At 39.5% G+C, this 53407-nt stretch overlaps 4 protein-coding genes across 6 annotated transcripts in view; 2 read left to right on the top strand and 2 right to left on the bottom strand.

The window, feature by feature from the left end:
- The window catches only part of dnm1a (dynamin 1a), a gene marked incomplete at both ends in the record, with an annotated part of 49381 nt that extends 42759 nt beyond the window's left edge, over positions 1-6622 (top strand). Inside the window, 7 exons of the mRNA XM_083902350.1 lie at positions 4-98; positions 1066-1177; positions 1336-1350; positions 2105-2275; positions 2387-2628; positions 2941-3144; positions 6568-6622. Of these exons, the coding sequence (XP_083758476.1) occupies positions 4-98; positions 1066-1177; positions 1336-1350; positions 2105-2275; positions 2387-2628; positions 2941-3144; positions 6568-6622 (894 nt within the window). The remainder of the gene's footprint in view (positions 1-3; positions 99-1065; positions 1178-1335; positions 1351-2104; positions 2276-2386; positions 2629-2940; positions 3145-6567) is intronic.
- Positions 6623-8891: 2269 nt separating this feature from the next.
- On the bottom strand, positions 8892-28635 carry golga2 (golgin A2; the record flags this gene model as incomplete). Of its 3 annotated transcripts, XM_083902487.1 has the most annotated exons (28): positions 8892-12195; positions 12961-13147; positions 13277-13383; positions 14369-14530; positions 14631-15042; positions 15170-15261; positions 16202-16304; positions 16766-16900; positions 16961-16990; positions 17104-17217; positions 17707-17925; positions 18011-18153; positions 18761-18848; positions 19322-19429; positions 19968-20057; positions 20162-20303; positions 20639-20697; positions 20885-20991; positions 21143-21236; positions 21355-21417; positions 21547-21585; positions 22450-22530; positions 23252-23311; positions 23717-23780; positions 23939-23985; positions 25257-25325; positions 27013-27162; positions 28588-28635. In XM_083902487.1, 28 exons carry the CDS (start codon positions 28633-28635, stop codon positions 11927-11929), a joined length of 3282 nt encoding a protein of 1093 aa, XP_083758613.1. In that variant the 3' UTR covers positions 8892-11926. The 3 variants fall into 3 exon arrangements, with proteins under 3 accessions (XP_083758613.1, XP_083758612.1, XP_083758611.1); XM_083902486.1 differs by having other exon boundaries at positions 14369-14527; positions 16766-16990; XM_083902485.1 differs by having other exon boundaries at positions 16766-16990.
- Positions 28636-30372: 1737 nt separating this feature from the next.
- hspa5 (heat shock protein 5) lies at positions 30373-34320 on the top strand. The gene is made up of 9 exons (XM_083902505.1): positions 30373-30488; positions 31313-31468; positions 31589-31820; positions 31938-32075; positions 32168-32280; positions 32390-32780; positions 32895-33132; positions 33224-33391; positions 33500-34320. Exons 2-9 carry the CDS (start codon positions 31350-31352, stop codon positions 34066-34068), a joined length of 1968 nt encoding a protein of 655 aa, XP_083758631.1. The 5' UTR covers positions 30373-30488; positions 31313-31349; the 3' UTR covers positions 34069-34320.
- Positions 34321-34681: 361 nt separating this feature from the next.
- On the bottom strand, positions 34682-36994 carry rabepk (Rab9 effector protein with kelch motifs). Its single transcript, XM_083902692.1, has 8 exons — positions 36835-36994; positions 36384-36438; positions 36149-36303; positions 35818-35973; positions 35543-35710; positions 35273-35422; positions 35012-35161; positions 34682-34918 (listed from the first exon to the last, which is right to left on the bottom strand). The coding sequence occupies exons 2-8, from the start codon at positions 36434-36436 to the stop codon at positions 34716-34718; spliced, it is 1035 nt and encodes a 344-aa protein (XP_083758818.1). The 5' UTR covers positions 36437-36438; positions 36835-36994; the 3' UTR covers positions 34682-34715.
- Positions 36995-53407: the final 16413 nt, after the last annotated feature.

Genomic DNA, 53407 nt, shown 5'->3' on the forward strand with positions numbered 1-53407 from the left:
AAGTACATGCTGCAGGTGGACAACCTGAAGCTGCGTGACGTGGAGAAAGGCTTCATGTCCAGCAAGCAGATCTTTGCCCTCTTCAACACTGAACAGAGGTGTCATTATACACACACATTAACTAAAACATAATAAAATCACTTATGTCAATGATTTGTTGCTCAATTAAGAAAATATTTGTCTACATCTGTTGCGAGTAGGAAAAATATGATGTTAATTTCACAACAGAACTCTACAGTTGGGCCCAGGGAAAAACAATTTACCCTAACCATAACCCATTAATCGTTAACTATTTTGTCAATCGATTAACCGGTTTGAGGTTTTGAATATTGAGTATTTTCAGATTTTTCAGCTTCTTGAATGTGACTATTTTCCGGTTTCTTTGCTCCAAATAACAAAACAATAAATATAATTTCATAATTCATAATAAAGGTTTGAGAAACAATGAGCAACATCTTCCAACGTTTTCTGACATTTCATGGACCAAAGGATTCCAGATTAAAAGAGAAAATAACCGACGGATTAATCGATTGTGAAAATACACCCTAAAGTTTATATTAATCAGTTATCGGCTCAATCCCTCCCGATGTAGGTTTGAGCATTCATCAAACAGGGTGTTTTGTTATTATTTTGATTGAGAGAAACTTCATCATGATGATAATAACGTTACGGTAACACTTTACGTCACATATTCACCATTAACTAGGTGCTTACTAACATTATAAGTAGCATACTAGCCCTTTATTAGTAATCATTAACCTCATTCTACATAACCTTATTTTACCTCTATTATGACATGAAGTAAGGTGTTTTATATATCTATATATGTGTATGTTTTTCCTACATAAGGTGTTAATACGTGCTTAATATTTACTAATAAAGGGCCAGTATGCTACTGATATGCATAAGCACCTAGTTAATGGTGAATTTGTGTTCCCTTATCTAAAGTGTTACCAACTTTACAGCTGTTAAATATTCTCAATCATAGCTGAGGTGTAAAAAAGTTGTTTGGAAAGTTGGAAATGTTTTCTATCAAATATTAAATCTGTTTTTCTTCATCCACAGGAATGTTTATAAGGATTACCGTCAGCTGGAATTGGCCTGTGAGAGTCAGGAAGATGTTGACGCGTGGAAGGCCTCCTTCCTCCGAGCTGGAGTTTATCCTGAACGCGTCACGGTAGGATTTCATTTAGCAGTAGAGTACAGTAGAGTACAGTAGAGTAGATGCAGCATTGTAGTCGACAAGAAATCAAATCTGTATCAGTGTTGTATCATGTCTCTCATTGATCATGATTCTGTATCTGTCCTTTACATCATCACTGTTTGACCTTGTAGGAGAAGGAAGGAAAGGTATGTTTGTCTCTTCATTGTCATTCATCTCATTAAAAAAAGACATTTGAAAGACTTTGGTGAACAACTTGTTGTTTACACCTGTCACACTTGCCATAGATTGAGACATTAACTCTTCAAAAAAATGTTTACTAATGTTTTAACTTGTGTGCGAAGTAGCCACATTTTCCACAAGGACCTCCATTCAAACTGTAACCAGTGGCGTCGCCCCCTGGTGGCTAATAAGTACATTCTACAAGACTATGTACATTGTTTACTATGTGGCCTGTGATCGAGGCTGCTCTGCATATTTATTCACTAACATACACTACTGTTGGGGTCACCTATATAATTTTGTTGTGTTTTCCATTAAAAGTCACACTTTTATTCATCAAAAGAGTTGCAAAACGAATAGAAAATATAGTCAAGACATTAACAAGATTAGAAATAATGATTTTTATTCAAATTAATCATTTTGCCCTTTTGTCAAAGAACCAGCAAAACTGTTTTCAGCTGTGCTAACATAATTGCACAAGGGTTTTCAAAGGTTTTCTAATCATCCAATAGCCTTCTAATGTGATTAGCAAATTTCTGATTCATGTAATGTTATATTCATTGAAAAAAGGTGATTTTCCTTCAAAAAATTAGGGGGCATTTCTAAGTGACCCCACACTTTTGAACGGTAGTGTAGATGTAACAGGTATGTCCCTCCTTTCCCTTGTTCCTACAACTCTTCTCATCACAATTCAAATGCTGGGATTTTTTGTCCCCACAGAGTGAAGGTGGTGACGACAGCAGCTCGGAGAACTTCATGCACAGCATGGACCCTCAGCTGGAGCGGCAGGTGGAGACCATCCGTAACCTGGTCGACTCCTACATGGCCATCGTCAACAAGACCGTCCGTGACCTGATCCCCAAGACCATCATGCACCTCATGATCAACAATGTCAGTCACTAAGTGTTTTCATGCAGAGCCAAATGTGAGAGCCAATGTGAGACGTCCGGTGTTTCAAACATTTCTCTTCTTCTTCTTCTTTTTTTGTTTTTGTTTTCCCAGACAAAGGAGTTCATCAACGCCGAGATGCTGGCAAATCTGTACTCGTGCGGCGACCAGAGCACGCTGATGGAGGAGTCTCAGGAGCAGGCCCAGCACCGTGACGAGATGCTGCGGATGTACCACGCCCTGCGGGAGGCCCTCGGCATCATCGGTGACATCAGCACAACCACGATAAGCACCAGCATGCCGCCGCCTGTCGACGACTCCTGGCTGCAGGTGCAACGGAGCGGCTCAGGGGGAAGGTGAGAGAAGATAGAGGCTGATATTTACCACCACTAAACCAGCAGCTACACCTTTATATGTATATATATATATAGGTAGAATTTATGTAGAATTAGGTTATGTAGAATAAGATTAACGATTACTAATAAAGGGCTAGTATGCTACTTATATATGTTAGTAAGCACCTAGTTAATGGTGAATATGTTCCCTAATCTAAAGTGTAACCGATTCTTTTATTGGGTAAAGCAAATACAACCCTCAATCTTATTGAACTAATTCTACTATTCTATGTTTCTGATTCGGATAAATTATTGATTTCCTTCCTGCGCCAGGTCTCCGGCCACCAGTCCAACTCCAAACCGCAGAGCTCCACCAGGACCTCCTGTGCGCCCAGTCTCTCGTGGGCCTCCACCCGGGCCTCCACCTGCGGGAGGGCCCCCTGTACCGTCTCGCCCCGGGGCCTCTCCTGACCCCTACAGTGGGCCACCACCCACTGTCCCCTCTCGGCCTAACCGTGCACCCCCAAGTGTGCCGAGGTGAGTGAAAACATTTTTTTTTTTTTTTAAACCCTCTTAAGACCAACATAGAGAATATTCCAGTAGATTTTAATCAGATAATCACTTAAATTATGGTGTGGATACTGTGTGTTACTAAGGGGGATGTGACGACATCTGGATGAGGGGAGGATGGAGGTAAATTAAAATGGAGAGCCGTAGTCGTGATATAGAAGCTAGATGAATAGACTAAGATGGATGTATAGACACACACACAAAATGCCTCGTTTACATCCATTATTCCCAGGGTTAGTCTTTAGTTTTTAGCTTAAGTTGTGATTCATAAAGGAGACTCTTGGAAGTTATTCAAAGTAGTCAGATACAGGATATATTATGCACAATTTATGGTGTGAATTGAGTCGCGATAGTTTGGGCTCTTTCATATAAAAAACTTTAGGACACATTCGTGTAAATAAGTCAGCGATTGACATGAGGGGGAACAAATAACTCTGGTGTTTTCTGTATCTGTTGTCGTTGCTCTTGTAAACTGTTCCGTGTGTGCGTGCCTCGTGTTTGTTGAGCCTGCTAATTTAGTTGTTTTTGTCAGATTAGAGTTGTGCGACAAAGTCGTCTTTTCCTGCGGGGGACACCGGTGTCACCGGGGCGAAGCTCTCACACATCAACTCAGCTTTAATTCAAATGATCTTTTTTACTGTGTGTCTGTGATTCTTGTCCCGTGTGAGAACTGAGCCCACGTGACGCTGGTCTTTTCCCCCGCACTGTAACCCGTTTGGACTCCTTGTCTCTTTTCTTCATCCCTCTCTCCTTCACCACACCTCTGTCCCACACATCAATCTACAGAATCACTGTCACTGACCAGTGAGGGGATAAAAAAAGTGTCTGGTACGTTGGTGGGTACTTTCTGCCATCGTCATCATCGTCATTATCATCTTTCTCCTTCCACTGCATGCCATCTTTATATATTCTTATGATTAATTTTATCTTTTCAGAGCGCTGCTTGGCAAACACACACACACAGCCACACGTGTGTGTGTGTGCGTGTTTGTGTGTTTGCATCAGTGTGTGAACTGATTTTGGTATATCAGAGTGGGAGTTTCCTGAGTTTACAGCAGCGATGGGCTGAACAGTTTTCAACCCAAATATCCTCAAAAACTGCTGTTTCAAAGGCGCCATGTGTAAGAATGTGGCCAAAAACGGTTGCGACATTCAGACGTAACTGGCAACCTGTGGTTGCTCGGCAGCTGAGACTCTACTGACTGCAATGATTGGTAGACGGCAGTAGGTGGCGCCACATGCCAAAACATGATTTCAAAACATAAACATGATTTGCAGTCTGCAAAATATTTTTTTTAATGCAAATATTTTGTATGTACTGTTGTTGTTGGTGAGTTCAGTTTGTTATATGAACATTATTCCTGAGTCTCTGTAACATATTAGGAGGATTTTATGGCCAGTTGCTTTAGATTTATTACATAATTCACCTTTAAGGCTAACTGGTGTTAGCTTTATGTTATTGATTGGGATGGGAATCAGTATTGTCAGCATCAATAGCAGTCTGGCCAAAATCACTGGATTGGATATTGGACGGATAAAAAATAACAAGTGTAAAAATGTAAATAAAAATCAGAAGAGTCATGTTTGGGCCGTTTATTTCTTCTTTTTGGGAGAACAGTATTTGTGACACAGTTAGAGAATAATGTCTTTAAAATTACTCTGTATTAACAGCCTCATAGTTCAGAAATGGTTTAAAATGACTGAAATCAGTTGATTGGACATCACTCGTTCAAAGGTCTAGTGTGTGACATTTCGGAGGGTTTATTGGCAGAAATTGAATATATCAGATGCTTCCGATGCAAACAAAGACGAATGACACTCTTCGTGGTATGCAGAGGCCACCGTACTTTTCACACAAGACTTTTAAGGATATTTTGAAACTCTGGTAGTTGTCATGGTGAGCCTGGTACCACAGTGATGGTGTGTCGTCCCCTTGATATACTGTAGATGTGTCTGTGTTATTGAAGGTGCAGCATTTTATATATATACAATATATATGCATGATTTTTTACACATTTGGGTCCAGAACAAATACCTTGAAAACAATAATCCAACCATCCCTCCCCTCTCCTCTCTTTCTCTTCTGTGTGTGTTTGTGTGTCCACGACAGTCGGAGACCCCCGCCTTCTCCAACCCACTAGCCCCTCCGAGCTCCTTACTTCCCCCCTGCTCTGTCCATCCCTGCCTCCCCTGGAATGACACCACGGACAACAGCGCCACCTTCCTGTCTCACCTGGCCTCCTCTCCTGAATCCATTTCTCCCCGACAACAAGCCATGTCTCTCGTTCTCTCTTTTCACCACAGAGATGAAAGAATACTTGAAACTCGCCTGCATGACCGACACAAGAACACGCCGCACCCTGAGTTTAAAAAAACAACAAAAAAAACTTAGTAGAGATAATGAAATATTAATAATTAAGGAACACCTTGATGAGTGTATGCGCCCATATGCATGCACACTGCTTACATGATAGCACACATACTATACATCTCTCTCTCTCTATATATATATACAGTATAATACAAGCAAACAACATACATCGCCCCTCTTTTTAAACCTAAGAGAGAAAAACTTTACAAAATCAGCATGAAGCTTTGCCTGAGTGTTGTGCTTTTTGGGTGGTTTTCTGGCTGCTGACTGACTTCTTCTTCTCTTTTTATACATTCGTTTACTCGACGAGGAAATGTTGCCTGGTTAAGCTGCAAGAAAAAAACATTTCATTGATATAAACTTATTATGTTATTTTGGTGACGGTACATACATGCTCTACCGTTCAAAAGTTTGGGGTCACCTATCCATTTTTTGTTGTGTTTTCCATTAAAAGTCACGCTTTTAGTCATCAAAAGAGTTGCAAAATGAATAGAAAATATAGTCAAGACATTGACAAGATTACAAATAAGGATTTTTATTCTGAATAATAATTTTGCCCTTTAAACTTTGCTTTCTCTATACACCTATGTACATATTCCATTAAAAACCAGACGTTTGCAGCTAGAATAGTCGTTTACCACATTAATAATGATTCATTTAATGTTATATTCATTGAAAAAAAAAGTGTTTTTCCTTCAAAAATAAGGATTTCTAAGTGAGCCCAAACTTTTGAACGGTAGTGTACATATGCACGCTTTCCTTTTTCTTGCAGCATTTCCGTCTGCGAGAGACACAACCTATTTTTTTCCCCTCTCTTTTAATTTCTAAGTCGACGTATTCAGGTTCTCAAGTTCAAAAATCCCAGGTGTAGAATCACATGAACTCAAGTCCTCAGAGGAAGATGTCACATTTTCAGTATTTAACAGTTACAGATTTACAGGATGTTTTCTTCGTCAGCATTATTCTGCACTTATATTTTAACAATTTCTCTGATTTCTCTTGCGATTTCTGATTTTAAGATTGTCCATCCTGCCGTTCCTCCGTCCCATAGAACCCCCACCTGCTGCTATTTGACCTTTAGAATAAGCCCCGCCCTCTTTCTTCCTCCACTCATCACACAAAATGTTCCTCTGTTCCCTCATAGAGGCAGGATCTAAACAGAAAGTGCAATATATACAGTTAAGAAGGGGAATCTAAGGCCTGGGCTTTGATGTTACACCCTTATCTGCTTCTTGATCTTTATGGAAATAATCTAATCTAAGGTGGATAATCTCTTGTTTCTTTTTTTTTTCTTCTTTTTTTTCTCTCAGTGGTCACGGGGGTGAGTGAGAGCATGAAAACACAGCCACAGTCTATGCATAGAACTATCCAGCGCTCCTTACTTTCTTTTTGCCGTGTGGTCATCCTGTGACTGAACCCTCCTAACACACCTGTGTTTTGTTTTTTGTTTTTCTACCACTGAACTCATGTGTGTGATGCGTGTCCCCACCCCCCTCTGTACCTCGACTGATGTCATTACCAAACCTGAGATACTTCAGTGATGCCCTTGTTCTCCTTATAATTTACCAGTTTACCATTTATTTAGTCATGGACCTATCTTAATTGCAATGATTCTGTATATGTGTAGTGTATCTAATGAGACTCGTCTTGAGAATGTAGTCTGCAAAGTATGGGATTGCTGAATATTTAAGTGATTATGAATACAGTGAGTATCTGTATAAGGAAATAATATTTAAAAGAAAAAGAAATATATGATACAGTGATGTGTACAGGTGCCTGCAGGTTGTTTGATACTTGTGGCCGAGAGGTTTTTTTCTTTCTTTGTTTTTCTTTGTCTCTCCCCTTCTTTCTTTCTATGTGTGTGTGTGTGTGTGTAGAGGAGCAGGTGTGTGTGTGTGTGTGTGTGTCCAGCTCCTGCGTTCTGTTCAAATTGACCTGATATAAAGGAAAAACAAAAAAGGACGACTGTACTCGGCAAGACTGCTGTGCTTAAGTGTCAACACATTAAAACCTCAGTTTACTGAAAAGAGCTTCATCTGTCGTTTGTCCCACAACTGGAAAAAGGTGACATCAGGAATTTTGCATCAAACATATGATGGATAACGTGCGCAAAGTTAAGACAAATTATGACAAAATTAGCAGGGATACTGGATTAAAAGTACAAGTATTTTACCAGAAAATGACTTTGGTAGAAGTTGATGTCATTTTTTAATCATAGTACTTCAGTAAAAGTCTTTTACAGTATTTTACAGTTTCAAAAGTGAGGAGGAGATTGAGCCATGTTCCTTGAGCAAGTCGAAAAGCTCTATAAAAATACAGACCATTACCAACTCTTCTTCTGCTGAATTTATTTGGTAGTAACGGGTAACAAAGATTGTCGGAGGAAATGTAGTGGAGTAAAAGTTGCTAGAAATACAAATACACTGAAAATTACATGTACAATAATATAAAACAAAGCCAATTCTGGTCTCTGGGTTAAAGCTGGTAACCCCTGACATGTGACATAATAAATAAATTATTAATAATCTTGGCTATTAATGCAAGAAATAAACATACATTTATTATTATTTAAAACTAAGTTTTGACTCATCAATGAAATAGTCCTTAATTCATTGGCTACCAATGACATATATAGACGTCAATTCAAATACAACAGTTCACTGCCAGTGACGTCTGATAAAAGAAGAGTCTCTACTCTTTCCTTTGGTAGTTTTGGTGTTTACATCGTCATAGAACACACCGTTTTGTGGGTCTTGGAAAATCAGTCAAAAACGTGAACGTGTGAAACGGTTGGCAGCCAATGAGTTAATCATGAAATTACTACTTGGATGTAGTTCAAGATGAATGGAAATTAAGAATAAAAACAGGTATTTATTCACAATGTTCGAATCGATTATTCGGTTGGTCCATAAAATGTCAGAAAATGTTAAAAAACGTTGATCAGTGTTGGTCAAACCTGGAAATGACAATGTTCTTGAATGTCTTCAAATGATGATTCAGTTTTAATGATTTCTTTGTTCTGTGGAGCAAAAAAAACAAAGAAACTATTCACATTTAAGAGGAATCCGTAATCTTGTTTTAATCATGAAAAAAGCTTCAAACCGATGAATCGATTATCAAAATAGTTGACGATTAATTTAGTTATCGATTAATAATTGATGAATTGTTTCAGCTCTGGTTGGATCATAACTGACAAAAGTGATTCACCTTTCTTATTAGACAATTTAGATGTTGTACAAGTTTCTGTTATTGCTACAAACACATATCTGCCGTTTACGTGAAGAGTTTTCAGTATTTATAAAAATAACAAAGAAATTCAGGAGGTTGTGTTTGAGTTGCTCAATCAGTTTTATTCTGGAGAAAGGGAGAAATAATTACTCAAGGAAAGAAAACAATCAGAAAGCTTCCATGTGAAGCAGCCCTCAGTCAAATCAGTCCTCTGAACAATCCTTCATTTCCACCCGACAGTCGATGTTTTTTCTTATCTTTTTTACATTAAAAGCGATTAGTTCAGACACTATCTTACTTCAAATAAATATATTTGCTTTTCTATTTCCATCTTTGTATTAAATCAATCACAGCCAGTCAGGAACCACCTCCACCCCCCCGTCTGTCAACACACACGCACACACACTCAGCAACCACCCCCCTCCAAACACACTGACGCACACATCAGGCATAATGAATATACAATATGTTACACAGTTACAGTATGTACACTGCCTCTTTAACAGTAAAGACAAATAAATGCTTCTATTTTCTTTCAATCACGGAAGTCGTTTGATTCAAAGCCTTTTCATCTCTTATTTTACAAGCCCCGAAAACACCACTAAAAGGATTTTATAGTATAGTATATATATTTATATGTACCTCATGGTCTTACCACTCCCAAAGCAAACACAAGAGTATTTGTGGCACGTTTCAATGGAAACCAAAAAAAAAAAAGTGACTGAATGCTAATAAGCAATATTTAAAACATACAATTAGTGGAAGCAAATGTATTCAGGAACCACACGTTCCTTACTGAAGTGCTGTGTGGTTCAAGTACAATTTTAATGGCCGAACGTAACACCACGGTCAGCACCGCCGCCGCTGCTGCTTTTCCATCCCGTCATAAATATCAAGTGTGCAAACAGACGACTTCATAAAACATGGAATTCTCCTCAAAGTAAACCCGGGAAGTAAAGGGTGTGATTTCACTCCCCGTAAAAACAGACTTCATAGCCCACGTCATTTGACGTAAAAACGGAGGAAATGAGCAAAGACAAAGACCTTGGGTTATTTCAGTAGCTGTAAAAAAAAGGAGAGTTGACAATGCCTCTGATAAAGAGAAAGATTTCTCTTTTATTTAATGCTTGAAGGAGACTTTACTCAAGCATTGATAGAACGTGGGAATAACAATTTATGAACTTTAGTTCTCTGATTTTGGAAATACAGTTGTTCTGATTGGTCCCACAACTTATTTTTTGGGAATGACACCATGACCTCTTGAATTATCAGTGTCAATGATATCTCCTTCTCACGCACACATGCACGCAAATTAAATTAACTTGCTTCAAGTGGAACCCTCAGCAGGAGAGCGAGGCATCATAGGATTCCAGTTTCACTCGATGGGAGAAACGGAGATGACTGAGAAGCTCTGTACAGATTTAGTGCAATCATACTTAGTATTATAAACTGAAGGGAATCTACACGGAAGGTACAATAGATGCTGTAAAGCACACACACACACACAGTCCAGTTGTAAAGGATATGCACAAATTCATCTTCGATGTAACAGTAAAGAACAGCCTCAGACCACGGTATTAACGTTTATCCTCAGTGATCCGAACTCATGGATCTTGGATCTTAATACCAGGTCTCAACGGGGTCTTATGAGACCCCATGAGCCACAAAAGAAAATGGAGGGAGATTGAAAAAAAAAAAAAATGGAGGGGGAATGATGTATGTAATGTGTGACGGAAGTGAGACGCAAATTTGTAACAGCACAAAGTACTGAACGAACGAGCCGAACTGTGCCTATACAACTTTACCAGCATACACTACCGTTCAAAAGTTTGGGGTCACTTAGAAATGTCCTTATTTTTGAAGGAAAAGCACTTTTCTTTCAATGAATATAACATTAAATGAATCAGAAATACCCTCTATACATTGTTAATGTGGTAAATGACTATTCTAGCTGCAAACGTCTGGTTTTTAATGGAATATGTACATAGGTGTATGGAGGCTCATTTCCAGTGTTCTAATGGTACATTGTGTTTACTAATTGCGTTAGAAGGCTATTGGATGATTAGAAAACCCTTGTGCAATGATGTTAGCACAGCTGAGTAGTTTTGCTGGTTATTTAACACACATAAAAATCATTATTTCTTATCTTGTCAATGTCTTGACTTTATTTTCTATTCATTTTGCAACTCTTTTGATGAATAAGAGTGTGACTTTTAATGCAAAACACACACAAAAAAAATGTATAGGTGACCCCAAACATTTGAACGGTAGCATACTTCCTGTAACTTTTTCAAATACTGAACCTCATCACCTGGAAACACTGATGGAAACACTCAAGAAACAACTTGGTGAAACAGAAACTAACGTTTTCTTCATGGGGGTCTTTGAATTGCGTCACTGAATCAGGTTTCTCTTTTCCCCTACACACATGAACACATTGCCCTGTGTAAGCATGTTGCATTTTTCAGTGTCTGGAGAAATAAAAAAGACTGCATCAACCTGCAAAAACCTGCCTCTGTCTCCCTCAATCTGATCAATCTACACGTTGAAACAGTGACTACTACAGTTTAACATGTTTCTCTGTTCCTTTATTGACTCCACTTCTCCACATCTCACTATGTCACTATAACACCTTTGCTGCATCTTTTGTCCTCCTTTATCTGAACACTACACAATCTGACAGATAAATATTTGGGCGATTACATTCACAAGTGATGCACTGTGTTTTTTTTTTGGCGTGTGTACAGTGAATTGTGTAAAAACTGAGTACTTTGCAGTAAGAAACACAATTGCGCACACAAAACAGGACTGTGAGTTTTCTGACAGCTCTTTAAGTACTGTATCAGCAAGGGGAGAGAATACAGAGCCCCTTTATTGCACTTATGTGTAAGACGGGAGATTGAATGGGGAATAAAAGTGTGGTAAAGGGAGATGAGTAATCAGATTGTGTCTATGAATACTGATTATCACCTCTCTCTGGGTGTCATGGAGAAAATACTCTGTTTTTTCCACCCATGCACACGTTCATGATGACACAGAACAAAGGGAGGGGCATTTTAATGTAACTGGGTCAAAGACATTCTTCCATCTGTGTCCAACGCATGTCTCACACAAACACACACTTTGTCTCTCACACACCACCCCCCACACTCACACCACCAAGATCTTAACTTCATCCTGCTCATCGGGCCGGTAAAAGAAGGGGATGCAGGGGTTCTCTCCGAGGAACGGGGCCGATCTCAGCAACCCCTGTGGGTTCTGGATCTCCTGCAGCAGCTGCATGATCTGCTGGGCTGTGCCGTCCTCTTTGGGCACCAGGGGCTTGGAGTCGGTCTGGACTGATCCCATCAAATGGGTCTGGGATGATGAGGCCTCCAGGCCTGCGGAAGGCTCTGACAGAGGAATGACCTCCATGGCTTCTGCAAGCCGACAAACAGAAGAGGCGACAGTGGTGTTTTTATAGAAAGAAAAGGATCGTGACACTTTATTGCCGGCATAAGTACAACTCTGGAACAGTTTCCTGCTGCAAATCAGCTCCTGGGCACGACTCGACGACAAAGAAAAAAGATGGAACACTTTGAGTTGTGAATTGAGAATGCATTTAACCCCCGTTATCCCTCCTTCATAACTGATCAATGTGAAAATGTTCACAATCTTGATTGATTTAGAAACACTGATGAAAAAACTGCAAATGAAAAGTGCTGTTGTACAAGTTCATAACTAGAACTTCAACGAACGATTCTTTTCGTAATCGATTAATCTGTTGATTTTTTCTCGATTAATCTGTCGATTATTTTCTTGATTAATCGTTTGGTCCATAAAATGCCAGAAAATGTTAAAAAAAAGTCGATCAGTGTTTGTCAAACCTAGAAATGACGATGACAAATGCCTTGTTTTGTCCACAAACCAAAATGATTCAGTTTTAATGATTTCTTTGTTATGTGCAGCAAAGAGACGAAGAAAATATTCACATTTAAGAAGCTAAAACAATTAGAAATCTTGTTTTAATGATGAAAAAATTGATTACTAATTAATATTCAATGCATTGTTTCTGCTCTTTTTGTAACCTAGTTATGGTGAGCTAGGTCCCCTTTGAAAAAATACATTTTGATCTTGAGGGATTTCCAGAATAGAGGATAAGGATAAACAAAAGAAATAATAGGATGCATGACTGCTGTGCTTACCCTCTCCGCTGACAGCGTTCAGCTCCATGCCTGCATCAGCTTGGTGCTCGGGATGAGTGTGATCATCCATAAGAGGCACCAGGTCGGGGTTCGCGGTGCCGGCTACGGCTCCGGCGTAACGACTGTACCAACCGTTCCTCTCAGCCACCAGCCTCATCACCAAATCCTGCAGCTCTGCCAGCTTTGCCTGATGCACAGAAGAGACACGACAACACAGGACGATCAGTTTGTGGGAGAACATGAACATTTAATGATTTGTGGGGGTGGGGGGGGAGAGAATAAATGTGATGCTCCACAGAAAACAAGCAGAATCTACCTTCATCTCCTCCTTGTCCTGGGCCAGCATGCTGATGTACTGCTCCTTCTCCTGGTGTTTCTGCTTCATGATGGCTCGCTGATTCTGGTACAGTGCAATGTACTCTCCTGGAATGATGGAAAAAAACATTGTGGCATCACAAAGTTACACATTGATGAATTGAAGAATTTCTGTCACTTTGTTCGAGATAGAAAGTCAAAGCAACCAAAAAACATAACTTACACAAGGTATATGCAGGAATCAATTAATTTGTTCATTTCAATACCTTTTAAAGACTTTTTCAAGACCTTCTCAAAATATTTTAATACTTCAAGTGTCATCGGCAACAGTTAATAGCCAAAACGGTTTTAGTTTGCGATTCAATCTGTAGAGCACAACCATACACAGGAACTCATAAGCTGGAAAGGAACAAAGCTCGAAAGAATAAATTAAACCAAAGGCATGGTTTTTAAAATAAACAACAAGTAACACTTTGACTCAAGCATTCAGGATTTTGGAGTTTATTTCGTGCGATTTCGGATATTATTTCGCGCCAGGAGGAACGCTTTCACTGTCGCAATATTCTTAATATCACGTGTACGTGCGCTGCCCTGAGCGATCTTGCAGGGCGAGCATGCCAGTGCATCGTTGTTTTTAACAAACGCGGGGAGGAAAATAAATACATTCATGCATACTTTTTGCAGTCAAAATATGGATAAAAATTGAATACCTCATGAAATCGCGATTAAGACTTTTTAAGACCCCGGGGACACCCTGTAACCGTACAACACTAACAGTGTTTCGGGCTGTCACAGTAACACTATAATCCAGTTGATATTTACAGCACTCGGCCGAGGTTTGCGTTACTCTTATTAACTTGATGTGTGGCACATAAATTCACATACGAAGGAATGATTCACTTTCACTGAGCTTCAATGGAAAATTGCTTTTCCCCCTCAGTCTCATGTCCATAAAGTGAAACACAACTGTGAAAGTGCACAACATAAACACTTAACATCCACTGTTACACAATGTCACACTAAATGGGGAGATATCAGTAATACTAATAATTCCACATACACCACAACCCTACTGATTTCTCGTCGTTCTCACCTATTGTGTCGGTCTCTCCGGACAGCTGGATGCAGCGGTGTTCCAGCTCCTCCACCCTCTCCCTCAGATCAGCCTTCTCCTGCATGAGGGAGGTGAAACGGTGCTGAAGCTTCTCCATGGCAGCTTGTAGGGCCTGATGAACTTCCACAGGCACTCCTCCTTCTAGGCCAAAGAGTATGCATTACAAATCACATCCTGCGTACGACACATGAACTTGTTCTATACTTGTACTCATGTACCAAACAAGGTGATTGTTCTTCACCTGAATGCTCATGACCATGTTCACAGTGGCTGTGATGGTGACCCTGAGTGTGATCGTGATCATGTTGATGGTCGTGATCATGTTGATGGTCGTGATCATGTTGATGGTCGTGATCGTGACCATGTTGATGATCGTGATCGTGACCATGTTGATGGTCGTGATTGTGACCATGTTGATGATCGTGATCGTGACCATGTTGATGGTCGTGATCGTGATCATGTTGATGGTTGTGATCGTGATCATGTTGATGGTCGTGATCATGTTTGTGGCTGTGGTATTGGTGTTCGTGGCTGAGGGCCACGGTGGCCTGGTGCCGGGCCGCCATGTGGAGCCTGTGTTCCTCTTCGAGTAGCCTTCTGGCCTCGTCCCTCTCCGCCTCCAAATGAGCCAGAGCTCCACGGATAAAGTCCTCCTGCAGGAGGACAGGACATCAGTTTATTTAAAAAAAATAAAATAAAAAAAAATAAAATAAAAAATCAAGAATGGCTCATTTACAGCATGCAAAGTAAAGGCTCTGAACAGCTCATCACCCTCCTCACCATCTCTTTCTGGCTTTCAAAATCCTCAGGTATAACAATGGAGGAGGACTTCTTTGGGCTCTCTTCCAGCGACTGACTTTCCACTCCATCTCCTAAATTACATTATGACAAATTAAAAGAGTTGGACTTTTATAAATATAATTTCCAATTTCTTAAATGTGTGCTTCCAACCTTTAACAATACTTGGTCACATTCACAGTGTGGGTTTAGAGCAGGTATTTACCATCAACTAATATTGTCCTGCCACAAATCTATGTACAGTTCTCATGATATGTGTTCTCTAAATTGAACTGCTGGTGCGACACTACCGTTCAAAAGTTTGGGGTCACTTAGAAATGTCCTTATTTTTTAAGGAAAATCACTTTTTTTCAATGAATATAACATTAAATGAATCAGAAATACATTCTATACATTGTTAATGTGGTAAACGACTATTCTAGCTGCAAACGTCTGGTTTTTAATGGAATATGTATATAGGTGTATAGAGGCCCATTTCCAGCAACCATCTCTCCAAATGTTCTCTGTTCTAATGGTACATTGTGTTTGCTAATCGCATTAGAAGGCTATTGGATGATTAGAAAACCCTTGAAAACCCTTGTGCAATGATTTTAGCACAGCTGAAAACAGTTTTGCTGGTTCTTTGACAAAAGGGCAAACATTTTATTTTGAATAAAAATCATTATTTCTAATCATAGTATCGAATCCTAACATCTTGACTATATTTTTTATTAATTTTGCAACTCTTTTGATGAAAAAGTGTGACTTTTAATGGAAAATACAACCAAAATTGTATAGGTGACCCCAAACTTTTGAATGGTAGTGTATATGTTCTTGAACTGCTGGTGCTATATGTACCCTTATTTCTTGAGAAAGAAGTTACAGTTTCTATTTCCTAGAATATCGCTTCATTTCCCTCAAAATAAATATGAAATAACAAGTGACTGAATTCCAAATGAAAGCCACAAAAACAAAAATAAAGCAAGGCACTTGTCAGTGACAATAAATTAAAAATTGGGAAAAGGCAAACCCTACCTTGGTCTCTTGATGAAGATGATGCGAGAGCTGAGCTGTTAAGAAGTTCCCTCACCTCAGCCTTCAGCTGCTCATTGTCTCTGACTAACTTCTCCAAATGGTCCTGTAGGGGGCGACAGGGAGTCATTTAAAACAGTGACAGAAGGTCAAGTTTTACAGCACGTTCATAGTATTGAGGTACTTTTGCTCTGAAATTATTATTATTTATAACTCTCATTGTGTCACAGGCTCATATTAAAACATTTGAAGCAAAGTGTTTCTTTTCCATCTGTAAGTGGACGATATTTACTACACACTTATATCAGAATGTGTTGGCGCTAAATAGTCTTTGATTGAAGATGAGGTCTATGAATCGTCAACTATTTTTCATTATTAAAACAAGATTTCTGATTGTTTTAGCTCCTTAAATGTGAATATTTTCTTTGTTTCTTTGCTCCACATAACAAAGAAATCATTAAAACTGAATCATTTTGGTTTGAGGGCAAAACAAGACATTCGAGAACATCGTCATTTCTAGGTTTGAAAATAATCGAAACATTAATCGACTTGCAGCTCTACACGCACCTGCGTTTGCTTGAGCTGACCGTGACTGATCTCCAGCTGTGTACGACCATGGGTTTCGTCATGCTGCAGCCGGTCCATCAGCTGACACTGCTGCAGATACTGCTGGTGGAGCTGCTCTCTCTCCGAGACCAGGCCCTGGTAGGCGGCATAGTACTGCTGCAGGTGAGCCACGACCTGGTCCCTCTGCGCCATCACACCCTGACTCTCCTGACCTTTCAATTCCAGCTGGAAGCGGGAGAATGATGGAGGTGGAGAAAGCATTTGTTTATCTCTTTCTGTGGAAGCCACTATCACATTATCGTCAAATCTGCACAAGTGGTGTATGCAAGTGACCGTACCTGCTCCTTAACATTGTGCAGTTCCTCTTGCAGTTCACCCATTCTGCGAGCCAGCTCCTTTTTCACGTGTTGCTCTGACTGGATGGCGGTGGTCAGCTCCATGTTCTCATTAGTCTGTACAAATGAAACAGAAACTTTGGCTTAAGGCACTGATGAAACTGCAATCAGGCCAAGAGGACGCAGGAAAATGAATACGGTTATAGCAATTTCGAAAGAAGTCAGTTAAGTTTTTATTCATCATAAGAGTTGCAAAATGAATAGAAAAATAAAGTCAAGACATTGACAAGATTAGAAATAATGATTTTTATTCAAAATAATAATTTTGCCCTTTCGTCAAAGAACCAGCAAAACTGTTTTCAGCTGTGCTAACATCATTGCACAAGGGTTTTCAAGGGTTTTCTTATCATCCAATAGCCTTCTAACGCGGTTAGCAAACACAATGTACTATTAGAACACTGGAGAGATGGTTGCTGGAAATGGGCCTCTAGGACATTTCTACAGTAAGTGACCCCAAACTTTTGAATGGTCGTGTAGATTAATAGCTTGTTTTTTCTTTTTCTTTTTTTTTTTTTTAAAAGAGGACACTGAGATTTTCATCCTTACCAGTTGGACAAAACCGTTCTGCAGTTCAGCCAGCTGATCCTTCAGTGTGCGGTTTTGGGTGAGAGCGCGGCTTATCGTGGCCTTGTCTGACTGAACGTCCTCCAACATTTGCCGGCGATCCGCTGCCTCCTCGGTTTGGGTCTCCACCTGCCGCTCCATCTCCCCGAGACGCGTCTCCTGCTCTGCACAGAGGTGGCTCAGCTGCTCGTTGTCTCTCAGCTAGGTGGGAAGAAAATGACAGAGGTGAGGTGGAACAACTGGGTTAGGGTTAGGCTCACATAAAGTAACACAAGGTAATGCCTACCTGTGCTTGATACTGTGCAGCAAGAGCTTCTTTCTCTTGCTGTATTCTGTTGAGGTTCTCCTCCAGCGCCAGCTCATTCTCTGACGGCCCTGAGGGCTGAGCCTCTGCATTATCCTGAGGATCTTTCTCCTGGGACAATAATGCTGTCGGGAAGAGAAGGAGTGGGATGTTCTCAAGTGTACAAACATTGCCACAGAGAAATACATTAACGGTAGCTGTGCCGTCTGCATGTGCACAGCAACTACACTACAGTTACTACATTCAAATTCCAAAAACAGCGGTCTTTTAGGTTTCGTTTTCTAACGTAAATGGCAACCCGTGGTTGCTCGGCAGCTGAGACTCTACTGACTGCAATGATTTATTGTAAAATATTTATTTTGATGCAAATATTTTGGCTGTACTGTTGTTGTTGGTGAGTTCAGTTTGTTATATGAACATTATTCCTGAGTCTCTGTGACATATTAGGAAGATTTTATGGCCAGTTGCTTTAGATTTATTACATAATGCGCCTTTAACAGTAAGTATAATCAAGCAAATCACATCACTTAAAAACTCCTGAAGAATAAGTCTATTCCAATCTTTTTTTTGCCATCTGAAGTACTTTGCTTGATCCAACAACCTCATGAATCAGGCGTATACTGCTCAAAGATCTGTGGAGATCCATTCATCGTTTTGTTAGGTAATCATGTCAGGCTTTTGAAGTACAAAAACTGGCGAGAAAAGAGAAGAAGCAGGCGATTTGAGCAATACCTGCATTATTTTTCAGGTCCGTGATGCTGGCCTCCAGCTCCTGGACTCGATTGATGTTCCTGTCCCTCTCCTCTGCGACCAACGACACCTGTACAGACATGAGTCAAGTTAATTTCAATACCTTTTTAAGATTTTTTCAAGACCTTCTCAAAGTATTTTAAGACCTTCTCGCCACTTCAAGCTGTAATCAGCAACACAACAAATTTAACTTAATTTAACGTTTTAGTTTGCAAATAAATCTATAGAGCACAACTATACACAGGAACTCCTAAGCTGGAAAGGAACAAAGCTCAAAAGAATAAATTAAATCAATGGCGGGGTTTATTAAAATAAAAAACAGGTAACACTTTGACTCAAATATTCACAATTTTGGACTTTATTTCGTGCAATTTCAGAGATTATTTTGCGCCAGGAGGAGCGCGGCCCGAGCCGATCTCGCAGGGCAAGCAAAATTGTTGTTTTTAATAAACGAGGGAAAAATAAATACATTCATGCATACTTTTTGCACTCAAACTCTTTCTTTTCTTAGCTACAACAAAATAAAGTTGGTGAATGGTTAACCTGTGTTAGCAGCTGTTCCGTTTTGTCCTTCCACACACGGCCCTCCTGCTGGATCTGCTCTGCGTAGCAGTCCCTCTCCGTTTTCAGCTGGGAAAGAGACTCCATCAGCTGCAACATCACAAAGTAAAGGGGGAAAATTAGTTTTACAAGACCTGGTGATAATTAAGAGTTAAACAGAGGAGAGTTCAGACCAATGTGATTCATTTTGAGAAAGATATGATACTGACAGGTAAGATGAAGGACATACACTACTGTTCAAAAGTTTGGGGTCACTTAGAAATGTCCTTATTTCTGAAGGAAAATCACTTTTTTTCCAATCATAAATACACTCTATACATTGTAAATGTGGTAAACGACTATTCTAGCTGTAAACATCTGGTTTTTAATGGAATATGTGCATTATGTGTTTTGAGGCCCATTTCCAGCAATCATCTCACAGTTCTTTGATGAAAAATATCATCATTATTTCTAATCTTGTCAATGTCTTGACTATATTTTCCATTCATTTTGCAACTCTTTTGATGAAAAAGTGTGACTTTTAATGGAAAACACAACAAAAAGTTGTATAGGTGACCCCAAACTATATGTACATAGGTGTATAGAGGCCCATTTCCAGCAACCATCTCTCAGGTTCCTGCAAACAAACCTGATGATTGTGTGTCTCCAGTTGCTGTTTCTCTTCCAATAGTGACTGGACCTGCTGGTTGACAATGCTAGGATCTGACTGATTGGAGCACTGTAGACAGACAAAATGAAGGAAAACGCAGGTGAGCGTGAAGAAAATGAACAGGAGTTTAAATGTATGTTTGGTGCAAAAACTATGAGCTTTGTGTCACGCACCTGTTGCAACATAAGGTCAGACATCTCCAGTCTTTTGCGCAGATCTTCCACCTCTAGCCTCATCGCTCCATTCTCCCGCGTCATCAGTTTCAACTGCTCGGACAATTCTGAGCTCTGCTGCTTTGACTCATCGCTCACATTGCTGCCAACATAAACACAAGATGCAGATTGGTCATCGTTTCTAACAGACCACATTCTAAAAGCGCTCAGGAGATGTGCCGGTGCCATGTGTTGCTTTATGTTCTTCTGTGAGAATCATATTCCAATCCAATCCAACTTCAGAGAAAAATAAATAAAACAAATAATGCATAAAAGCGTGTGACCTAATAGACCTATGAACAAACAATAAAATACTGTAGAAAATATAAAAACAACACAAATAAACAGGTCATAGAATAAATCTATAAAAAAGATTAAAAAAATAAAAAAATAAAAATGGGTTTTAAGGTGCGTGTGTGGTAGGATAAAGTGACTTACTTTACTCTAAACACCTCTAGCCTCAGGGTGTCTCTCTCTTTTTCAAGCTCTTTGTTGTGCTGAAGATTAAAACAAACAAAAAAAAACATATTAAAGTCAACCGACAGCAGCATTTCTTTTTAAACTGAAACAAAGGATGTAGAAGATGCTTTTGGGCAAGGCAGCCTATCTGAATTACATGCATGCAGACGCTTTTTTACCTGCAATATGCCTTACTAATTTTAGTATAATGACTCGACTACCAACCTTTTCAAATTGTTTCTGCTGTGATGAAACAGAAGAGAGCGTACGCTCCAGCTCGGACACTCTCTGCTTTGTTGACTGTAGGCGGCTGTTCAGCTCCTCTGCATCAGCTATGCATGCGCAGAAATACACAAACAGGGACACACAATACTGTTAATGGCCTTGCTTTGGGGGGTAAAGGCTCACTAAGATGAGACATGTTCATTTAAGGTTACTGTATGCACCACTTGTATGAAAAAAAAACAAAAAAAACAAACAGACCAGCTTTTTGTCGTGCAGCCTGTTGTGTGTATTGTAGTGCAGTTTGTAGCTCTGATTTCTCCGATACCAGTATACCAATCGTCTGGATGTGAACCTGCGAGGAGGACAGGCAAACTGGATTACAAAGTTTTAATAAATGTTTGTCAAGCGGTGTAATCAGAGGACGGTTGAGGAGAGGAAGATGTACGCTCTATCTTGGTTTGAGAAGTTACCTGTAATTGCTCCCGCATGGCTCCCTGCTCTTTTGAAAATCTCTGCTCAAATTCTTTTCTCTCCTGAAGGAAGGGGGGGGGGGGAGAATAGGAATGGCCAAGCAGGAAGTAAAGAGTTCAGTGGACTGGAAAACATGATGACAGGAATGAACAAGACAGATAAGCAAGACAGAGGGGGAACAAAAATGTTACCTTTTGTAGCTGGTCTGTGAGCTCCTGCGATTGCTGTGCCTGCCAGATCAACAGGATATCATTTTCAGTTAGGGAAAGAACATTGTAACACGATACTGTAAAACAGAACAAACATTGTGGCACAAAAACAAACCTAATCTGTATTGCAGGGAGGATAGGGAAGGGGGTTTAAATAGTGAACCTGGTGTGTTGAATATTTATGCTTTCAGTGTTGATATATATGTTTTTCATATGCATAAAAATGTATTGTTGTTAGTACACTACCGATCAAAAGTTGTCCTTATTTTTGAAGGAAAAGCACTTTTTTCAATGAATATAACATTAAATGAATCTCTATTCATTGTTAATGTGGTAAACGACTATTCTAGCTTCAAACGTCTACTTTTTAATGGAATATGTACATAGGTGTATAGAGGCCCATTTCCAGCAACCACCTCTCCAGTGCTCTAATGGTACATTGCGTTTGCTAATCACAGTTAGAAGTTAGAAGGCTATTGGATGATTAGAATACTCTTATGCAATTATGTTAGCACAGCTGAAAACAGTTTTGCTGGTTCTTGATGAAAGGGCAAATTTTTATTTGGAATAATTTTGCAACTCTTTTGATGAATAACAGTGTGACTTTTAATGGAAAATACAAGCAAATTGTATAGGTGACCCCAAACTTTTGAACGGTAGTGTATTTTAAATTATTTTCAGCTGTGATAAAAAATACATTTTTATGAACCTGAAAGAAAGATAAATACATAACATGAATTTATGAATGAGAACATGTAGCGTGTGGTTAATAAAGGTGACGTATAAGATGCAAACAGAACATGCACTGACATGGTAATAATAAACTGCAGTCAAGCAGTAAGAGATCACACAGAGGTATGCAAAAAGACACACACAGCCGCTTACCAGCTGGTCTAGCTGGGTATTGAGCTGAGAGTTTGTTACGGTGGTGGACTCCAGGGCAGCTGCCAGTTCCTGGTTACGACTCTATCACGTGCACACATGCATCCGGGATAGAAAGAATAGAAAAGAAAAAAAACAAGAGAGAGATAAAGTGTGGTGGCAAAAGTCAAACTAAGAACACATGACAGGAGGGGAGAAAATTAAATGTGAAAGACTGACATGGAGCCTAACAATAGTACCTTTACACGCGAGATACAAATGTTTTACAATAATGAGACGTGACAATACTTGATGGTTGTTAAACCAGTTGAAAACTCCTCAAAAACTCTCATAACCACATACTTGTGATATTTGCATAATGTGGAGAGGATCTACATGAGCTCAGACAACGAGGCATTCCACACAGAGTAGTTGTTAAGATAATATTCTATCACGTAAAGGGGAAAACAGAAGATTCTAGCCCGTACCATAAAGTAACTAACTGTAAAAGAGGAAAACACAATAATACATGACTCATGAAATCGTGTATAGGGTAGACTATGAGGTGGATCAAAGAACATCATGTTGATGGTGAGCTGAGCTTCACTTTATATTGAGCCATGTTGTGATAAAAAAAAATATCATCCAGTTATTTAAAGATGTGATAACATGAAGCCATACAGGACAGTGGAGAAGTATGCATTATGTAGCTAGAGTGCTGTAGATTCCACAGCATGCAGGGTCTACTGTGTGGAGCAACTGACTCCTAGTTTGGTTTTCAAATTTCCAAAAAAGGTCATTAATTCACAAACAATTTCGATCTTACCTCCAGTTCTCTTTCACTGAGGACAGGTGCACCGTCTCCATTCACATACGCAGCAGATGACTGAAAATAGCACAGACCATCATATTAATTCAGACCCAAAAGGTGACCTTAAATTCACAACAATTCATCACAGAGTAGTTTTACTGTTGTGTATAAGTGTAGGCATTCATATAGAAAATAATGCATGTGGCTCAAAGACAAAGGTGCTTCATTATATAAGTCATTTAGGTAAAAAGTCACTAATAAATACTGTGCCCCAGTACATTTTGCTGTTGTCAAAACACATCCCGGTTCAGGGGAAATACCGATTCGAATTTAGGATGTCAGTGTGCTTGAGGCAATTGGGAACATCTTGAAGTTTCGAGTGTGTCCAAGCAATTAACTGATGGAACACTCCCTTGTTGAAAGTTCGCTACGGCTGTCGCGCGTTATTGTTAAAAGCCCACCACAGTATGAAAGTCTTACCTCAGAGACCAGCCCGTTGAGTTGCTGTGAGAGCTGCCGCAGGCTCTCGGTGGAAGACAGTGGTCTGCAGGATAACAGACATTGAGACACAAACACAGACGAACAGAACAAACATTATTATGATTGCAAATAATGTGCAATAAATATGACAACCAAAATGAAAACCTACTTATAGCACTTAATTGAAAAAAGGTCATTATTTAAGGGACACAGGTAGCTCACCTATTTTCCTCTGTGAAACTTTCATTGCCATTGGTATCAGGGTAGTCCTGCAGAGAGAGAGAGAGACAGATCAAACAGAATAGCATTAGAGACGTAAGGGTAAGAAGACCAAGAAGAGAAAGAAGACGATCAAGAAACATGCATCTGTAAGATTAAACAACATGATAACCATAAAAAGAGGATGTGGTGGAACGGTTGATTTTATAATTTTGTTTCGTCACATACATATTTTCGTAAAAATCCATCAGTTAGCAACAAATTCACGAGTCATGATGCTAAGGCCGATCACTGTAGACATGCAGGAATGAGAATTACAAACACAGGAATGAGAATTAAAAAAAACAAGATGAGATAGAGGAAGAAAATGATAGAGACAAAATGACAGAGACACACCTGCACGTCAGTGTTATGACTGGCAGACTCAGTGATATTAGTAGTGTTAGGCACAGCAGGGTTAGACACGGGTGAGCCGTCCTCTAGTAGCTGAGGAACCGAAGATCCCACGGGCTCCACGTCAGCAAAAGTCTGAGGCGACACATACACGAAACACTCAAACACTAGTTTCACGGCAGTAAAATTAGCGGTTGATCATTAATATGAGGCAACAGCAAGACTGCACGGAAGCTGCAAACTTTGTTTGTACATGCACGAAAACAGGTTGAAATGATTAGGTCAGCTTTGACGTTTACACAGAAATACAAATTGAAAGGGGACATAGAAGTACACGTACAAGTACATTTCTTATTTATTTAGATTAAAACTATGCTGCAGAGAAGTAGAACTGAGACTAAACAGTGTAACAAATAACAAATATAAAAAATATATATATATAAAAAAATATTTCTCCATCAGCAACTATGACTTGATGTTAGCATGATATTTGCATTTAAAACAACACCTTTATGACATGATGGAAACCAGGCAAAAAAAAAGGAGAGACAACAACCACAAAAGCAACAACGAAAAGTTAAAAAATGAAAACAGACTTAGAAATATTTCTTGTTTTTCCGGATGCATGTTTGCATGGTGCACACAGGTGCAGATAACACATGCCAAGACTCATACTACCCATTCACTATGCACTGTTTAACTATTTATGCACTCTTGACATGGATTTAAAAGGCAAAGGTCCATTATACAAGAAATCCCACTCAAATTTGATCCAAACCTGTGCTTTCTGGTCTACGTTACATTCAGAATGATTGCACTGGACATCAAAGGGAGGTAAGAATGTGGAAGCGAGACAATGTGATTCACAGCAAAAGTGTGCAGACAGAAAAAAAAACAGGAAAGAGAAAGAGAAAACACAGCAGCTCACCTGACTGTTTCCATAAGAAGGTAGGGCAACTCCATTGCTTTGACTAATTGCTTTCAGAATAGTGTCAAACTACAGGAAAGAAGAAGGAAACAAAGGCGGAGGGTGAAAGATTTGTAAAGGAGGAGAGAATGGTGTGGAAAGTGATAGTGATATAGACACACAAGCACAGAAATGCTGTTGCAAGAAGAAATCTTAGATGGGGAAGGAGTGTTCAGAAAAGAGGATGGCGGGTGATGAGGACAAACTCAGACTTACATGGCCAGTGCTAGAGGTCAGTAAGTATTGACTGCATGTTACAGAACCCTATCTGAAGAAGAATTGCTCATATAAAATGAAATTATATTGAAAGTAGTGGGACAAAACATCAGAAGTGCAGTTCAAAACCAGGCAAAAACAAAGAACTAAAAAAACAAATGTAGCCAAACTCTTGTTTGGTTATGTCCAGTGTCACAGTGTTTGAGGGCAGCCAGCCAACAAAGGACAGAAACGAGACTCGGCAGCAGTGATCCACCACAGATTCCAATTAGGATAAGCGCGTTCTGACTGACATGGTCTGCGAAACAGTGACTGACTGACCCACATGTCTGTCCACTGTGTGCTGGAGTCACATGCCTAATTGTGTGTCCCCACTCAGGCAGTACTTATCAAAAATCAAACAAGAACACTGGCCCTGTTACAACAAATCAAAACAGTCAAACAGTCAAGTCAAAACTATAATCATGACACATCAGTTATCGTTTCTCTTGTTACAATCGTCTAATCCTTCCTCATTCGTCCCCCCGGTGAATCTGAGCAGAAAATAAAAGCAACATCATTCATAGTGTCATAGATCTTCGGGTCATCTTTGCAGCACAAATGTGTCAAATTTGACTTGATTTGACTTTTACTTGTGCTAGCATGCTGTTGCTGCTAGCATGCACAGGAAGACTGTGGTAGTAGGAGACATTATTTTCAACCAATCATTGGCCAGAAAGAAGCAGTGTAAATGTAAACGTAAATGCAGCTTCTGTGTTGTTGGCAGTGTTTGTTTTCTAAAGCCAAGAGGAAAGCATTTGCTTGCCAGTAATCCAGTCTAGGGCTGAACAATTTTGAATAAATATCTAATTGTGATTATTTTGACAGGAAATTAGATTGAGATATGATTTGCGATATCAGAGGGAATCATTATTCTCATTTTCTGTGAGAAACAAAGATGTTCTCTTCAGTCTGTAGAATAATATAATATAAACTAGTAAAGTTGTCTTTATCAATCAAGACAATAATTCATCCAAAATGATATTTTGACACATTTTTGGCTTGAACAAATAATGCGCCTCTTGCAATTTGAAATTTGCAGTAAGCTGTAATGCGATATTGTTAACATTTAAATTTCGATTAATCCAGTCGCATTAGCTCACCCTAGACACAATGTTTTGTGATCACTGCAAGCAAGCCATTGCAAATCATTTGAGTTCAAGTAAAACAAACAATGCAGCACTTAATCAACCAAAACTGATCCCTTTTATCAGATATCCTCCATTTGTATGTCTGCATACAGTCACTGATTGTTTAAACTGTTACAGGATGTATGTGCTCAGTTCCAGACTTATTATAACAGTGGTTTTTACAATCCGCTTACAATCCTGAAAAAAACATGGTTACACTAGGTTTGGCAAACACACATACATCAACTGTAAAGTGCAAAGAATTGACATAATTTGACAAAGAAAAAAGCGACAAGCAAACATATACAAAGAAACGTTTAGAAATGACTTACATTAATTGGAGAGTTTCTATCTGTTGAAGGTGCATTGTACTGGCCCAGACCCTTCCCCTTCCTCTTCTTCTTGGCTGATGCTCCGCCACCACCTCCTCCTTTCTCTACTCCCACACTAGCAGGGGAGCTCTTCTGCTGAAACTCCTTCAGCTGAGCAGCACAATAAATGAGAAAACAACAGCTATTAGCAGGAAAACAAAACCCTACCTGATATACACACACTATACAATTGTCTTTCATCATTCTGCACTGATCCAGCAGTGGCTCTCTGGAATTCTTCCCAAATGTTAATCTTACAGGTATGTGCCTGAGTATTTCTGATCTACTGGAATGTTTACACGCAACCATGTCTAAGATTAAGTGTAGTTATGTATAGTAATCCACCATCAGTGAAGGTCTTGTCAAGCTAAACGAAAAAACAATGAATTTGATCTGAGACAAAGACGGCGATGAATAATAAATACATCAGACAGCTTCTCTTTCAATGGAAGACTGGGACACTAATTACTTACACTTACGTGGACCTGTTTATACAGTGGCTTAGTTCTTAACCAAACAAAATGTTGGGTCTGTTGTGGCAAAGAAACATCATCTATTTGTAGATGGCTCATGTGACAGATGAAGCATACTTTAACAAGCCTGTGTGGGTTTGGCTATGGGGCCTGTGTGGCAGCTGTCGTGTAGGACCAGAGAGAATCACAGGAGGGTGAACTACACGAGCCTCTGCAACACTGAGATTGAATCGCAGAGACATGACAAGTATTAAAACACCGCGTCGACTCAGGGGAGCAAATAAAATGCTGACGAGTCATTTCCCCGCAGCTAACACTTCACAGTTGCTAAGGCCATCTTTCTGATCAACCACACAGCATAATTAGCTAACGCTAAAGCTCACAGCGGGACAGGGAAGGGGTGTCAGCTGTCAAAACAAGTCCCCGTCATTCTATCCAGCTAACTGAGCTAAAATGCTAACACAGTATTTGCTTCACTCTATGATTTCATTTGGTTCGCCGTTTGTTTTCTCAGACAACAGAGACATAACGTGAGACAAAACAGAATGCTGCCCGTCTGCTCTACCAATGTGACAACCTTTACGTTCACAAATGACCAAGTGATAATTAGCCGAGTTGCTAAATGCTAACATTACCCTGACATCTTTAGCACGTTAAGGTCTGCTAATAACTGAATTTGAACGTTAGCAAATAAGACACGTGAACGCAATGGGTCAATGGAGATCGGTGAATTAAAATCACTGACTGGTGAAACGGTGACGGGGGTGTAAATACAATTACAAGTACTCAAAACAGCCTCCATAATATGGAGAAAGTTAATGCTATCAGTAAAGGCCCCAAAGAAGCAGTGGTCTTTCCTGCTCCATGAAGCCTCCGGGGGAATAGTTTAGAAGGGACAAGCGGAAGCGCAGAGGTCGGACGACGTGTAATGATGACAACACCCCTACTCCGTAAATACATTTGAAACAAAACGAGTATAAACACCAGGGACATAATCGCGCAAACCATAACAGCGTCAGTAATCGCAGCAATAACAAACTAGGTCAGTAGAAATGAACGGTACCTTTTTCTTAGCTGCAGCCAGTTTAATTTGCCTGCTCTGGTCGGCCATCCTGCTGCTCTGCTCCACGGACCAAACCACGTCATCAATGTGGTGCCTGGCGGTGTCGTTCTTCACCTGTAGGGAGCGCAATTCAGGCTGTGGTTCGACATCTACTGCTGTGATCCTCACACAAATTCGTCTGTCCAGGCTCTACAATACACACGCACATACACATGCGCGCACGCACACACACGCACACACACACGCGCAGGACTACTGGTCTTGACAAGGACAGTGTTTTTGCTGTGCAGATGAACATTTATATTTATCATGTAATTCCAACTTCCTTTATTAACAAATAATAGGTTTTGGGTGATGTCTTTGTCAACTTCAAGAGATTGAGCTTTTGAAATTCTTCATCATCATTACATTTGATCTGTCACTTCCTCAAACTCTGTGTCATTGCTCCTCCTCCACTGCATACAATCAAACCGCACAGCCAGCTCTTCCACTTCAAGTACAAGGGCGTGTAAAACATTGAAATACTGAAAAAGAAACGAAAGAAAGAAAGAAAGAAAGAAAGAAAGAAAGAAAGAAAGAAAGAAAGAAAGAAAGAAAGAAAGAAGGCAGAATTTGTAGATGTCTTTGTAGATTAAAGACAACTGTTACAAACAAGCCAATTAATATTCACATCACATACAAGTAATGTAAGTGGGCCTGAACAGAGGATTGTGCTATATATATATATAATTACTGTAAACACAATAAAATCTGTTGAAATTCAGTTCAATCTTAGGAGAGGATCCACAAAGTATACTGTAATATATACTGGCAATCCAAAAAGGGCATCTGATGTATATTTATTAATTCATGAATACAGTAACTTTAAAGTAAAAAAAACCCAGCACATTTAGACACAGTAGCCCTCATCAAGGCACAAATGAGTTAAAGAATGAATTAAAATGGTGCCTTTATCACATTCACAACGACTGTACATTGTGATTCTAAGCATTTTAAAGGGATCACACAGAGTGAAATGTATTATCCACAATCACCACTAACCTTGACCTATAGAGATAGAAGGCTGCATGGAGCAAGATGTAGTCTCCTTTAATGTATGTGTGACCTGTGACCTACTTATGTGCAGGCAAAAATGTGCAAAAATAATTGCGTTTATTTGTGAACTGTGTGATCCACTGCCACAGTATTGGTTGCTCGTGTCCAAAAATGCTACACTGAAATGACACCCTGTTTGCATGATGTGTGTGCATTCTCTGATGAAACGTCCAGACAATCCAGTTTATGTGATGTAACAGCCTTTGGACTTTTTAATAGTCACTCACGCTTCATTGAAGTGAGTCATTGCTTCTCATGATACCCACACACAGTTCCCAACAAAGTCACACACAACCCAAAACAAAACAACAGCACCATGAGGATGGATGCAAAACCATTACATGTGTGTGGGGGTCATTGTAATAAAGAAAGGTAGCATTCATTTCATTTCACATGTCTAAAATACGAAACTGCACCCCTCTTTCCTTCTTCCTTGGTTTTCAGAGTGGCGTGTCTTTGCACCAACTGCTTTCATGAAGCCGTGTGACAGGCAGCCAATCAGCGTCGGTAGAGTGTAGGAAGCCCGTGACGTCACCCAAATCTGATGTGTGCAAATCAGCGGCGGCCAGCGTGCTGGTACGAACCAATCAGCGCCTTCCAACGAGCACCGGCTCAGCCAATGGCAGGCCTCCACGATGGGGAAGAAGTGACGGCTTATATATGGAGAGAGCACATCTCCATTCAACATCATTTCACAGAAGCCAGTTTTCAGAATACAGACAAGAAGAGAGACGTTATCTGCGACGAGACACTACCCTTGAAAGCAACGCCTAGGCCGCAAATTGACAGATAGTACATCTAATACGGTACGTACAAAACAATTAATGATATTATGTTTAAGTAACATAACATTTACAGCTCCTACAGCGCTGCAAGTGTGTTTTAAAGACCGTTTCGTGACAGTGAAGGCGACCGAGCGTGTGTTTGACGACAGTGATGCATTTAACGTTAGCACTTTTATTTTATTTTACAATACACCTTTAATACGCCGTTAAATAAATACTTTCAACTTTACATATTATTACTTTTCTCCCTCGCATGTCCGCGTGTAACAGTAACGTGTTTAGCAAGCGACCGGCGGATGGGGGGGGGGGGGGGGGAAAGCAGTCGGCGCTATTAACAATGGGCACACCGTGGTGCTCCACCCTATTAATTCATGCTCTTTATGGGCTATTGTTTATGACATTTTCTGGGGATTTGTTGACTAAGGCCGTGCTTCTCGGCCGTCACAGTCTGATGTCTGGTTGATGACCTAGCTGTAGGCCAATCTGGTGCAGACGTGAACTTGAGGCTCACAACCCCACGTCAGAGAAGCAGGGCCACGTTTTCCTTCACAGTGTTACATTAGTTAGGAGGTTGGCCATGATTGAATGTTCTAGTGCTGATGCTACACAATTTTACTGAACTTACACATAAAATACCTAGGTCTTGTCTCTTCAGGCTGCATTTTCTGTGTGCTACCTAAAATATAGATGTGAACTTAAAAGGATTTCAATTCCTTTTGAATCTTAAAAGGAATGTTTGATTTAAAAGCCCAAGTTTGAGACTATGTAGCTCCTTAAACATAGGTTGTGTGATTAAATAATTTATAATTTCTGATTAACATTAACCTCTTATTCATTCTCTCCAGGTTTCTCTGTAGATCTGAGGATTAAAAAAAAACTAAAATGAAGCTGGTGTGGGCTTTAATGCTGGTGGTCGGCACAGTGTTTGCCGATGCCGACGATGACCGAAGGGACAGTGTGGGGACAGTGGTGGGAATTGACCTGGGGACCACTTACTCATGGTGAGGAAAAGTCATTTATTTTTTTATTTGTTTTTGAAAGTAAATGTAACCGTGGACTAAGATGAGAAACTACTTCAAATTAATGTATTTAATTTTAATCCCTATATTTTTTTTATGCAGCGTCGGAGTGTTCAAGAATGGTCGCGTGGAGATCATCGCCAACGACCAGGGTAACCGAATCACCCCATCATATGTGGCCTTTACCAGTGAGGGTGAACGTCTGATTGGTGATGCTGCGAAGAACCAGCTGACCTCTAACCCTGAGAACACCGTTTTTGATGCCAAGAGATTGATTGGTCGCACTTGGGGTGACTCCTCTGTGCAGCAGGATCTCAAATACCTGCCATTCAAGGTCAGTTTATTCTAATATTTAAACATAGGTTGTGAAAGTTCTGGATTTGAAAAGGTTGTCTAGTAATCACTGATCATCATACTTTGAATGTTAATGTTGATGGATGTTCCTCATTAGGTTACAGAGAAGAAAAGCAAGCCCTATATCCAGGTTGATATTGGTGGTGGCCAGATGAAGACATTTGCTCCCGAGGAGATCTCTGCTATGGTGCTGACCAAAATGAAGGAGACTGCTGAGGCTTACCTTGGCAAAAAGGTATGAAAACCATATAGTTTTATAAAGGACTATGCAATGCTAGGAATATCCTGCTATATTTGAGACTAAATTTCTCCCATTTCTCCCCCAAGGTCACACATGCTGTGGTTACTGTCCCTGCTTACTTTAATGATGCCCAGCGTCAGGCCACCAAGGATGCTGGAACCATTGCTGGTCTGAATGTCATGAGAATCATTAATGAGCCGTAAGTGTCTTCAAATGAATAAACATTTTGTGTTTTGTCAATTTAAAACCTTGTAATGTTTCTTTTCCATCACCTATGATTAAAGATGACAATGATTGTGCTTTTCCAGAACTGCTGCTGCTATTGCCTACGGTCTGGACAAAAGAGATGGCGAGAAGAACATTCTTGTGTTCGACCTCGGTGGCGGCACCTTCGATGTCTCCCTCCTGACCATTGACAATGGCGTGTTTGAAGTGGTGGCCACCAACGGTGACACTCATCTTGGAGGTGAAGACTTTGACCAGCGTGTCATGGAGCACTTCATCAAGCTGTACAAGAAGAAGACCGGCAAAGATGTACGCAAAGATAACCGTGCCGTGCAGAAGCTGCGCCGTGAAGTTGAGAAGGCAAAGAGGGCTCTGTCTGCCCAGCACCAGGCCCGCATTGAGATTGAGTCCTTCTTTGAGGGAGAAGACTTCTCCGAGACCCTGACCCGTGCCAAGTTTGAAGAGCTGAACATGGTAAGTTATTTGACATTGAAATTACAAATACAAGATAACGGTACAATTTGATTCCATTCAACATTCATCATTGTGGTCAGAGTACTTATTTTATCATATGTTCTACTTTTTCAGGATCTATTCCGTTCCACCATGAAGCCTGTACAGAAGGTGCTGGAAGATTCTGACTTGAAGAAGCCTGACATCAACGAGATTGTCCTGGTTGGAGGCTCCACTCGTATCCCCAAAATTCAGCAGCTGGTGAAGGAGTTCTTCAATGGCAAAGAGCCCTCAAGGGGAATCAACCCTGATGAGGCTGTTGCATATGGTGCTGCTGTGCAGGCTGGTGTGCTGTCAGGAGAAGAGGACACTGGTACGACATAACCCACATAGTCATATCTGTTATTGTAAGACCAGTATTCAAAATGTTTCTCATTTACTCAATCTTGTTCTTTATCTTGTAGGTGATGTGGTTCTTCTGGATGTTTGCCCCCTGACTCTTGGAATTGAGACTGTTGGAGGAGTTATGACCAAACTGATCCCCAGGAACACTGTTGTGCCCACCAAGAAATCCCAGATCTTTTCTACAGCCTCTGATAACCAGCCTACCGTCACCATTAAGGTCTATGAAGGTAAGAAATGGAACACTGTTGTGTAGACTTAGTAAATAGCATTTGCATGTTCCTTTCATGCAGGAAATGTAAATGTAGCCCAAGTTTAATTATTGCCTCTTTCTTCAGGTGAGCGTCCCTTGACCAAAGACAACCACCTGCTGGGCACCTTTGACCTGACTGGCATCCCTCCTGCACCTCGTGGTGTTCCACAGATTGAGGTCACCTTTGAGATTGACGTCAACGGCATTCTGCGTGTCACCGCTGAAGACAAAGGCACAGGCAACAAGAACAAGATCACCATCACAAATGACCAGAACCGTCTCACACCCGAAGATATTGAGCGCATGGTGAATGATGCCGAGCGCTTTGCTGATGAAGACAAGAAGCTGAAGGAGAGGATCGACGCTCGCAACGAGTTGGAGAGCTATGCCTACTCTCTGAAGAACCAAATTGGTGACAAGGAGAAGCTCGGTGGCAAGCTCTCAGATGAAGACAAGGAGACCATTGAGAAGGCAGTTGAGGAGAAAATTGAGTGGATGGAGTCTCACCAAGAGGCTGACATGGAAGATTTCCAGGCCAAAAAGAAGGAGCTTGAAGAGGTGGTTCAGCCCATCATCAGCAAGCTTTATGGTAGCGCAGGTGGACCCCCACCTGAGGGCGCAGAGAGCGAGCAAGAGGAGAAGGATGAGTTGTAGGCAAGTTTGAAATCAGCGCTTCAGTTGCCAATTACCTCTCTGGTAGTGGCATCTAGATGTACATATTGGACTGATGGGACTCAAAATAGTGAGTGGAGTGATTGGGAAGGGGTGGCAATCACAAGCAAACCATACTGAATCTTCAGAAAGACTTTTAAGTTTCGGTGTGTGAGAGGTGTTCTCTTCGCAGGAAGGCGGAGATATTCATCAGCCCAATATGAGGCTTGCTGCTGCTGTTCTCAGGCAGTCCTAATGGGGTTCTGTAATGGGGAGGGGCTTAGCAGGGTGGGAGGGAGGGAGGGATAGGTGTTTGTGGGTCCATTGAGTAGAGCATCTGAGGGATCAAGGGCTCATTGTGTTCACAGACGATGTTCAAAGTTATTTATTGAATCTGTTCATTCTACTTCTGGAAAGGCATTGAAATAAATGTTTGATATAAAAGTTATTGTGGCATTCATGTGTGATTTTTAGGGGTACAAAACTGAGCACAGACCAACAAGTCAAACTGTAATAATAAAAATCAGCACCCACATTATTGCTTCAAAATTATGTACTGTGTATTTAATGTTTATACAAGCTTAAAAAAACACAACTTTTTAGTCATTTTATTACGACTTGATCAACTAAGCATGATAACGGGAGGAACATTAAGTCACAACAGTCACAATGCAGTCATTGTATATGACACCCTGGGTGTCCATCCCTCCGTATATAAAAGCCAGTTGTATCGTCTCAGAGGAGGCTGGGCTGTTTTCATCATGCACCTTCCAGGGCAACACACACATGGAGTGGTCTAGGCGGTTGGGTGGCATATCTCCTTCAAATTTCATTAGGACCCATCTACTTTTGTCTGCAAATGGTACAACAGAAAATGCAGAAGTACAGATTAAAAAGTGAAAATGCAAAACATAATTCAGCTCTTATCAATTAAAGGCAGTTTAACCTGTGTTGAATCTGTACGTGGAATTGCAGGCTCCATCAGCAGTCATCCCTCCAAAGATGTAGATGTTCTTTTCCAGTACCACAGCTGAGTGGGCTGCTACTCCTGATGGGATGTCTCCTTTGGCCTGCACTTTCTCCCACTTCATGCTCCCTTTATCAGTACAGACACATTTTCCCCATATTTTTTTTTTGATGTATACATCAGCTTGAGCATTTTATTACAGCGTATCTTGTCAGTTGATTTTTTTAAGAGTAGGTTTACCTGTGTCAAGAGAATACATGTCATTGTGGAATTTATCTCCCGCCATGCCTCCATGAAAGTAGACCTTTGAACCCACTGCTACAATAATGTGGCCGTGTCTGGCTGGTGGATGTCTCCCATGTGTTTGAGGTTGGGACCAGGTCAAAGACACTGAAACACATTTAATTAAATGTTATCAATTATTTAGTTATTAAAATAACTGATGGCAGAGAAAAACATGAAATGTATAACCCACAATTCAATAAGTGGATTACGACATGAAACACAAACCTGTATCAAAGATATGAAGTTTTTGATCAGACACAGGTTCAGCTCCTGCTTCACCTCCAGAAAAAACATATAGTTTATCCCCAAGGCAGGCGGAGTTAGTGTGATATGTCCTTGGACCAGGGGGCTTCCCGTTCACTGATACATCCTTCCAGAGACTCTGTCCACTGTCTTGACAATAATACAAAGGAGAGAATAGATCATTCACGGATTTCACGGAAAAAGCAGTCTAACTGAAAACAAATAAATAGGTGAACATACTGTAAGTTGGGATTTACCTGTTCGCTGTATTTTCTGAATACAGCTACGATTGCCGCTGTGCTGTGCCCCACCAAACACCCACAAACTCTGTGGGCAGCTCTCGGGCACAAAGCTGCAGTGTTCGTATCGTGCCTCCAAACCTTCCCACTCTGGAACGTCCCATTCATGATTATCTTAAGTCAGGAAAAATACAATCAAATTGTTTATTAAAAAGTATAAAATTTAAACAAAACTGGATCTACTGTTTTCTGTAACTGTGATTGTATAACTTTGCCAAGGTCAAATTTAAAATCTACATTATGTCATGTCCTTGGACAGGTTTCTTACTTACAACTTTGTGTGTTTTACCTAGATTTATGATGTGTGAATGTGAGAAACTGCCACTTGGGTTTGCTCCTCCAACAATAAGGATTCTCCCCTTTCCTCCTTCTCCAGATGCAGTAAAGGTGCAGGTGTGACCCACGCTAACACCTGGAGCACGTCCTCTTGGTATCAAAGAGTACCTGATGACAACAACACATTCTGGCAAATAAGGTTGTATTTGTTTCATTAACAACACCACAAATTCATTTAATTTACTTACCATATTCCCCGTTTGGGCTTATCCAATGGCTCAAGTACAGGAAGAAACTCCATAGCTGTTGAAGATAGATGAATGATTCTGGTGTTATTCCGTTTTCCATGCTTGCGTAGAAAATGTATACTTGTTTCCATATTGTTAATAATAAAATAAACTTAAATAAACAGCTGATCTTGGTTAAAACGCCTGTTTTAAGCCTCATTCGAGTCACAATAAAAACAGAAGCCCTTGCGTGAAATGAAGCCTCAGCAAAAGCAACTACAATTCTTCATCTTTATGATATAATAATAATAATAATAATAATAATTAAGAGAAATGTAATGCTGCCCTCCACAGAACGAAGCAGATTCACACTAATTGAAGGGCGACTTGCAAGTTGTTCAAATTACCTTTCAAATACATGATGCTAGCACAAGTGCTAACTTGCTATGTTAGGAGCTTCCTCTCTACAAACCTGCTTTTCCGGGTGAGAGTGGAGACTAATCATCCGTGACATTTAGCCGAACACATCGTTGGTTGCCACCAATGTCCATTCAGTGTCCATTATTGTCGTTAATAGTAAACGAAACTATAAATTGTGCTTTTCAATAGTGATCTCCTAGCTACAGCATAGTTATACGTCAAAACGCTACGCACAATGTTCAACATGAACAACGTCAGCACCGTTCCCGACGTAGTTACCATGGATACAGCGCATGCGCACCTACCTAAATGCTGTCACATTAATACAGCCAATAGAGGGCAGCAATACGCCATTGAAACGTCCAGTCTGCCCTGCCACAAAGAAGAGAAACTCAAATAATGCTGCCACAAAAGCTTCTATTTTATGATTATGATGCCATTCATGCGATTTATTTTGTTTGTACCGACAAATATGTCGTTTCCGTTTAACTTCGTCAAATATTTAGTTACCGTTTAACTTCTCCTATCTGAAGCAAAAAGGTAAGCTATGTGTGCCACCTTATTGTTCATCGGTCGCATTTCAAGTCACAGAGTAAGCTAACTATTAAAGGCAAACGTTGTCAAGTGCAATGTAATTATTTGACACCAATTAGTTATTTTTCATGCCCAATGCAAGAGAAGTAATAATTAAATAAGATGGTTAAGTTTTAATTGTGATGTAGAGTGATTATTTATGCTTTGCAGGTTTGTGGAAGGTGCTCAGCTAACTCGGTAATTAAAGGTTACTCAAAGGAACAGGTGTGGTCATACCATTGGAAGGTCACAGGTGTATATAATCAAATTATAAAGGGCTGATTTTCATCAAGCTTCCCCAGTTTCAGGGTGCATGCACGTGCCCTGTACGTCTGTTTTTTTCTGATTAAAGTGTCAAAATGGCTGAATCTCAAACTTTTTCTCAATTAAAAAGTGCCAATGTGGGACTTTAACTTTCTATGAAGCTACATGTCTGATTTTCAGTATGGTAGTAGATATCAATGTGCTGAACACAACCTTTTCATTCTTCTTCAAAACCTTTTGAGAACTCTCTTTATACAGTTGCTCAAAGGCCAGTTATTAGGTCTCTGAAACATAGCTCCAAGGGTTTTTCATTACTTTTCCCATTCAAAAATGTGCTTTCAAACATGCATTTAGAATGTCCTTACAAATTAGCTTGATGCATTGGATCACACACTTTTTTTAAATTTTTATATTAACCATAAACGCCTTTATGAGGAGGACTTTCAATTTGTCCAGGCCTAAATTTTACACATTATGTAATTGTATAATTTAATAACAATAATCTGGATGATCGAGTTAGCCAGTTTTTGTAATTTATTAGTTGTATGAATTTATCAGGTAGATGAAAACCTCTGAGTTGTGTTACGATGCATATTAGATGTAGAAAATGTTAATATAGTTCTCTCTGAGTGGGGCTTACATTTTGAAGTGTGTTTGTCCAAGCATTATTTGCTGTGCAATTTCGTGATGGTTAACAATCACAAGATTGGATTTCTTGGTAAGGACAGTAGGCTGTGCCATTGTCCTTTATGTTAAAATGTCATATTGAGGAATACAGTTGACTTCTTTCTTTGCCTGGTCTGTCTGTTTATAGAAATGTTACTCTTGTATGGTGGGCAACAGGCATTCTGATTTGATTTGTTGATTCAAAATGTAGGACATATAAAGCCAGGTGTTTAGTGCAAAATGTGTTCTCAAATGCATAGGATTTGTCTTCACTGAGTTTTTCATGAGTTTCCTGCAAAGGGTGAAAGGAGGCGACCATAGAGATACAATGGGATGTGTTCATTTGCCCAGAATCAGAACATGGAATGATAAATAGTCAGTCTTAACACTAAAGCCACTCACTTATACAAAGGGTCACAGTCAGCATAGTTAATGTTATTAGAACCCAGCTGATCAAATTCTGTCTCCATTAGGTTTCTGTAAACCTCCATGTTTTTCATTAACTACCAATATTTTCTAATTGAGTTTTTCTAAGAAACACTTTCCTAATGTAGTTACTGGCTCAAAACTATGTGCAGATGTGCAAACATTTTTTATCCATCTTTATTGGTTGTGTTGACTGGAGCACCTTGTGTTATTGGGTCATACACACACATACAGTACAACATCCACTTTAAATAAGAACGTACAGTAAATGAGTGAGGCTTCATACAGGCGTCTTCAGGTACTGCTCAATTGTCAGTATTCTGATGCTTTAACGGGACAAGAGGTGGAGGCACCATGTCATGAAACGAAACCAAAAGAAAACATTGTCTTTCTTGTATACAGACCTGGGAGATTTACAGCAACACCGTGGAGCTGTCTGCAGGCCTGACTCTATGCAGAGATTAATGACAACAGCGTGTTATCCTGATATAGATAACATTTTTACAGGCTTTGCTTTGACGAAGTGTTCTCTTGGCAGGCCTGTCTAGTATCACTTGAAGACAAAGTGTTCAAAAATAAGACTTTTGCAAACTTGGCAGATTTGCAACTAATGATTATTTTAATCCTTGGAGATTATTTGAGTTGAGTCCTACCTGATATGTAATAAAATGTGACAAATGCTTTTTAGGGGAGAGTCTTCAGATTACCCAAAACCCAAAGATCTTAAGTTTATGATTACAAAAAGATCATGGAAGTCTTTTAAGTCTTGAGGATGTCAGAGCTTCACATTCCTGTCTTGTTTTAGCAGCCTTGCTCTTCATTTTGTTTCCACCAGGTGCTCGTTGTGTGTCTCCTGCGGCAAGCTGGACATCTTTCCACTATGATGGGAGTTCACCCCTTGCCAAAACTGCTCCGACACCCCTATCCTCTGCTAAAAATTCATCCATTTGACAAAGTTTGTAGTGCTCATTCCTATATATCTGCGTCTTCTTTACCTTCACATCTTATTGCGCCTTCCAATCCTCACTCTACTTCACCTTTTGAAATAAATGCATCTTGCAATCCCTTTTTTAAGCTGTTGCCCTGCTCCAACACACCTGATTCAAATGGTCAGCTCATCATCAATCTCCGCAGAAGCCTGATAACGAGCTGTTAATCTGAATCAGGTGAACATCTGAAAACTTCTGCTTCTGCAACTCACAGTATAATACATAGTATCTGGGTAGACACTACTATTCAACAGTTTGGGGTCACTCATTTTGTAAATGAATATAACATTAAATGATCTGTTTTTTAATGGAATATGTACATAGATGTATAGAGGCCCATTTCCAGTGTTCTAATGGTACATTGTGTTTGCTAATCGTGTTAGAAGGCTATTGGATGATTAGAAAACCCTTGAAAACCCTTGTGCAATGATGTTAGCACAGCTGAAAACAGTTTTGCTTGAAGGGCAAATTTATTATTTGCAACGCTTTTGATGAATAAAGGTGTGACTTTTAATGGAAAACAAACAAATCGTACAAACAAAAAAATTGTATAGGTGACCCCAAACTTTTGAACGGTAGTGTATATAAATGCAACAGTCAGTATAACCACTGGTCAAAAATACAACTAGTGCAACAGTTTTGACCAAGCCATGCCACTTTGGTGTTATCTGCCCAGTTTCCCCTTCAGGGAAGCAGAGTATGAGTTTCAGGGAAATCCTTTGTTTTCCCTTGACTTGTAACCGATAAGGAGTGAATGAATCAGGGGTTTTTTGTGGAAAGATAGAATCAGAGGAAAATGTACTGTGATAATAAAAAAAAAAAAAAAAAGGAAAAAAAAAATACAGAGGAAAGTACAAGAGGCAGAGAGAGGGAGATAATTGAAAATAAATGTTTATTGTGTGTCAGTCCAAATGAGTTTCACTGAGTGTGTGCTATTGTTAGCAGGCTCTGTGCACAACACATGCTGAATCTAATTTGTGTGTCTGTATTTGGAAGTCCATGCTACGTCATTCTCATAAAATAAAGGTTGATGTGAATGCCCCTCCTGGTGAGTGGCAGTTCAGTAATCAGGATTGATTTAGAAAGTTCATCTCTGGGTTACTGGTACACTGCCACTGGGCAGGATGTCAAAACTGTGAGCTGAGGTGATTGCTATTCTATGCCACATTTAACCCAGGGGTGTGTTAAATCAGGGCTGTACAAGTAATCTGGATTAACGCCAAACAATGGCATCATCACTGTTTTAGTTCTAAAGTAATCCCTGGTGATCATGTGTGTAATCTGAATATTGAAAACACTTTATTTTGTCTTATCTGTGGCTTGCTCTTTAAGCAGCTGGAGAGTGATTTTGTTTATGCCATAAACTTTGAGCTCTCACTGGTTATTCAGTAGACCTGCTAACGATTGCCAAATGAACTAACGATTATTTTCATAATTGATATATCTGATGATTGTTTTCTCGATTAATTAATTATTATTTAATTATTAATTAATCAGGCTCTCAAATGTCTTGTTTTGTCCACAAACCAAAATCATTCCGTTTTAATGATCGATTTGTTATATGGAGCAAAGAAACAAAGAAAATATTAAAATTTAAGAAGCTAAAAAATCAGAAATCTTGTTTTAATCATGAAAAAAGCTTCAAACCAATTAATCGATTATCAAAATAGTTGCCGATTAATTTAGTAATCAATTAATTGTTTCAGCTCTATTATTCAGCTGTGTATTTAATGACACATCTTTCTTACAGATGTATATTTGTAGGATTCTCAGTTGACAACACAGCAGAGCCCTGTAATTGTCAGACACAGTAAAAGGTCAAATCTTACCTCCACTTAAAGCTTATGGGGATGCATTTCTGGTGTTTTGATGATATTTTTCAAAAATATATTCACCCTCAGCTAAATGCACACACCCATACAGACACACACTCATGCATACTCACACACACACAGTCAGGCTTCATGTTACTTTTCTCTTCTCTTTGTAGCTGCTGAATCCACCTCTGCAGCTGTTTTCTCGCCAAGATGACCTGTCTCAGGGTTCACCTGCAGAATCCTCCTGCCGGCTCCCCACGGAAAACATCCTTCCTCCTCAGAACCTATGGTGAGCTAAATTCCCTTTCTTGTGCTAGGAAATAGACTGCAATTCTACACTGTAGAATTTAATAGTGTGTTTAAAAAAAAAAAGAATAGTTTTTGTGACAACACCAACCAAAAAAACTGTCTAACTTTAGGTCTGTATTTATCAGTCTTTTATTTAAACATCAAAGGTTTGTGTTGTGTAAAGGATTGTGTCACATATGTCTGACAGCGCTGACACTTGATCCCGCAGCGTGTCCACCATTAGAAGGACATTACTCGCAGCGGGAGTGGGCTCAGATGTTGCCACAAAGACTTTGGTCTGTTAATGAGGCTTCCCTTCCTTATCTGGTGACACCCTGAATAATTTATGGACGGTATCAGCCACGCACCTCCACGTTTTACGCTAACTTTAAAGCTTCAGCCGTTGTCCACTAGCTGCCTTTCCACACAAGTCTATCGATAAATGTAAGAACCTTTTGTCTGTCTGTTATTAGCATAACTTGGCAGGTGACTTTGACTTTGTTTCTTCACTCCCTACTTCACTTCCACGGAGTGAAGTATTGTTTTTGGTGGCTCTGTGTGTCTGTTTGTTTGTGCTTCCACACTTGCACTTGCCAATATGACCAACAGATGCCGCCAGCGGCTCGTTGCGTGAATGGGGTGAAGTCTTCCATCTCTGATTACCTTGTTTGGATAAGAAATGCAATAGATAACAATAAACAAAACAAAAGGTACACGTGAATCGTGAATATGGACGTACACAACAGGGGTGTGGGTACACGTGTTGGGGTGGCTTCTGTAATATTCTGTACATGCATTAAATCGTGATAAGATCAAAATTGTGCATAAAATAACTTTTCTGACTATTTTTACTGCTATACCTATAATTATTTTGAGAAGGTAAACCATTTATTTAAAAGTTTGATAGACAAATCATCACAACTCCATTTCATGCAAGTGATTGTATACGTATGCATGAATCTAAAGAGTAGCACATTTTTGGGTGTTGAGCCATGCAGTCTCTGGAAATGACTGATTTAGCGTATAATTATCATGTTATACGAGTCTAGCCTCGTATAACATGAAGACGCCTCACTTGCATTTTTGCTGCGTTCCCTAGAACTGACCCACTTGACCACTTGCATTGGTGTTTGCTTGGATTTATACAGTATTAGCACCACAGTTACACGCTCATGTCTTTAAATGTCATATTTTGTTCTGTGGAAAATTCAGAATGCATTTCTCGTCGTCCTGCTCAGCATTTCTGAGGATTTCATCAGGAATTCCAGCTCAAACAGATTTAATAATGCGATGATTAGACAAATATGTGACATGATCGTGCATGGTCCTCCCAGTTAAACTTTCAGAGCTGGGTCGAGCTTTGCCATGACCTTGACTTCTTCCTTTATTGTTTGATAGAATGTGTGAGTTTTCACTGACAGAGAATTAATTATAGAACAGACCTGGTCAGCACCTAAAGCTCTCACTTCCCTTTACATCATTTATCTATATTAAAGTCATTTTATACATGCAGTATAACCTCAATTTCTTTACAAGATGTGATGGGGAAAATATTCACATTTAAGAAGCTAAAAACAACCAGAAATCTTGTTTTCATCATGAAAAAAGCTTCAAAGCGATTCATCAATTATCAAAATAGTTGATGATTCATTTAGTAATCGAGTATTTGTCTCAGCTCTAGTCTGACTTCTCAACTTTTTAATTGTCAGACTGAGAAATAAAAAAAAAACGTACAAGTAAGACTTTGCAGGTACACGTGAACACACGTGTTTGTAACAACATTGACACAAATGTATGTTTTGTGTCAGTTTGCTGCTAAGAAATTTAAGGGATTGGTGATTTTACATGAGTAAATATTGACTTGAGGATAGAAAGGTATAGAGGTAAAAAGAGTAATGGATGAAAGGCAGAAGGGGAGAGAAGAAAGACAAAATGCTTAAAATAATATTAAAACAATAAAGAAAAGTATACATTTAAAGGGATAATAATTGGAGACCAACCTTATTTGGGGTCATTTGCCTCTCCCTTGTCTCATTTAGTATTCATGTGGAATAATAATAACGATTACCCTACTCAAAAAAGAAAGAGGTCCCAAATTTGCTGTGAATAATATAAATACTCCTATGAATAAATTTAGTAGTGCCAGACTTTGCATGTGGATTTATTAAAATAAATACATTTCTGGGGGGCAAATGTATTCAGAAAATTGGTGTTTTAAATTCAAAGGGGGGAAACAAGAATGGCAAGTTTTAGCTATTGAGTAACCACAAAATCAAGGATTTAAGGAGTTTGTCTTCTTTATTTTACATTTTTCAGATATTGCTGTGTTGCACTCTCACAGAAAACTAATTTGTGGGATGTTTTTGTTTTTCTCAGCATGTATTTCTTTTCTTTCCATGAGATACATGATGACTATGCCGCACACATATATTTTTCTACATGAACTTATATTTACAAGCGTGGGAGCCAGTCATAAATAAATGTCACTGCTCTTATTATTGTATATATAAGCTTTTCCCCAAGAAAATGCCCATGTATGTGCTTTCGGTATTTAAAGTTCAGTGTTGTGCACCAATTATTTGTGTTTTTATTCCATATTTATTCCCACGCCTTGAGCATTTGTCTCAAGAATCTTGTCGTTGTGATTAATGTGCACAGAGCATTTGGGGTTGTTAGATATTGAACTAATGCCTCTTATAAATATGAAAGCTGTAGCAATTAAAACGGTAAATCCCGACTGACTTGTCTGTCAAGTGTCTCCCTCAATGGATATAATGTACACAATAATTTTGCTTGTGTGGCACAGCATGAGCTCTGTCCCACTGGCTTTGGCACACAATATGACATTTGGCAAGTTATACAACAAGCCTGTTAAAAAGAAATTGAGCAAGGGAACAAGAAGACACCTTGTACGCAATTCTCTCATCAAATCTGCGCCTGCATCTAAAAAGGATGAATTGGTTTCCGCCCCGGAAGAAAACTTTAAATCCTATACACAACTTTTCAAAATGTCTCCCCCGTTCCGTTCTCACAGGAAATGTTACAGAACATGGATTAACTCTGCTCTCTTTATCATGCTCCTTTTTTTTTGCTGGTAATGGCTATTTCAGTTTTCACATAAAGACCAACATTGTAGCCTGGCCTGGTCTTTTTGGATGTTGCTGGGGCATAGGCTTTCAAATGTAAATGTGACAAATAAGCAGTAAAGCCTATTAAAGCAGAGAATGGGAGGTAGCAGAGTAATGAAGAGCCTCATACACACACTGCATATAACCTTCTCTCTCCAGCTTTGTGACCTTTAGTTTCAGTATTGGTTAATTTAACGGAAGATATGTTTTCAGGGCTGCATTCTGTACTTTTGGTAAAAAACATTCCTTCCACTCCTGAAATGATTGTGTCCTGTGTGGTTGTTTGGGCCCTGGGTCATTTTCGGCTTTATATCAAGAGAAAGTACATGGTAGCTTTGTGCCATTATGAGTGACAGCAACAATGACAGGACCGTTGTGGCCTCCTTGTCTTACAGAATATGGCAAAAGGAATTTGCAGTTTGCTATGTCTGTACAGGGTAGTAGCAGACATTCATGTTTGATATACTGTATCACAGTATATTTCCATCACACAGATTTCCATCACACAGTGGAAATCCACTGTGGTTTGTGAACTGCAGTTTTGGAGCTTCAGTTGTATTTTGAACATGATGGGAAAAGCAGGGTTGAGCCTGACCAAATACCACGTCTTTTAATCTAAATTGCACAATAATTCACCAAATGGACATCAAAAGTGGAGTTGCCCCCCTGTTGGACATTCAATTGAATAGTTTTCAAACACTTCAATCTCTGGCGCACAAGCCTACGTCCATTTTTATTTTCATTTAACTATGTATGTGTCTATGTACACAACTCAAAAGTTTGGGGTCAGCTATACAATTTTCATGTGTTTTCCATTAAAAGTCACACTTTTATTCATCAAAAGAGTTGCAAAATGAATAGAAGATATAGTCACGACATTGACAATATAATGATTTTTATTCAAAATAATAATTTTGCCCTTTCTTCAAAGAACCAGCAAAACGGTTTTCAGCTGTGCTAACATAATTGCACAAGGGTTTTCAAAGGGTTTTCTAATCATCCAATAGCCTTCTAACACGATTAGCAAACACAATGTACCATTAGAACACTGGAGAGATGGTTGCTGGAAATGGGCCTCTATACACCTATGTACATATTCCATTAAAAAACAGACGTTTGCAGCTAGAATATTCGTTTATCAACATGTATAGAGTGTATTTCTGATTCATTTAATGCTATATTCATTGAAAAAAGTGAAAAAATAAGTACATTTCTAATTGACCCCAAACTTTTGAACAGTAGTGTACACATTTTTGTTTGTGCACTTTTAGCCCCTAACTTGGTTTCAAGATGTTATAAAAAAAATCTGAACTAAATTCATGATAGCTTAGTCCTGACTTGGCTGTACACTTGCCCTGTCACTGGACGGGCAACAAGCACTTTTTGGCCTAATTGAGCCGACACATGAACATGGACAAGCTCACCAGGGGAGTGGTCAGATAAGAGTAATCCACTGTCAGTATCTTTTTTATCTTCAGAGAGTGTTTTATCTTCTTCTCTAATTCTCTTTTCCTGTATCTTACTTATTGAATATCATTCACAGTAGTGAAGTTTAGTTTTTCATACTGAATTTCACAATATTCTTCAGTTCATCAGGTTTGGATAAAAGTCTGAAATAAATGCTGCCAAAAAAACAAGACAAATATGACTCACTCATTCAACACAGATCACCCAGGAAAATGGCAAAATAAAAAAAATTACACTGAGGATACGCAACAAAGCAAGGGTTGTTAAGGGCTGTGACATGCTGAAGACGACTGGAGATGAGTTTTAGCGATATTTTCCACAGTTACATAAAAGAAGAATTATATTAACTAACAACAGCCTAACAAAAAGAGACACAAGGACTCAAAGAAAGTTGTATAGTTACAGCTTTTTATTTTCACATACCTAATGAAAAGTGTCTGCAAATAGCCTCAGTTTTTACCACACGTGAGTCTACGTTATGTGCAAACACTACAAAATGATTGTTCTTAGTTCCTTGTAGTCAGAGTGATAAATATTTCCTTAAGCACTATAGTTGAGTTTATCCTTTTTATTCTTTCCTGTCTAGTTTTCTGTCTTTCAGTGTAACCTGCACTGCCTCACCAAAGTGCTGAATACTTTTATTGTTGTGGGGGACTCATTATTTTTTACTGCTGCTATAAAAAAAAATCACATTCTGGACCTTTTATTATTCTACACTGCTTTAATTATAGGTTAACTTTCCCCTTCTGTGTGTTAAGGTTGAGAGGTTGGCATCTCCCTAACACTGAAGTCTTGTTTGCTGAATTGGACAATTGTGGCATTTAAAAAAAAGTGCCTTCTGTTCTAAATCATGACATGCACACTAGGATGGCATCTCTCCTACCCAGAGGGTGTGTTCCTTGGTTTTCTAAAGGGCCAAAGCACAGTGGATAAGTGAGTGGGAGGGAGAGGGGGAGTGCATATTTTAACATTTTTAACACTATGTCCAAGTCACTGTATGTGGCCCTTTAAATCACAAGTTTTGCCTCATTAATCAGATTCCACTTAACTCAACGTTTGAGTTTGTGAACTTCTTGTGACGGTTGAACTTTATTGCTTGATGGAAATGTCTCTGATTAGAGTGGATTGGTTCGACGCGCATAAAGCCTAGTGATTTATTAAGTCGGAAAAAAATTTTCTGAAGGAAACCGTCTCTGAGAGTGTTTTTTAAAGGCTGGACAGATATTTTAAATATTAAGTCAGATTTTTTGCCCCGAATAGAACGAGTTCCCACAGACTCATTTTAAAATTGGACTGAGTTTTTGCCAGACTTTGCTGTCTATCATGATTAAATAAACCTTTTGGAGTAGTTCTCCATAAAACCAATCTATATGTGTCCATGGTGGTGGACCCTAAAAGTTGGATGGCAGTTGGATGTTCATGACATTTTCTTTTTTTATAAGGATGAACCTTACAGACATTGGTGATCCCCTGACTTTTCCTCCACCATGACCATGCAGGCAACATATGGTTTTGAGTGAAGAAAGCATTACCATGCATTTGTCAGAGACATTCTGTATGTGCGTGTGTTTCCCCTTGCATCCTAACCTTTTCTCCGTCACCATCAGCTTGTCATAATTCCAATATGTCCAATAGTTTGGTTGATGACCACATACCTGCAAAAGGACACAGCCATCAGGCTTAGACACTGAACACCGTAAACATCAGGATTGTTATGTTGAGAATGTTGGACTGTTGATATTAGCATTTAGGCACTTCTGCTCTGTCTACTGTGTTGTAGAGCATCGTGTTCAAACACTTTCAAAGTAGACAGTATTTACTTTTCTGTTACTGATTCTTTCCTGAAACTCTTTTGTCAGTCTGTCTATTTCGATTTGTGTGCTATAGATTGATTTACTTTTCGACGCTGCTTCATTGCTACATTTGTACCAGGCAGAGTGCAGATGTACGAGGAAGATATTGCGAGCAGTGTTTTTACTTTGTACTTCTACGGCAGCCAGCAGCACAAAGCCATGCCAAGTTCAGTGTGGGAACGACAAACATCCCTTGTACCCAAGGTCTGAGGTGCCAGCAGTGTTATCGCACAGCGAGGCTCCCACATTTTAGCCTTAGACTGTGCTCTTATGAACAGGATTAATTAAAAATTGCACAAAGCCAATGTTAGTGGTGGCCATGTCAACGTGGGCTAACAAGTCTCCAAGAGCAGCACTGGGAGACTTATACAGGGAAGGGAAAGCTGGAGAGGGAATGAAAGAATCAGTGACACATGATAGACAGTGGACACATATACGCGTAATTACAAGACAAGCAAGTTTAAAGTGAACTTATGGTTACTCTTTGTGGGATGACACAATGTGAGAAACGGATATTTTGCAGGCACAAGTTAGTCCAGAGTCCAGAAAGTCAATGAATAATTCAAGAAATAATTCAGCATTCTTTGTGCTCAGCTAATCCAAGCGTTTACTGGCTGCAAGAAACCAAATAAATGTATTTCCCTCAAAAGTTAAACCCACATAATATGAATTTCTGTGTACCACTCTTCTCCTGCCACCCCGTGACCTTCCTTCTCTCAATTTTCAACAGGTCAGCTGAAGCTGTCTGTCGTCCGCGAGCCTGGAGGACTCGTTGTTGTTAGCGGTGAGTTGTTGTGTCAGTGAAACACTCTCCTGTGTACCCCCCTCCCCCCTTTTTATTTTAATGAAACAATTTCACAGTTGGCGCTTGCTTGGTGTCGGTAATAGAAGAATGTGTAAACTATTAAAAAGGACACGACAATGTGAACCTATTTGAATGCAGCATTTGAAGCTGAATATTCAATGACGATAGTATTTGTCCATTTTATTTGATGACATATTTTGTTATTCTTTGAACAATGAAATGAACAATATTGGACTCTCAATACTCTTTGTACAACAAGTGCACATTCACTGTAGCACAGTGATCATTTATGGTGTAAAGTTATATAAAATTATATATTCATATGCTGTACATGAAGTTAGCAGCTGTTTAGTTTGCAGAGACCACATAAAAACAAAATGATCGTGATTTTGCGCTATTTTATTCGTTAAGAGGTCGAATTTGACATTGATTGCATCACATCATGCATCCTGCCTGAATGTTTATGTGGTTTACTCGCTCCATGTGGGGGGTAGATGGCTTCTGAAGGTCTGTCACATATTTTTACTGTTCCCAAGCAAACTGCAGCAGCAGGATGGAATCTCACTCAACTCTGTGCTTTGGTACTTGCTGTAAAGCAAAAAAAAAGAAATGGTACCCACAGTTAAATGGCCTTGCTTGCAGCAATAAAAGCAGGAAAAAGTAATCTAATGCTGATTTACGCATCTGTTTATGGCACATTTGCAGTTTACCTTTTACGTTCTTAGCAACTGGGATATCTGGCAATTATTTTTTACAGTTTACTGTTTCACGAGTAAAAGATAATCACATTTTTCCTCCACATACTGAATAAAATTATGGCCACATCTTCCGGAGTCGAGCAAGCTGTAGTGAATGTGGTGGCAGCAAAAACGTTTTCTTATCAGAACATAACACACCATTTTGGAGGGGCCACAACCTTAAAATTGGATGTATAATGTTTAATAAATGTGACTGGAAAGTCACTCGAATTAGAATTAGTAATTTTTGACCAGTTAGTGAATTTGACCTCTGCATTTAACCCATCCTTATTACACACAAGCCGGGCGCAGGAGCAGTTGGTTCCTGTTCCCGGAGAGCACCCCAGCCCTTGACCCTTCCCGGGATTGAACCAGCAACCTCCAAATTCCTTTCCTCTTGGCCTTGGGCTGTCCCCAATGTCATATGACTTTATTCAGCTCTATTTATATGTGTACAGTTTTGGAGGCAAGGGGCATGCTGGAAGAGTGTGAGGGCCCATGTGACTCTTATGTGAAGGTATGTGCGGGGGAATTAAAAACACACCGTCTGAGTCGAGGCTGGAAACTATTATGCGTATAATTTTATTTTGGTTTTGTTGTGTTCTTCAGGTTGGCATGTTCCCGGACAGTGATCCTGCAGACAGGCAGAAGACTCAGCTGGTTCCTCACTGTAGGAACCCCATCTTTTTACAAACCTTTTACTTGTAAGCATTCTGGCTTTTGATATTATATTTTGGTTTAGTTTACTTAGTTTAACATAGTTTTGCTAAGCTACTTTTTTATTAATATATTTTTTGATGTTCCGTTTTCAATGGTAAATTTTATGTGACAAGACTGGAGATAACAAAAATGTTTGCAATTATTTGATAGTTTTTTCTTTGATCAGCTCTCTGATACACTACCGTTCAAAAGTTTGGGGTCACCGATACAATTTTTTTGTGTTTTCCATTAAAGGTCACACTTTTATTCACCAAAAGAGTTGTAAAATGAATAGAAAATATAGTCAAGACTTTGAAAAGATTAGAAATAATGTTTTTTACTCAAAATAATAACAAACTTTGCTTTGTTAAAGAACCAGCAAAACTTTTTTCAACTGTGCTAACATAATTGCACAAGGGTTTTCAAGGGTTTTCTAATCATCCAATAGGCTTCTAACGTGATTAGCAAACACAATGTACCATTAGAGATGGTTGCTGGAAATGGGCCTCTATACACCTATGTACATTTTCCATTAAAAACCAGACGTTTGCAGCTAGAATAGTCGTTTACCACATTAACAATGTATAGAGTGTATTTCTGATTCATTTAATGTTATATTCATTGAAAAAATTTGGTTTTCCTTCAAAAATAAAAATACATTTCTAAGTGACCCCAAACCGTTGAAAGATAGTGTATGTCATTCTTCAGTGAACAGTACCTTACAGTAAACACAAACGATTGGTTTGTTTGTCAGAAACTAAAGCAAACGCATCTGCATTGATACTGAGTGCATGTCAGCCATAGGTTTTCATTTGAGAAAAGTTGACAAACTTTGTCCCTTTGTTATTTTAGTGTTGTCGGAGAGGATGACCTTCACAAGAGACTGCTCTTCACAATGTGGAACTCTGACTCCACAACAAGGTGGGAAAGCTGAAGAAGGTAACCGTGTGGGTCATGATTGTGCATGGCTCCAGACACGGGCCGCTACTTCCTAAAAAAACGCTAAAGAACATTTCCTAATGGCTCCCTCAAATCAAAGTGCATGCAAAGAAGAAATATTATTATTTTTTCTTTTCAACACAAAAGCGTCCAACTTCATCAACAAAATACCATTTCATGTTGCTGCATAGTTATGGGTGGTTGTGAGTGCGGCGTTTCTTTCCTCTCCTGGTTCTGAATCTGGCAGAGCGAACGTGTTACTCTCGCCTCCCTGCCTCAGCAGACTTGTGCTGAAACAGGGTCATTGTTGAAGATGGAGGAGAACATATGGCGAATGAGTATGTTGCACTATGTTGTGTTGAGGGAACTAATGAGAAGTAGCACTCTGGATATGCTAAAGAGCTATGATTCAGGGATTATATGCTGTGTTTAAATACTCTTTTGAATGAATTAATGGCAGTGGCTTTGAATATTCCTTGCATGGCTCCTGCTGTTTTCAGTTAAATATTAAATTATGAATTAAAAACCTCACAGCATGTGTTAAAATTGATGGTGGTTTCCCGTAGGCTTAAATAACTGGTTGAGTATAAATCATAGAATGATTATAAAGACTGAGATTAAACGTGATTTACTCATCTTTGGTCAGCAATTAAGCCTCATTCACAGTGAATGACAGGAGTGTTTGTCTTTCTCACCTCCACATTTGCTCAGATATGGTTATTTGCAGGCACAACTAACCCGTGGTCTCTGCAGGAGAGAACTTTACCACTGCACCATAAACTGTATTACCTTCTCAAATAAAGTGCAGCCTGAAATGTCATTAAAAGGTGCTTATTCAACTCTCCCCTCTGCTGTGAGGAAGTTGTGGGAAGCAGTGCCTCTTCAGCAAATCCTCTTAAATACCACACAACAGTAGCCAAAGTGCTGCTGTAGCCAAACCCAGTGGAATGTTAGCAGTCCTTTCAATGTATGGGCACAGTGTGCATCGGAGGAAAAAAAGATGAAGAGCAATTGAAGTTTCCCACAAATTCAATTAGATATTGAATATTATTTTGCCATGCACGAAACACTGGGGCGCTGGTGCCAATCCCAGCTGACATAGGTCGAACGGCAGAACAGGTCACACCCTGGACAGGTGGCCAGTCCATCACAGGGCCACATAGAGACAAACAACCATGTGAGAGTGGATGGTTTTATGGATTTTCCTCCAGTTATCTTTAATCCTTTAATATTCTTATCTTTCAGAAACTCACTTTGAGTTATAGGGGTTGGCAGTATGAAAAGTAGATATAATCTTTTCTTAATTTGACATAAGGCAGTGCAAAATGTTGTGTGAGTGTTAGGATTTGCCTATTCAGATGCCACTTGTTACCAGTATATTCATTATTCTTGGTATTTCTATGGGATATTTTTTATATTAGGAAAAGTACAAAGAACTGAATGATTCAGGAAAATATCTTAATGCAATTTTAATGCAAAATTATATTACTTATTAATTATAAACCCTGCTACATAGGGTGTATCCTAAATTTCAGTCTTTATGATCTGCTAATTTCAATGCTTAAAATTGTGATTTCCTTTTTGAAAATGATTAAATAGTCAGCCCTAGTACAAAGTTAACATGATGTGCAGGTAGTGTTGGCTGCCTCTACTCGTAAAAAGGAAAAATAAAATAGTTTAACAGAGTCTGAGTTCCATGCACTTTCATATGAAAGAAGCTCATTATAAACCACATTTTGTAAATGCAGCGGGGATTTTTCGGTCAGTGGCTCATTTCACTGGTGCCAAGACACATTTCAGGTGCTCATTTAAAGCTCAGGGCCAGTTTGCCCTCAAACGGCATCAGCAGCTGCATTGGTTCAGTCCAGATGGGAGGTTGTCGAGAACTGTTTTTCTCATGTATGCATAATTAAACATACCCTCCCTCCACCACCACCACCAACACCAGACAAATGCCCACAATGATGATAAATA

The sequence above is a fragment of the Microchirus variegatus genome, assembly GCF_963457635.1.
Source record: "Microchirus variegatus genome assembly, chromosome: 16".
Lineage (NCBI taxonomy): Eukaryota > Metazoa > Chordata > Actinopteri > Pleuronectiformes > Soleidae > Microchirus > Microchirus variegatus.

Bases quoted from the DNA above. Each gene is read 5' to 3' on its own strand.
- hspa5 (XM_083902505.1), top strand. From the start codon at position 31,350: ATGAAGCTGGTGTGGGCTTTAATGCTGGTGGTCGGCACAGTGTTTGCC. The intron at 31,469-31,588 runs GTGAGGAAAAGT...TTTTTTATGCAG, and splicing joins CTGGGGACCACTTACTCATG to CGTCGGAGTGTTCAAGAATG. The intron at 32,076-32,167 runs GTATGAAAACCA...TTCTCCCCCAAG, and splicing joins AGGCTTACCTTGGCAAAAAG to GTCACACATGCTGTGGTTAC.
- rabepk (XM_083902692.1), bottom strand. From the start codon at position 36,436: ATGGAGTTTCTTCCTGTACTTGAGCCATTGGATAAGCCCAAACGGGGA. The intron at 36,304-36,383 runs GTAAGTAAATTA...TGTTGTCATCAG, and splicing joins AAGCCCAAACGGGGAATATG to GTACTCTTTGATACCAAGAG. The intron at 35,162-35,272 runs GTAAACCTACTC...GTACTGATAAAG, and splicing joins CATGTATTCTCTTGACACAG to GGAGCATGAAGTGGGAGAAA.